The 72,089-nt window shown below is 39.3% G+C and overlaps 5 protein-coding genes across 5 annotated transcripts in view; 4 read left to right on the top strand and 1 right to left on the bottom strand.

The window, feature by feature from the left end:
* Positions 1–17,173: 17,173 nt before the first annotated feature.
* Positions 17,174–18,133, bottom strand: OR5A2 (olfactory receptor family 5 subfamily A member 2). The gene has a single exon (XM_028111120.1). It carries the CDS (start codon positions 18,131–18,133, stop codon positions 17,174–17,176), a length of 960 nt encoding a protein of 319 aa, XP_027966921.1.
* A 1,785-nt stretch (positions 18,134–19,918) lies between these two features.
* On the top strand, positions 19,919–36,830 carry OR5A1 (olfactory receptor family 5 subfamily A member 1). Its single transcript, XM_028111091.2, has 2 exons — positions 19,919–20,061; positions 34,159–36,830. Exons 1-2 carry the CDS (start codon positions 20,044–20,046, stop codon positions 35,149–35,151), a joined length of 1,011 nt encoding a protein of 336 aa, XP_027966892.1. The 5' UTR covers positions 19,919–20,043; the 3' UTR covers positions 35,152–36,830.
* Positions 36,831–50,564: 13,734 nt separating this feature from the next.
* Positions 50,565–51,593, top strand: OR4D6 (olfactory receptor family 4 subfamily D member 6). The gene has a single exon (XM_028111338.2). The coding sequence runs from the start codon at positions 50,637–50,639 to the stop codon at positions 51,591–51,593; it is 957 nt and encodes a 318-aa protein (XP_027967139.1). The 5' UTR covers positions 50,565–50,636.
* A 7,253-nt stretch (positions 51,594–58,846) lies between these two features.
* Positions 58,847–59,782, top strand: LOC114215365 (olfactory receptor 4D11-like). Its single transcript, XM_028111336.1, has one exon. The coding sequence runs from the start codon at positions 58,847–58,849 to the stop codon at positions 59,780–59,782; it is 936 nt and encodes a 311-aa protein (XP_027967137.1).
* Positions 59,783–71,720: 11,938 nt separating this feature from the next.
* Positions 71,721–72,089, top strand: part of OR4D10 (olfactory receptor family 4 subfamily D member 10) — a 936-nt gene continuing 567 nt past the window's right edge. Inside the window, exon 1 of the mRNA XM_028111337.1 lies at positions 71,721–72,089. This exon is cut by the window's right edge and continues 567 nt beyond it. Within this exon, the coding sequence (XP_027967138.1) occupies positions 71,721–72,089 (369 nt within the window).

The following is a 72,089-nucleotide window of genomic DNA, read 5'->3' as shown; positions in this document are numbered from 1 at the left end:
AAAACAATTCATAGTCCCATGTGCTGTTGAGTATATCCCCTAGCATCATCCAACCAGGAAGCCTGGCCAGAGCTCCTGGGAAGATGCAAAACCCAGAAGCACTCTAGCAGAGAGTCCAGCCAATGGCTTTATACATTTAGGTGCAGCCTAGAAACAGAACCATGTATACACAGTCAACTAATATTTGATAAGAGAGCCTAAAATACTTAATGGGGAAAGGACAGTCTCTTCAATGAATGGTGTTGGGGAAATTGGATATTCTTTTGCTAAAGAACAAAACTAGACCCAAATCTTACACCACTCACAAAAATTAACACAATATGAATTGACGACTGAAATCTAAGACCTGTAACCATAAAACTCCTAGAAGAAAACACAGGGGGAAAACTTCTTGACAGGGCTTGGCAGTGATTTTTTTGGATATCGCACTTAAAGTATAAGCTAAAAAAATTAAAAATAAATGAGTGGGATTATATCAAACTAAAAAGCTTCTGCACAGAAGAAATGATAAACAAAATGAAAAGGTAACCTATGGAATGGTAGAAAATATTTTCAAACCACATATCTGATAAGAGGATAATATCTATGGCATCTGGGTAGCTTGGTCTGTTAAGCGCCTTACTCTTGGTTTTGGCTCAGGTCATAATCTCAGACAGTGGGATCGAGCCCTGCATCAGGCTCCATGCTCAGCATGGAGTCTGCTTGAGATTCTTGGGATTCTTTCCCTCTTCCTCTCCCTCCTCTGCTCTCCCTCCCCCCCTCGCTCTTTTTTCTCTCTCTCAAATAATAAATAAAATCTTTTAAAAAGAGAGGTTAATATCCAAAATGTAAAACAAATTCAAACAACTTAATAGCAAGAAAATAAATGGTCCAATTAAAAAATGGGCATAGGACCTGAGTAGATATTCTTCCATGGGGACATCCAATGGCCAACAGGTATATGAAAAGGTGCTCAATATCACTCATCACCAGGGGAATGAGATATCAACTCACACCTGTCAGAATAACTATCACAAAAAGATAAGAGATAACACATGCTGGCAAAGATGTGGAGAATAGAGAACCCTGTGCAATGCTATGGAAATGTAAATTGGTATAGTCACTATGGAAAACCGTGTGGAGATCCTCAGAAAATTAAAACTAGATCTGCAAATGATTCAGCAATTCCACTTCTGGGTATATATCCACGGGAAATGACATTAGTATCCTAGAGAAATATTTGCACCCCCATGCTCATTGCAGCATTATTTACAATACGCAAGACATTGAAATAACCTAAGTGTCCATCAAAAGATGAATGGATAAAGAAATCATGATATAAGTATTGTATTATATTGTTGTATATATTATTTATGTTAATATTCAGTATTATATATATGAATATATAAAGAAATCCTGGCATTTGTGACAACCTGGATGGCCCTTGAGAGCACTATGCTAAGTGAGATCAGTTAGACCAAGAAAAACAAACATCGTATGATCTCACTAAATGTGAAATCTAAAAAAAAACTGAACTAATTGAGACAGAGATCAGATTTCTGATTTCCAGGGGCAGGGAGTAGGGGATGGGGGAATTGGGTAAAGGTGGCCAACACTTCCAGTTATAAGATAAATACGTTCTGGAAGTGTAATGTGCAACATAATGACTATAGTTAACGATACTATATTGTGCATTTGAAAGTTGCTGAGAAAGATCTCAAAAGTTCACATTGCAAAGAAGAAAACTATAACCATGCAAAGTGATGAATGTTAACTAATTTGTGGTAATCATTTTGTAATACATACATATATCAAATCATTATGTTGTAATCCTCAAACTTATACAATGTATTCTGTCAGTTTTATCTCAATAAAATGGAAAAAAGTTTTAATTTTGATACCATCTCACTCTAAGAACTTGTCTCAGTGGCTTAAACACACTAGATATGATTTACTCACAACAAATTGAGGACAAGAACCCTAAACTATAAGGTTAATGGGACAGTTATCTGAGGAAATTCATGCAAATTTTCAGCATGCAATCAAGTACACATTAATTGTTCAATAGATGTTGGCTATTACTATTGCTGATTGCTTAAGATAACCATGAAAGACAGTTGTGCCTGTGGATAGGCATGCAAGGGATACTAGAGTTTTATGGGTTAATTTTGGGAAATTCCTGAGACATCATCAGTCCTGTAGACAGTCAGGCATCCTTGCCTTTAGGCAATATAGATTCAGACCTTGTGTAGAAGCAAGTAAAAGCACCAGGGGCCATGGTAAATTATTTAGTTTTCTTGAGTTAAACCAGGGAAATTATTTTCTATTTCGTTTTCTTGAGTTCAAATAGACTTGGGTCAATTGGCAACAAGCATCAAGCTATGATGGGCCTTGACGTCAAGAATATGTCAAAGTATATATTTTCAGTTACCAAATACTACAAAGGTATATTTCATATTTTTGGTTGATAGAATCAGCATGTTAGAACTCACTAACAGATTTGTAATGGATACCAAATATTGGCTGTGCTACATACCCAAACTGTCCTTCCTTGAGATGAAATAGTAAATAACAGCCAAATAATTTTAGGTAAAAATTAATCATTAGAAAGGACTTCAATTTTCAGATACTAAAAAGTATTATAATCGTGGATAATTCATTATTCTTATAAAAACAGACATGTCAAAAGAACAAATATATATATTTAAGAATAAATTTAAATAATGGTAAGAATTTAACATGACAAATTTAGTATTTTTTTAACTTTGGAAAGTAAGTTTTCTTTTTTTGTTTTTAAACTACCATTTATTTTAACTTTATTTATTTTCTATATTATTTTTTTGAGTAATCTCTACCTCTACACCCAACTTGTAACTCAAACACGATCAAGAGTTACAAGTTCTACTGACTGACTGGTGCCCCACAAAATTAGTATTTTAAATTGACAGAGAAAGGATAAACTCTCCCATAAATGGTCTGTGAAACCTGGCTCACTATAAATAAAAAGCATTAAAGAATAAATAAATATGCATTTATATAATCCTGGGATGGGAAAGAAAGTTCTGAAATATAACAACAAGCCAAAAACTCTGATAAAAAATATGATATAAAAATTTAAAACTTGCTTATGGTTGAAGAACCCATTATATAAAATACTTTTAAAATACAACTGATGAAATGAGAAAAACAGTCAGAAAATATAAAAAAGACACTAAGGATATGACTTTAATATGAAAGATATTAATCAGTAAGGGATGGGCACTCACATATACTGATGATGAGTGCACACAAAACAGTTTTATCTTTCTGGATGAAAGAAATGCTTCATATAATATCTCTGTCTTTGTGTCTCTCACTCTCTCTCTCTCTCTCTCTCTCTCTCACACACACACACACACACACACACACACACGCAAATACCCATGTGAGACGATTACAAATGCCAAAAGTAATGAATGGTATGATTTTGATTTCCTTCTTTAAAACTCTTTGTATTTGATCAATTTTCGACAACCCCTGTATTTATAGGAAGAAAAGTTATTAAGATATATAAATCCTTAAAAGTAAGCACAGAATAAGAGAGAAAGGGAGAGGGGCAGGGGAAATGAAGGGGAGAAAGAACCACAGAGAAAACAGAATTCTAGAATTTCCTGGCTTTTATCTACCGTCTGTATCACCCTTAGCAAGTTGTTAACCACTCTGTGCTTCAGTTGCCTCATCTATAAATGGTGCTGAGTACTTATTACTTCAGGTGGTTGCTGCAAACATTGAATGACATGAAGGTCTTAAGACAATAAGGGCTCAATAAATGTTAGCAACTTTCATCCCCATTATCATTCCTCTCTGTGAAAGAAAAATAAAGCAAACTAATACTGAAATATCAAGGAGCTCTTCACATAAATTATTTTCTAAATTAGATGGTCTCTAAGCCTAGACTCAAGAATATCGTTAGTCAATGACTGTATTTATTTCTATCTTGTATTATTCTGTTATCTCCCAGTCAGGTGGAATGTAAACTCCTGATGTTGCTTTTTATGTGCCACCACCACCAGATACTCCGAGCTGATGATGCTGTATACAGTGCATGGTCTAGTGGAGATGATTCACTACTTAACGATAAGCATCTTGTATACTAATATTTGTGTTACTGAATAAATACATGTTGAACAAATAGTTCCTTCACCAACTTTTGGACGCAAAACTAAAATTATCTCCTTTCATTTAAATTGTGCTTTCATGAACTTGGAAATCTTTCTGATGACTCCTGAAGTGTTGTGAATATAATTTCTCCACAATTTTTTCCAAGATGAGTTGGAGTCAATGAAAATATTTTGAAAATATAAACTCCCATGCACAACATCCCCCAATACACCAACATAATTGATCAATTCAGTGAAAATAAGTCAAACTTCTGACCAATCACTTGCAGCAAAGCTCTTCACTTTCTTATTACATTCTGGTGACAGAGGCAGCCAGAGGTAAAGGTATTTTATGTGACTCATCAGTCCCAAAACGATAAGGAATTGTGGATTGTTTTACTAATTCATGACAAAATGTATCTTGTAAGCTACTTTAGTAAGCTATAGGAAAAGGGGGAAATTCACTTTCTGGTTAAGTTTTTGCATGTGTCCACCATTTCCCAAGACAATTTAAAGAAAAGGTGACTGACATAAGTATTAATTGGAGATTTTGCTATGTGCATCTAGCTAATCAAAACCTTTCCAATTCTGAATACTGAGGACATGGCCAGTTCGTAAGGTTGTGCAGAGAAAAAATCAGGTAAAGAAAGCCAAGATGGTGCAATGAAGAAGAACAATGTAAGTAAAAAAAAAAGGTTAAAAGAGACAGACCAACAATGCCTTGAAGTGAGGCATCTGATATCTGTGTTACCCACACTAGTGCCTCCAGACCTGCAGGAGCTCCGAAGATGACCACAGAGAGCTATTTGAAGTATTTCAAAAGGCCAGTGGAATTGTACATGAGTGCTTTGTTATATCATTATTTAGTGACCTGCTTGCCTTTTGCTACTCAGAAATTACCAAAGTTCAAAGAGTCCTTGGGATGGATAAAGTTGGAAAATCTAGACAAGAATACAGGATCTTAGGAAATTCCCCTGAAAGTCAGTAAATTGTTATTTTTAATTCAGTGCTCAATTATTGACTTCTAAAATTTGTTAGCTTTTATAAACATCGTCTCATTAGATTCTAAATAATATCATTATGCCCCATTTTACAGGTGAAAAAAAAAGTAACGGAGCTCAAGATCACACACTTAAGAAATTGCAGAACTGGAACTCAACCTTCATCCCTCACCCCAGAATGATCCCTGAAATTTTAGATTAGAGATTAATCTTTTCAATGAAGGTCAGAGAAGTTGAGCAAGGAGAAAGAGAACCCAAGAAGAGCCCACAGTGAGGAAGAGCTGAAGAATGGGAGAGAGTGAGGACCATAAACCTTGTTCCACACAGGTCCTACTGGAAGAATCTCATGGCTGTTAAGATAGCACAGAATCCACTGTTCTCACCAAATCTTGCCCTCTCACCTTGACCCAGATTCCCCAAGAAGACAGAGCTTGCCACAGGCTGAAATTGCTTATTTCTTTTCCAAAGGAATTTTCCAGGTGGGCTCTACTGCTCTCCAAGGTGGGAGCCTTTGGCCATGAAATAGGCTGTCCACTCAGAGTAAGAGAGATGCCCGCAACTGGAGAAACTCTTAAATGTGTTACTGTTAAGGAGATAATAGGAGAAAAGACAATTAGAGGGAGAAAACCCTCTAGGCACTTGTTCTCTGGAGTCATGGTTGTCATGGAGTTTTTGTCCCTGCTAATTTCATCCCCCATTTTGCCATGTCCCTTGTGGATCCATTCCCCACTTTTCCCATAGTTCAATTGATGTCCATATGATTATAGCTTTTCTATTAGAAACTAGAGTCATTAGAGCTGGAAAGGATCTAGAAATCATCCAGTCCAAAACCTTCAAATACTAGGTCAGAAAACTAAAGCCAGAAGAGCCAAAAGATTTGCTCAAGATGACACTGGTAGGGGCGCCTGGGTGGCTCAGTCATTAAGCATCTGCCTTCGACTCAGGTCATGATCCCAGGGTCCTGGGATCGAGCCCTGCATTGGGCTCTCTGCTCCTCGGGAAGCCAGCTTCTCCCTCTCCCACTCCCCCTGCTTGTGTTTTCTCTCTCTCTCTCGCTGTGTCTCTGTCAAATAAATAAAATCTTAAAAAAGGATGACACTGGTAAAATACTGGCTGGTGAAATACCTTAATTAAAATAAATCAGATATGTGAACATTTCCCTGTGTACAAAGCGCTTTCATTTTTGATACATACATCCGTACATTTTCTCAAATATCTGACCAGATCCAATCATCACAGCAGCCTGTGAGGCAGTCATGGCATTATTTCCTATGCATAAGCAAGGAAATTGGGGCAATAAGGAAAACAGTAAAACTAAATCATGCTAGAGCCATGACTTATCATGGGTACAACCTGGGGCATTGGTATCAACCAATCTGGGTAGAATTCTGACGCTCCCACTTGATAACTATGTGACCATGAGCAGATTAACCTCTCCCAGGCTCAGGATTATCATAAAATGAGGCTGATAGTAGTAGCTACTTCATTAAGTAGGTCTTCATAGAGAGAAGCAAATTGGATAATGCTTATAAAGCACTTACCAGTGGGTGTAGTACAAGCATGCCTTCTATTAATGGTGTAATTTCTATTTTCTGATTTGGAGTATTCTCCAACATGCTATGCTGCATTACTAATCCTTCACTAAAAATATCTACTTAACATCATTCCCACAAACAGTTTTGTTTTTTTCTAGTTTTTTGAAAATGAAAGTCATCTACCCTGCCAGTTACTAGGTATACAGAGATGTTTTAGATAAGGTCCCATTCTTGGTTTGATCTACTTCAACTATTCTCACTTCTAGGGAGAAAGGGGTGGGTGGGCAATGAGTTAATTATTTCACTCTTGCTGGTGGGTTAGTAGTTATATATCCCCCCTGATAAGAACTGTAATAACTTAATCCTTAAACTGAGCAGGTTCTTAGGATAGTTTTAAAGGTATAACACCAAAAGTATAGAAAGTGGGCATCATGGCCACACAATAGAGGACATGTTTCTGGTCAGAAAGAACCATGTACACTCCACAAATCACACTTTGTGAGATTCAAGTGAATTGTTGCTACAGTGGGAAGATGCGGCAGACCTCTATGTGCCCATAGGTTCTATCTGTCATATGCAATATAATTTCTCACGTGCCATCTTCATATGGTAACAGAAAGAAAATCAAATCTAAATGATGTAACTACATGAAGTGTAAGGTATTGTATAAATAGTAATGTAATATCTATGAAATTAGTCCATAAACTCTTATACGAAAAAATATCTTTTAAAAATTCTCTTTAAATTCTTTTGGTTGTACTCTGAGTCTCCATGGTACCCCCAGTCTGGTGGTTCTTCTGCTCCCTGGTCAACTTACTGTCCTGGAATCCATGAGAGGCTCAGACCTCTGGTACTGGGTCTTGCTACCTACACACACAACAGCCATCATTTCTGAAGTCTTGCACAGTCTCTGGGAAGTACCATGAAGCATGTTCCAGGCTTGCTTTTACCCAGAAATTGCTGACTTTATAGCCTCTGAGAGGCACTAAAAAGCAAGATTTGAGGCTTGGTGTTTATGACCAGAGACTCCCCTCTGTTGGCCTCCTGCTAGGCAATCTGGGGAGCACTTCTCAATTGCTCTGATGAACCTCTGCTGTAATCATGGCCAGGTTTTTCTCTACCCAGAATTCTCCAGTATCCTACCTAGGAGATATCAACCTAGTTAGGAGTATTTTGAGAGTTGAGTAAGTGAATGGAGCAGGTGTGCAGTGGAGAAAGAATCTCCCTATATAGATATTAGTAGTGAAGATTCTTCACTAGGTAGCTATTACTTCATCCCTCTTTTTTATCATTCCCCATAGATATGTCTGATGGTCCTGGGCCCATATATCTCGATTCAATTCTCCAGAGGAGAAACCTCCAATATTCTACTAGAGGGAAGGAGGAATGATGGGGATGGGTGGAATTTCCTGTATGCAAGAGGAGGGGACAGGCTGGTCTAGAAGTCTAGTTACTCTTAATAAATTTTCAATCAAATCTCCATTTTTAAGCCCCACCCACTATGCAGGTGCCTAGTGCCTACAATTCCTGATCCCTTCTGAGGGTTGTGCAATGGAAATCAATTTGCTTCTTCTTGGCTTTCCTGCCCCATGTACCCAGGACCCATAGCTTCCTGATTTCTTGAATCTGAGTTGGTTGTTCCTCATAGATCTGCTTCCAGCTTCACCTTCTGTTGTCATTTCTCCTGGCATATGTATCTTAGTAATTTTATGGGTTAAGAAAAAAATTTTTTATTGTTTTTTAGGCAGGCTCTAAGAAGGAGTAAAGGCAAATGTACAGATTCAGGCCCATTATGTTTGCCCACATATCACAACTGTATTTTCAATTTTTTTTTTTTTTTAAGTAGGATCCATGCCCAGCATGGAGCCCAGTGTGGGGCCTGAGCTCACAATCCTGAGATCAAGACTTGAGCTGAAATCAACAGTCAGACACAACCATCTGAGCCACCCAGGCACCCCTATTTTCAAATTTCTTAAGCCATTTTATATTTTCAGTAGAAACAACTGACTATATACCATTGTTCATGGTATTTTCCCCAGCGTTCAGATAGTGCAATTTAAAAATTATTTTAACATTTGTTTTTTTACTGATATTTCATTAGGTTAAAAAAAGCTGCTTTAATTTCCTTTTATTACCTTTGAAACTTTGTATGTTTATATATTTTTAATCATATTCATTTTTATCCTAATTTCTATTCAGCACCTCTATTCATAAAAAAGTAACTAGCTTATACTGTTATTTTACTAATGTCTACAACCTACTGTTACAACCACATATTTTAATGTTCAAGGCCTTATATCTGAGTAAAAAATATATATATATAAATATATAGTAAAGATATGATAAAATCACATTTTGCTTTCATTCCAAAACTATAATTAGACCATAATTTAAAAATTGAATTTCAATATGTCAGAGTTGACTGAAAAACTGAAAATTCTGTATCCCACACATAGAATCCAAAATAAATCATTTCACTACATTTTAATTGATCTGTAAAACAAGACCTACTGAATCACAATTCACTATGAGACCAATTCTTTTTTAAAACAAAAAAGTAAATATATGTTGTTACAATGTAGTACAGCCTAAAAATTAAATAGTCATGATAACCATATTTCCCTCAAAAGCACTCTACTGAGAACTTACCTGCCACATCAATTATTCCTCTTATTTTTTGTTAACTACTTTCCAGAACTTTGCTGAATGAAAGTTCCTGACTTAAGTGCTGAATAACAACTTAGTCTTTTTTTTTTTTAAGATTTTATTTATTTATTTGACAGAGAGAGTGGGAGAGCACAAGCACAGGGAACAGTAGAGGGAGAGGGAGAGGGATAAGCAGGCTTCCCGCTGAGCGGGGAGCCAGATGCGGGGCTCGACGCGGGGCTCGACGCGGGGCTCGACGCGGGGCTCGACGCGGGGCTCGACGCGGGGCTCGACGCGGGGCTCGATCCCAGGACCCTGGGATCATGACCTGAGCCGAAGGCAGACGCTTAACCATCTGAGCCACCCAGGCGCCCCAATAACAACTTAGTCTTAGGAACCAAAATACTGGCGCAGTTGAAGCAATGAAGGAGCAGAGTGCCGTCTGTGAGGATGACACCGCCCACAAGAACTGCACGCGCGCGGCCGTCTACACCTGCGGTGAGAAGACCGGCACAGCGGCCTCAGGCTCCAGGCGCCCGCCCCACGGAGCCGGGATGCCCTCCAGGCCTTCGGCTGCGGCCACGACTCTCCCCAGACCTGCCTGGGCCCGTCGTCACCCCAGACGGCCTCTGTAGAGCGGTAGGCAATCCTGGAGAACACTTCGCTCCAGAAGGAGGAGATTGCCTGGCAGATGAAGGCCTAGAGAACCAGCGCGGACCCCAACGTGAGGAGCGCGAAGAGCGGCGCACCCGTGAAGCAGGACCAGGTGCCAGCTTCCTGGGAACAGAGGCGGCCCCTATGAGCAGGACCCGCAACCCTTCACGCCCAAGGCCGACCCCAGGAATGGCCCAGAGGATGCCCGACAAGGGCCCAGCGCAGGCAAGGTCAAGAACAAAGTGATGCCTGGATCCTGTGGCTGACGTCGAGGCCAAGCCTACCAAGGTGGCAACATCCTCGCGCACCGTGACCTGCCCCACGCCGGGGAAGCCACTGCGCATGTCAGACCTGACACGCAGCCGCTTCACACCATTTCGGGCCCCGTGGACCAGGGGGTTCATCACGTGCAGGGAGCGCTGCGTGTGCGTGGTGACTCGCGGCAGCCCCAGAGGCGAGACATTTCATTTTTGCTGCAGCCGTCTGGGACTGGGGTCACCCTGGAGGGCATGCAGAAATCGACTCGGAAAAAGTGGGTGCACCTAGTGAACTGGGAGAAGCGACGTCATCGTGTTGCAGCGGAGCGGCGTGGGGCTTAGCGGGTTCTGGGGTGACGCCGCAAGCCAGGAAGTCAAGGCCCATGATGCCGGCTTCGCGTGCCAGAGACCGTCTCAGCACTTGCTCACGACTGGCCGTGTGGTGCCCTCCTTCCTTGCCCACGCTAGAGCCTGGGGACGCGGCGGGCAAGGAGGCCCTCAGCTCCAGGGCATGCCTGCTGCAGTGACTGGAGTTCAAGGGCGTGGGCTAAGAATATTTAATATGGTGTCACCTTAAGAATAAAATCTTAACTGAATGCAAATGCACAGTTAAAATTGAGTCAGAGTGGCCAGAAGTCAAAGTCCGAGCCATGACCATATGAGGGCGCTACTTTTAAGGGCTAAGTAGAAATCCCTTCACATCCTCTCGAGTTAGGCAAAATTTGAAGTCCCTGAGAAGTCTAGGAATGCCTCTCCCAAATTAAAGTGTGATAAGACTCCCAAAGGGAACAAAATGCATGGGGGGGGCAGGAGAGAAAGAACCAAAATACTAAGATTTGTACTAAAATACTAAGGTTAATTCTTCTGACAAATACTAAGTGCTTACAATGTGCCAGGCATTATTCACATACTGGAACACTGAGGGTCTTGTTCATGCAAACATAGAAGTCAAGATGGCAAGGTGTTGTGGGGGGGGCAGTCTTTCCCTAGCTCTTTGGAACCCAAGCAGGTACACAAAGTCACAGAAAGATTTACTGAATTGAGATTCTTCTCCTTTCCACTCTGAACCCTTCTAATAACTCCTGCAAATAAAAGTTTACCATGTGGTGGTAGAGAAAGGACACATGCTAAAAACATCCAAATGACTAACAGCTACGTGAAAAGATGCTCAGCCTCACTAATCATCAGGGAAATACAAATTAAAACCACAATGAGATATCACCCCCCACCTGTTAGAATGGCTGCCATCGAGAAGACAAGAGATAACCAGTGTAGGTGAGGATGTGGACAAAACAGAACCCTCTTACAGTGTGGGTGGGAATGTAAATTGGGGCAGCCGCTATGAAAACAGCATGGAGTTTCCTCAGAAAATTAAAAATAGAAATACCATATAGTCCAGTAATTCCACTACTGGGGATACACCCAAAGGAAATGAAAACAGGGTATCAAAGAGATATCTGCACTCCCATGTTTATTGTAGAGTTATTTACAATAGCCAAGATATGGAAATAACTTGAGTGCCCATCAATGTATGAATAGTAAAAATGTGATGTATCTCTCTCTCTCTCACATACACACACACACATAGGAATATTATTTAGCCATGAGAAAGAAGGAAATCCTACAACTTGAGATGAAATGGATGGCCCTTGAAGACTTTATACTAAGTGAGATAAGTCAAAGAAAGACAAATACTATATAACATGAGTGGAATCTAAAAAAGCTGAACTCATAAAAACAAAGAGTAAAAACTTTCAACTAGTGGTAAATAATTCTTAGAAATCTAATGAAAAGTGTAATGAATATAGGCAAAAAATTGTATTATAATCATCAAACTTGCTAAGAGACTAGATCTTAAATTATTCCAACCACAAATAAGAAATGATAATTATGTGATGTGGTAGAGGTGCTAACTCTGCTACAATGGCAATCATATCACAATATATAAATGTATCAAATCGTGGCACCTGGGTGGCTCAGTAGGTTGAGCATCTGACTCTTGATTTAGGCTCAGGTCATGATCTCAGGGTCATGAGATTGAGCCCTGTGTCAGGCTCCATGCTCAGCGAGGAGTCTGCTTTTCTCCCTCTCTCTCCCTCTGCCCCTCCCCCTGCATGCTCTCTCTCTCTCTCATATAAATAAATAAGTCTTTAAAAAACATGTATCAAATCAACATGTTGTACACTTTAACACAATGTTATATCAAATATATTTCAAATTAAAAATTTAAAAATAAATTTTAAAAAGGACACATGCTGAATACCAAAAGGAAAAAAAAAAGAATAAAAAAGGAATAGTGAATTACGCTTAATTATAATTGTAAAATAAAGGTAAGTCAAATGAATAAAGAAGACTAGTGTCGGGGCACCTGGCTGACTCAGTCAGTTAAGCATCTGACTCTTGGTTTGAGCTCAGGTCATGATCTCAGTGTGGAGTCTGCTTGTCTCTCTCCTTCCCCTTGCTTGCACTCTCCCTCTCTCTCTCTCTCCTTCAAATAAGTAAATAAATAAAATCTTAAAAAAAAATAAGAAGACTAGTGTCTTCATGAAAGATGCTTAACTGACTAACACAGAAAATCTCATACATGGCCTTCTGTTGAAAAACTGCCAGAGATGGCAAGTATATGAAAAACAATTCCAGAACCTTCAGAGATCTGAAAGCCACAGACACCAAAAGTGTTAAGCCTTCTGGTTTACCTTCTGGTAAAAAGAGGGACTGCGAGAAAAAAGTGACATCTAGACCAGATAGTACAGATAATACAGCAAATTATAAAGAGTATCTGCAACAAGATGCATGATATAAGTAAAGGAAAGTTTGTACAGGTAGGTTCCCTGAGATGCAGGACTTCTCAGAACCCACCTTTTTGATAAAGTTCATGGACAACTCCCGGCTGCAACTCAGCCCCAGACCTTATCTCCAATTGTATTCTAGACTGAGGGCAAATTGAAGAATGAGATGACTCCTGCCAGGCTACTTGCCTAGCTTTGGGTTGTTAGAAAATGAACTATGAGTTTCAGTGAATGTCTAATATACGGACTTCCTCCCTCTGGTCCATGCGCATCAATAATTTTGTTCCTCAAGCATTTCTTAAGATGAAAACCACCCAGCCTTCCTTTGCATAAGAAAGGGGTTTTATTAGAACAAGAATATTTCATACAATATCAATTTGATACTTTACACATGCCAGTTTTTCTATTTATGTTGACATTTAAGTCCAATCTAACACCATGACTCTATTTCAGAAAAAAATTGTTTTGAGAGAGAGATGAAGCTTGTTCTTCCGTGGGGTTTCCCTGGGTCCAAGATGCCTATCTAGGTCTAGAGTGTGATCCCACCAAAGTGGGAGGTTTGTCTGTCTTTCATCTAGTCTGGCAAAACTGAAGGGAGATGCTTCCACATCCATTTGACAAAAGTTCCAAGCCATGATTGCAAGAGCCTGCTATGGCTATTTCTTTACTTGTAGGAAGGTGGGGAATCTCATTCCTAGCGGTATCCATAGCAATATTGCACACAGAAGGTCTTGGCCAGCATTAGAAGGGGAAAGGAAAGCATAAGAAGAGTGACAATGGAATAAAAGCAGCAAAGTTTACATATAAACAGTTGGTTTATCTTCCCCAGTTATTTAGGAGATGTTACAGACAAGGAGATCCACCAAGAATTCAAGGAAGACAGTCATAGATCAAGCTGATGGGAGAATGCTGAAATACATGGTTTATCTTCATTCGCAAGACATTTAGGTTTCCCAGATCAGAACAGAGATCCAAATCAGTTATCTAGATACAGGGAATTGAATTGCAAGTGTTTCCTCATTTGCATGGATGATAACAGAATAGGCAAGCTCTGGGTTTCTCTAGGCTTATGAATAGAGACACAAAACTGTTGATCTTTAGGAAAAATTTTAAATTCTCATCAGAACTCGTTTAATGCATCAGTCACTAATTCCTGAGGATGTGAGTGAGTGAATGAGAGAGTAATCATTTATACCTACTAAAAAATTAGGGGAACGTAGGTGGTACATATGGACAATAACCAGGTTTCTGAAAACTCTAAAAATTAAACCACAAAATCAAATCAGAATAAATAAAATGTGTAACAGAGGCATTTTAGAGACTAAATATTTCCTACAACCAAAGAAGGAAAATCTATTAATTGATCTGTGAATATAGTGATTAGATGGGAGATGGTCACTTAGAAGAGAGGAAGATGAATACTTGGGGAGAGAAAGAGTCAGTGCCCTGGCCCAGCGCCTCAACCTATCTGGACTCTGTAGTTGGGCACACCAGGCACTACACACATTACCCGCTTTCTCTCCAAATAGACTTTTGATTGTAATTTGTTTTTCTATGTGGTTTCCTCAGCAAGTCAAAGAATTGTGCCACTAGCACAAGTACAGGGTTGGCAGTTTTGTTTTTCCATGAAAACTAAAAATGGCATCTGGCTTATGTGGTTAGCTATTCTGAGCTTGGTAACTTCAGTCCATCTGAAAAAATCTTCAGAGGTTGCAAAGATGAGTGACACACCCCAGATTGTGCTAATTTTACTAAAGTGAATTCATCTCCAGCTAGCTGGTCGCCCACCTCACCAGGACAGCTGTACCTTTTCTTGCTTCAAAGAGCTGTAAAATGCCTGATTCTTTTAGTGCCAAAAATATTGTTTAATATATGTCTATTTATATGCCCCATAATAAATGCACTTATTTAGGAAGTTTTATTTAACATGTGGCTTTACTATAAACCCCAGATCATTTTTGCCTTATTCAAATCTCATGACCAAACCCCACATTATGCACTATATTTAACAATTATTAATGATCGCTATTTTCTCTTTGGTAACTGGGAAAACTACAAAAGTACATTATATCTTCTCAGTGCAAGGAGAAAATTTCCATTAGCAGCGAACATGTATGTGGCTGAACGAGAGATATTTTCTAAAGATCTCATATTCAGAATCTTTGTTCAAAAAAATTTAGAGATGATAATAGACTAGTGACAGCTCCATGTAAGTCCAAAGAATGAGGCATATTTTCCTTTATTTGTTTGTTTGTTTTGTTCCAATGACTTTGGGCATTAGGAGAATTTAAGATTAGCTACCAAAGGTAAATTGCAAGATAAGAGCTCAGTAAACTGGAGTACAGATAAGGAAAGGTGGAGGGAAAAACTGACTATAAGGAAAGGCAAGGTGACCAGGTGGCTGTTAGAGTTGGCACAAGGTTGCATTTCCATGTGTGGCCACTTCTATGAACTTGAGTTCTTTCTATTTTCCTAATGACTGCTTCCTATAGGCAGAAGAAGCAGCAGAGGTGAGAGGTACTGGCAAGCCTTTTTACTGAGACTATTATGTTCCAGTTTAAGTAGATATCCCAAAGCTATCTAATTTGCCTCTTTTTAGCACATTAACCTGGATTTCTCTTGATTTATACAAAATTGACTAATAATATGAGCTAATATTTATTAAGTATTACCATATACCAGGCATTAAGCTAAGCTCTTTTCATGCATATTCTCACTTAGTTGTTGTATCAATTCCATGAGGTAGATACAATTATTATCTTCATTGTACAGATGAGAAAAATGGAGCTTGTAAGTAACTTGCGTGAGGCCACCTACCTATAAAGTGGTGGACACGAGATTAATAATTGCAGGTCTGATGACTTAAGAATAACTAACAAATACCTAAACAACTTTCACTCTAGTCTCTGCTGACCCACTTTCCAATGCATCAAAGCTATCACAAAGATCACGTTTTTTTTTTACCAAACTAAGGAAATGTCTTCTATTTCTTTGGCTCAAATGGTGATAAATAAATATTTATAGAATAATAATAATAATAATAATACTCACCTCTTAAGCATTTGCTATCCACCAGCATTATTCTAAGTGCTTGTATATATTGAGTCATTTACTTCATCACAATAAGCCTATGAGATAATTACTATTATTATTCCTATTTACAGATAAGGAACTAAGGCACACAGAGCCCAAGTAACTTGTCCAAGGACATACAGGTAGATACTTATTTATTCATTTACGGCCAACCAAGAACAGCCACAGCTGAATAAATGTATGTCAGTTGTTTACTGTTGGTTCAAGGACACATAACACATTCTGAGATAATATGGAGGAGAAAAATCACCCTCTTCAATTCCTAGGCTAAATTCCATCCTAGAACTTATCACAAAACTGGTGAAAACCTAGAACCTTTCCCCCAAATGATGGTATGCTCCTCTTCTATAGATTCTTAAGAAACTTTGAGTGTTGGCTGGAAAGCAATTACTTCAGATTGAAATGACAAATCCCCAGCTTTATTTAAATCAATGTAGTGACTGCTTTATGTATAGCTGATTGAATTAGCCATGAGGTTTTTCAGTCATTAATGCCCTAATCAGAGGTTTTCTGATCTCTGTCCTACCTTAACACATTTAAAGAGTCAGTTCTATACCCCCATCACACACAGGGGCTCACAATAGCTGGATTCTCAAACAGGAGAGGATGTCTGCCTTGTGGTGCTCACATGCCATAAAGGAAGCATGTTAAATTTCATAAGAGGGAAAGGCAACTGTTTTTAGAAAACATGTCCCCCTCCTCAGGTTATTATGCTATATATTCTTATCCTACCTTAAAAATCACCATCCTGAATGCTAGACTAACATTTTTTTCAACATTTTTCCTCCTATAGACACAGACTCTATTTCGATATTCCTGGTTGTTCGGTCTTTGTCATGGTGAAGTTTTCTGCTAAATTGAGCATCTATAATCTCAGTATAGGCAATGCTATTCATTCTAGATACCAATAATGGCCAAACTGTTTTCCAATAACTAATAGGTAAACTAGTTCGGGGAATACTGGAAAGGGGGGAAAGGTCTAGTCAACACAAATCATTGTGTAAGTCAGCTAGTCCAAAACTACATGAAAATCTGCACAATTGAACCAGCTCACAGCCTCTTTGTAAACATTAGCTTAGGTCAGCAAAACAAAGGCCCACGGGAAAGCACATGCTCCTTCTGCACAACCTTCTTCATGGCATTTTTAATCTCCTTATTCCTAAGACTGTAGATGATAGGATTCACCATAGGGATCACCAGAGCATAGAATATGGACACCACCTTGTCCTGGTTTAGGGAGTAGCTAGAACTGGGTCGCATGTACATGAAGAGACCAGAACCATAGAAAAGAGTCACAGCAGTCAGGTGAGAGGCACAGGTGCTGAAGGCTTTGGTCCTACCTTTGGCTGAGCTGATCTTCAGGACAGCAGCAACAATGTAACCATAAGAGATGAGGATCACAAGGCCAGACACAATTCCAACAACAACACCCACAACGAAGGTCACCACCTGGCTGGTAAAGGTATCAGAGCACGACAGAACCAGAACTGGAGGAAGGTCACAGAAGAAGTGGTTGATCACGTTGGGCCCACAGAAATCATGCTGGTAGACAGAGTATGTTTCAACCGAAGAACTGAGGAATCCACCCACGTAGGCCCCAGCCACCATCTTTACACAAAGTGTATGGGAAATGAGGGCTGGGTAGAGCAATGGGTTGCAGATTGCAGCATAGCGGTCATATGCCATGGCAGCCAAAAGAAAGCATTCAGTCAGCCCCATTCCACAGAACACAAAGTACTGTGTGGCACAGCCAACAAAGGAAATGGTTTTCTGCCCTGTGATGATGTCAGAGAGCATCTTGGGAGTTGTGGAGGACACATAGCAGATATCTAGGAAGGACAGGTTACTGAGGAAGAAGTACATGGGTGTGTGCAGGTGGGAGTCCATCCTGATGAGGGCAGTGAGGCTCAGGTTCCAGGCTAGGGTCAGGAGATAAATCCCCAGAAATAACAGAAAAAGGAAAAGCTTCATTTGAGGATGGTCTGAAAATCCCAGGAGGATGAATTTTGTCACAATTGTGTTGTTCCTTCCCACAACCATAGACCTACTTCCTGCATAAAGGAAAGGAACAATTCTGTGATCAGTTAGATTGTGTTTGTTATTATATGAGGGGATATTTCCTGGAAGATCATATAAACAATTAACACCAAGTTAACATCACAGCCACCTGCTATGGCTTCTTCTTGGAGGAAGTCTGCCCATGATAATCTCTTGGCACTATTTAAAATCTGTATGCTATACAGATTTGCTTGCTGATTAGAAGAGGGTCTGTCTAATGGAGTAGAGAGTGACTGGAAGTCAGTAATCTGGGTTTTGTCCTCAGCTCCATTCCCGACTCCCTGGGGACTGGAAAAGTGCCTTCACCTCTTCAAATTCTCATTTTCTCAACTGAAAAATGGGAGGGTTGAAACAGGTGAGTCTCAAGGTTCCTTTAGATTTAGGTTTCTTTTTTTTTTTTATTTAAATGATTTTATTTATTTATTTGACACAGAGAGACACAGCAAGAGAGGGAACACAAGCAAGGGGAGTGAGCGAGGGAGAAGCAGGCTTCCTGCAGAGCAGGGAGCCCGATGCAGGGCTCAAACCCAGGACCCTGGGATCATGACCTGAGCTGAAGGCAGACACTTAACGACTGAGCCACCCAGGCACCCCTAGATTTAGGTTTCTTATGGCTTTTTAGACTTCCTGACTTGAAAATATAAACCCAGATTAACAATAACATTAGGAATTTTTTATATTTTATATATCTTTAGTATAATAATCTGGAAAAGGAGCTAAATGCAACAGGCTATAATATTTGGCATTTTCAATTTTGAGGGAGCAAATCTAACCCACAATAAAGATAATCCATTCTTTCAGGTTAGAAAACTAAGAGAAAAAAAAAATATATATATATATACACATATATGCTCAGAACTAAAAATTTTCTTCTAATTATATGATAAGTTTTTATACAAGTAACTGCATAAAATGCATAAAAAGATCAAAATTTGGATGAACACAATCAGCACCATTATGGGATAGAAGGACTATGAATAATATGTCCATGGTTGGGGGAATGGTGAAACAACACCAAAGCTGACTGAAATTGGATGAGCCATGGCGGTCAAGAACAAGCAGAAACTAATATTTTCTGAGCAAGAAAAGCTGGAAAGGCTTCATTCAATATTTAAGGATAATATTTAAGGATAGGCATGGGACAACCTTGATGTCATCAGGCCAGACCAGATTATCATTTTTAAGACATGAGGGAAGCCTGTATGTATTTTACATTAAGAGAGACAAGCTGGCACTTATATAAGATCAAAATGAGGAAATATAAATGGGATGGGTGTGAAAAGGCAGAAGTAACCCAGGGAAGACTCAGGGCTAAAATTAAAGTTGCTGATACTTTATCATTTTATGGAATTCGACTACCCATGCATGTTTTCAACCAACTGCAACTATCTGATTGTGTTTCTCTATTATTCATCATATTAAAAACTGTTCTACATGAAGAGGTGCTCAACATCACTCATCATCAGGGAAATGCAAATCAAAACCACAATGAGTTATCATCTCACATCTGTTAGGATGGCTATTATTAAAAAGACAAAAGATAAGTGTTGGTGAGGATATAGAGAAAAGTGTTGTGCACTGTTGGTGGGAATGTAAATTGGCACAGTCATTATGACAAACACTATGGAAGTTCCTCAAAAAAATTAAAAATAGAACTACTGTATGATTCAGCAATCCTACTTCTGGGTACTTATCCAAAGAAAATGAAGTCAATATCTTGAAGAGATAGTTTCACTTTCATGTTTATTGTGGCATTATTCACAATAGTCAAGATATGGAAACAACCTAAACGTCTATCAGTGAATGAATGCATAAAGAAAACTTGAGATAGAGTGCCTGGGTGGCTCAGTCAGTTAAATGTCTGCCTTTGCAAGATGTCCATCGACCGATGAATGGATAGAGAAGATGTGGTATGTATACACAATGGAATATTATGCAGCCATCAAAAAGAATGCAATCTTGCCATTTGCAATGACGTGGATGGAACTGGAGGGTATTATGCTGAGCGAAATAAGTCAATCAGAGAAAGACATGTATCATATGACCTCACTGATATGAGGAATTCTTAATCTCAGGAAACAAACTGAGGGTTGCTGGAGTGGTGGGGGGTGGGAGGGATGGGGTGGCTGTGTGATAGACATTGGGGAGGGTATGTGCTATGGTGGGTGCTGTGAAGTGTGCAAGACTGTTGAATCACAGATCTGTATCTCTGAAGCAGATAATACATTATATGTTTAAAAGAAGAAGAAGATAGCAGGAGGGGAAGAATGAAGGGGGGAAATCATAGGGGGAGATGAACCATGAAAGACTATGGACTCTGAAAAACAAACTGAGGGTTCTAGAGGGGAGGGGGGTGGGAGGATGGGTAGGCCTGGTGATGGGTATTTAAGAGGGTACATTCTGCGTGGAACACTGGGTGTTATATGCAAACAATGAATCATGGAACACTACATCAAAAATTAATGATGTAATGTATGGTGATTAACATAACATAATAAAAAAAATGTCTGCCTTTGGCTCAGGTCATGATCCCAGGGTCCTGGGATCGAGCCCCACATTGGGCTCCCTGCTCAGTGGGAAACCTGCTCTCCCCCTCCCCCCTGCTTGTGCTCTCTCTCAAATAGATAAATAAAATCTTAAAAAAAAAAGAAAACTTGAGATAGATGATGGTGATGATGATGATGACGGTGATGATAGATAAACAGATGAGAGGAGAGAGAATGGAATATTATTCAGCCATTTAAAAAGTACAGGGTAAATAAGTTTTGGCTATTAATGAGCAGCATGGTAACAACAGCTAACTTTACTGTATTGTATATTTGAAGTTTTCTAAGAGGATAGATCTTAAATCTCAACACAAACACACACATGTACACATACATACACATACACGCAAAGGGTAACTATGTAGAGGCGACAGATAAGTTATTGAGCTTGATTGTGGTGAACTTTTCACAATGTATACACATATATAAAAACATCAAGTTGCACACTTTAAATATATACAATTTCTATATGTTAAAGACATCTCAATTAAGTTGTTAAAATAAATACATACTGCTCCTAGCTTTGCGTTTTCTTAAAATTTTAAATCTCCCCACAATCAGTCACTGATTGAGTAACCAAAATCAAGAAGAGCCAAGACTGCTCTTCACTACGACATCAACCTATGAACCTATCAAAGAGGAAATAACATGAGTCTGGTGTTTCTTATCTTAATGAAATCCTCTCTACCAGAATGTAAGCTATTCAAAGGCAGGCTGGGAGATCTGTTTATTGATCTATTTATTGATTTATCCTATAACTAATCTAGAACAGTGATTGGGACATAGGCATAGTAAGTATTGGTTGAATGAATGAATTTTTTCACTGCTTATCTACAGAAGCTTCGCAGAGTGTTTGGTTTATAATGGGCGCCCAATTATAATAATATAATATGCAACATATAATATAATATAATATATAATACAATCACAAACACTTATTCAAGGCTTATTGAGTACCAGGCACTGTTTTAAGGACTTGATTTATATTAGCTTATTTAATCCTCCCTGCAAGTAGGTAGACTTACTCTGCCCCTTTTACAGATGAAACGTGGAATAGGCTATAAATTATAATTGTCATTTGTTGGATGAATGAGGTGGGAAGGAAGGAGCTGAACTTACTGAATGATTTCAGGCAGAAATGTCCTAAGGTCTCACCCTACAGAAGAATTATTGGTTGTTTTGTTCCACTAACATTTTTTACGAACTTCAGTTCATCTGCATTTCCCACTGTTCTATGCCTGGTTTCTGGTTCAGTCAATTTTTTATAGTTTGGCCTCATGCAAAGAGTAATATCTGCTTCTGGAATCCCTGCTCCTTTATTACCAAGTCTTCAAAATGACCTTAGGGAGTTCATTACTTTAATGGGCAGGGGTAGCCACAATACCCCTGCACATGGCTGCCCTATCACTCACTCTTGGGTCCAAGATAAAAGCTTAGCAATTATTAGAACTAAACATTTCTGAGCACTCATTGTTCTCTGGGGTGACAGGGACAGGGGCAACCACCCGTTGCCAGAGTCTTAGTTACAGTCGCCTCCCTTATTCTCCTCTGAGCTTCCCCTGGGTCCAGGAAGACATCCTTTTGCATTGGTGGGCAACCTTCCACTTTGAGACCCTTCACTGGAAGTAAACCACACACAAAAGAGTTGGGTTCAATTCTGGCTCTGTCATTTTATCTGTATAAACATACACAAATTTTTTTAAATCTCTGAAATATCAATTTCTTCCCTTGTAACACCGGTGTGATAATTATAATGCCAATCTCAAAGGGTTGTTGTGATAATGAAATGAGATATGAACAGGAAGGTCTTAGCACAGTGCCCAGTGAATAGAAATCACTCGATGAATATTGAGTAATGATGTCACTAATTCTGCCTCTAGGGTTGTGGCCAAGAGCTCTTTCCTATCTATTTGATGTTTTATTGTGATGAAAACAGTTCCTTTACCCTTTAATATTTTGGGGGCTACTTCCAGCACTGCCATGACCTGGACACACATGTCCATGGCTGTGGGCGAGTCAATTAACACTTCCCCCACCTCACAGGGCCTGAGTAAATTCAGTTCCCTGTCCAAGGACCCCTCAAGCTCTGAAAATTTAGTTTTGAGACACTGATGTCCTGTTTTTTGAAACTTTTTCTACAGGAATAAAGTTTACAAAAAGGAGTTAATCTGTTTCATGGAGATCAAGTTAGCAAGCCTCAGTCTGAGAATAAAAATTAAAGGACAAAAATATCTTCTACTTGAAAGAATACAATTACTGAGACTCTCTCTTTTTTTTTAATTTTTTTGACAGAGAGACACACAGCGAGAGAGGGAACCCAAGCAGGGGGAGTGGGAGAGGGAGAAGCAGGCTTCCCCTGGAGCAGGGAGCCCGATGAAGGGCTCGATCCCAGGACCCTGGGATCATAACCTGAGCCAAAGGCAGGGGCTTAACGACTGAGCCACCCAGGCGCCCCTAATTACTGAGACTCTTGACACACAAGGTAATAGGCTGAATTTAGGGAAAGAAATTTAGCAACTGAGATCATTGAAAGAAAAACAGGTAAGTGACTCCAAAAATAGACTGTGAAGAGAAAAGTCAAGGAAGTTCTTTATTAAGAGAAGCGTTTTGGACTAGGCCAGGAGATCCCGAAGCTAGGGGAGTGAAGCCCAACTAACTACAAAAGTGTTTTGATACTGAATTAAGATCTCAGATAATTTAGAAGGTAAATCCCTAATTATGATCTATACATTTTCTTGGGATTAGAAAAGTTGATACATAATAAAAAAATTTTTTTAAAGAAAAGAAAAGCTGATAATAGGGGATGGTAATAGATTCCATCTGTCATGACAACTCTGATTATACTGATAATAATTATCTGCAAAGTAAGACTAAGAAGCTCAAGAATAAAGAGCAAATTATGTATTATCAATGTCTGCATTGGATAGGAAAATCAAGGGTGGGGACATTTGATGTATTTGTCAACCTATTCTATAAGAAATTTAAGAACAAATTTCGTCTCCCCCTCTGTTTCTCTCCCTTCATTTTTCCCTTCCTTCTCCTAATGTCCTCCATGCTATTCCTTACGTTCCACAAATAAGTGAAACTATATGATAATTGTCTTTCTCTGCTTGACTTACTTCACTTAGCATAATCTCCCCCAGTCCCATCCATGTCGGTGCAAATGGTGGGTATTCATCTTTTGATGGCTGAGTAATATTCCCTTGTATATATGGACCACATCTTCTTTATCCATTCATCTGTTGAAGGGCATTTCAGTTGCTTCCATGAGAGACTATGGACCCCAGGAAACAAATTGAGGGTTTCAGAGGCGGAGAGAGTAACAAGGTGATGGGTATTAAGGAGAGTACGTGTTGTGATGAGCACTGGGTGTTATGTGTAACTGATGGATCATTGAACACTACTTCAAAAATTGATGATGTACTATACAGTGGCTACTGAGTGCTGAACATAATAATAAAGAAATTTAAGAACAAAGAAGAAATTTGCCTTATTAAATTCACTTGGATATAACCATAAACTCTCATTACCCCTACCTTAAAATATCAGATTTCATGTATGATTAAATTTAAGAATTTAAAGCAGAAAGTTAAAGTGAACATCAAAAAGTATGAAGACAAGTAGCACATAAAAGAAAATAAACTTCACATAGAATTACAAATGTTTAGGAGGAAATTCCTTAAGAGTCAACTCAAAATTTATCTCACTAGGATTCTATGCATCTTAGAGTTTGTTTGCTGACAGCTTCTCCTAAAATATGATTTGCTTTTGTGTTTATTTAACATTTTAGCATGGCTATTTTAATGAGGTTATTTTCATTGTTTCAAAGAAAGCTCAGAGAAAAATCCAGAGGTGCTTGGCAATAAAACACAATCTTGATTCTCAAATTGGAGTTCGAAAAGTTATTTCAGTTTGTATTTCTTCTGCTAGTGAGGAGTATAAATATCAACCTTTTACAGATCCAAAATCTTTTCACCAGGCATTCCAAACAAAGACAAGATACAAGACAAAAGCACATGTGGAGGTTTTAGAGGTCTTAGATAGATAGATAGATAGATGATAGATAGATAGATAGATAGATAGATAGATAGATAGATAGATAGATAGATAATTCATAGGTATATATGAAAGAAAGACTGGAAGTTATACAACCTGAGTTCCAATTCTCATTCTGCTGTGGAAAATTAGGTTCTTTACCTCTCTGGGCCTCAGTTTTTTACTCTAAAACAAAAAACTAAAGTGAAAGACCTCTAAGAACCCAAACAGCATGATTACAATTGAGTTAACTATATTAACAAATCATTACGGGCAGAGAGGACCACTATTTGAGACCCTCCTATGGAATGTTGCTGCCACCTAGTGGAAATATGCCTAAACTGTAGGGTCAGTCTTAGGTGACCTCAGGGAACTAAAATCCACATGAGAACTATGAACATTGGGGTGCATGTGGCCCTTCTTTTCACTACATCTGTATCTTTGGGGTAAGTACCCAGGAGTGCAATTGCTGGGTCATAGAGTATCTCTATTTTTAACTCTTTGAGGAACTTCCACACTGTTTTCCAAAGTGGCTGTACCACCTTGCATTCCCACTAACAGTGTAAGAGGGTTCCCCTTTCCCCACAACCTCTCCAACATGTGTTGTTTCTTGCCCTGTCCATTTTTGCTATTCTAACTGGTGTAAGGTGGTATCTCAATGTGGTTTTGATTTGAATTTCCCTGATGGTTAATGATGATGAACATTTTTTCATGTGTTAGCCATTTGTATGTCTCCTTTTGAGAAGTGTCTGTTCATGTCTTCTGCCCATTTTTTGACTTGATTATTTGTTTTTTGGGTGTTGAGTTTGAGACGTTCTTTATAGATCTTGGCTATCAGCCCTTTGTCTGTAGGGTCATTTGCAAATATCTTCTCCCATTCCATGGGTTGCCTCGTTGTTTTGTTGACTACTTCCTTTGCTGTGCAGAAGCCATGTGCACCTACTGGGTATTTACCCCAAAGATACAAATGTAGGGACCCAAAGGGGTACGTGCACCCCAATGTTTATAGCAGCAATGTCCACAATAGCCAAACTGTGGAAAGAGCCAAGATGTCCATCGACAGATGAATGGATAAAGAAGATGTGGTATATATACACAATGGAATATTATGCAGCCATCAAAAGGAATGAGATCTTGCCATTTGCAACGACATGGATGGAACTGGAGGGTGTTATGCTGAGTGAAATAAGTCAATCAGAGAAAGACATGTATCATATGACCTTGCTGATATGAGGAATTCTTAATCTCAGGAACAAACTGAGGGTTGCTGGAGTGGTCGTGGGTGGGAGGGATGGGGTGGCTGGGTGATAGACATTGGGGAAGATATGTGCTACGGTGAGCGCTGTGACTTGTGTAAGACTGTTGAATCACAGATCTGTACTTCTGAAACAAATAACGCAACATATTTTAAGAAAAAAAAAAAGAAAAAGAAGAAGATAGCAGGAGAGGAAGGATGAAGGGGAGTAAGTCAGAGGGGGAGACGAACCAGGAGAGATGATGGACTCTGAAAAACAAACTGAGGGTTCTAGAGGGGAGGAGGGTAGGGGGATGGGTTAGCCTGGTGATGGGTATTAAAGAGGGCACATTCTGCATGGAGCACTGGGTGTTATGAACAAACAATGAATCATGGAACACTACACCAAAACAAATTATGTAATATATGGTGATTAACATAACAATAAAAAAATTTAAAAAAGAAGAAGCCATGTGCACCCCAATGTTCATAGCAGCAATGTCCACAATAGCCAAACCATGGAAGGAGCCGAGATGCCCTTCAACAGATGAATGGATAAAGAAGATGTGGTCCATATAGACAATGGAATATTACTCAGCCATCAGAAAGGACGACTACCCAACATTTGCATCAACATTGATGGGACTGGAGGAGATTATGGTAAGTGAAATAAATCAAAGAGAAAGACAATTATCATGTGGTTTCACTTATTTGTGGAACATGAGGAATAATAGCATGGTGGACATTAGAAGGAAGGGAAAAATGAAGGGAGGGAAATCAGAGGGAGAGATGAACCGTGAGAGACTATGGACTCCAGGATTCAAAATGAAGGTCTTAGAGGGGAGAGGGGTGGGGGATGGGTTAGCCCGGTGATGGGTATTAAGGAGGGTATGTACTGCATGGCGCACTGGGTGTTATATGAAAACAATGAATCATGGATCACTACATCAAAAACAAATGTACTGTATGGTGACTAACATAACATCATAAAAAATTATTTAAAAAATAATAAAAATAAAATGTTATCAAATTGCAAAAAGAACCTACCATTGCAATAGTAATTGATTATCCTCAAACACACTATATACCCACCATGCTCTAAGCACCGTACCATGTGCCCCTCAAGTACCTTAACTCAATACTAGTATGCAGTTCAATTCTGGGAAAGAAACCAGACCAGGGAGATGGACAACTTACTAAGCATACTGAAAATGGTGAATAACACTAATAAACAACTATATTTAGATAAGTGTGATGTAATTGAAAATAGGTAAGTCACAAGTTCACATTCAAGGTACCATTGTAAACAAATCAAATTTTTAAGTTCTTTTAAAAAGAGGCATCATAACATAACAAAAGAACAGTCTAGAAGAGTTACACAGGTTAAAAGAATTAAAAACGGTAGTGTTAACACATGGCATGGGTCTAAATCCTGCCTATTTTCATATGTGTGGTCTTGCACAGCTCCACTGATTTCACATTACCTCTTCCTACATCTGTGAGATTCAGTCGAGTGTACCAGCCTTGTATGATCCACGGGGTGTGGATCATATGTGAAAACTACATGAAAACCATTATGTAAAAATTATTCAAATGGGACGAGTTATTGTTCTGATTTTTAAATTACCAATGTGTCTCAGAAGACACACCTCCAGTTGTAGTGTTCTGGTACCAGCTTATTAGAAATGCATGGTAATCCATATTATTATTGTGCCCTGCTAACTATATGCTTTCATTAAACACCAACTAACTACTGTACATGTTTTAATTAAAATGCCAACTAACTTGGACATAGTTTTTAAAAGGTTTTCATGTTTAGCAAATCTTGGCACAATAATTTTTTTATAAATGGTCATTGCTATCACTGTCACTTTTTATTATTTTGAGCTTAGTATTACTATGAACACTATTTGTGAATGATGTGATATTATACTTCTGGAAAATAGTTGAACATATTAGACTCTCTTGGAATTGTTAGGTAAGACAAACTCAAAATGAATCATTAGGCGATTATAAGTGTTGAATCCTAGGGGTGCCTTGGTGGCACAGCTGGTTGAGCATCCAACTCTTGGTTTCGGCTCAGGGTCATGACCTCAGTGTCGTGAGATTGAGCCCCACATCTGGCTTGAGTTTCTCTCTCTCTCTTCTTCTGCCCCTCCCTCTTGCACTCTCTCTCTCTCTCTAAAATAAGTAAATAAATCTTTAAAAAAAATAAGTGTTGAATCCTAAATAAAATGAAAATATCCTTAACCATTGATATAGTAAAAATGGCAGTAAAAATTTTAAACTTTAAATAATCTTAGTGGAAATTAAAAAATGTCCCCTACTGTTAACAAGGCATTTTAAGACACATATAAATCAACATTATCTCAAGTATGAGTTTTCCAAGAAGCCTTTGAACATTGTTTTGACTAAATATCCATGGATCTAAATTTCCCTCAGGAACTCTCAAAAGGAAGATCCCAAAAGAAGAATCAAAGTGCACTCATCTGGTTTCAGGACAATGGTGCAGCCTGAGAGGAGAGAAGTGATTTGGGAAAGAACCATTTTTTTATCACTTAAATCATTCTTCTGCCAAAGCCCAAAGAGGCTAGGCTCTTCAGACAGGGTAAGAGACTATTCTCGTAGCTAGGAAGGCTCAGAGTCACTTGGAGGTTCAAGATTATCTACTTCAAAAAAAAAAAAAATATATATTATCAGCTTCATTTGAGCTTATTCAAATGTCCCCCATTCCAATTCTCATCAAAGTTCAATATTCTCAGTTTAAGAAACAAATGAATCAAACCTCTTCTTTTTCTCCCTCCCTCTCCAAACACATGAATTATTGACTTCCTTTTTGTTGCCTGTCTAGCCTCAAATTATTTTTCATTTGTACGTGGCCCTCCGTAGAATAAGTCTTACATCTTCATACTACATCACGCTATACCAGAGTAAATTTAACAATTTTTAGAGGAAAAAGCCCTGTATCTAAATGTCTCTCTCAGAGAAATATAACTAGGTTTCTGTGGAAAGAGAATGGATCTATGAATGGAAGGGTACAGTTGACCTTATCAACACATTTACGTACAGTTGCATTCCAAAATAAATGCATGCACCATTCATATGCAGAGTTTGGTGTCACGTAATTATGGGTTCAAATACTGGATCAATCTCTTATTAGCTAAAATTTTGAGCAACTTATTTAGCTTTTCTGCATATATATACAGTTCTGCTTTCTTTTGCAGAGTAGGTGCTTATCTTGTCCTCTATGTTCTGTTGCTATCCTGAGTCCATTCATCATGTACCTACCAGAAGAGATTTGGAATGGCCTTGGGGGATCAGAGGGGATAGCCATTGGGGTGGAGTTTAATAAGCATTTATTTATTATCAGAGCATTTATACGAGTATGTGTTCTCCATACCACCCCAGAGACCAATTAACTACAAATCTGTGAGGTTTGGGTGATATATTTTTTTCTCTTTCAAAAAAGACCCTCAAGGGCAAATGTAATGAAACATCTCCAAGGAGAGAGGGAAAATAAAAAAACCTCTCTCAAAATCATTTCCAATCCCAGCTTTGAAACATTTTCCCAAAATGACCCCAAATGCAGATATTGGCAGATACCAGAAGAGCTTCTTAAAGATTTTCTCTCTCTTTTTTCCATACATTTTTTTCCCTCCACCTTTCTGCCCACAAACACACATTCTATGCATCAAGTGGATATTTTTATTTCTGATGAACAAACTAGCCACAAGCTTGCTCTCCCAGCTCATTAGCACTTTGGGGATTGGAAGCAGTTACCGAAGCCTGGCTAGACTCCTTACAAAGCAAAACTCAAGACAGGCACCAGCTAAAGGACAGACAAACAAGAGGAAGACGGTGAGTGCAGTCATTCATCTTTTAATTTTTGTCTTCATGCCCACATTAATCTTGCTTTATAGAACAATTTAGATCTACAAGCCCATATAGATGACTAAGGAGTTCTTTAGATTCGAGTTTTTCTCCATGTACCTCTCAATTCTGTCTTTCCCCAAATTCAGCCACAATCTTATCTTAACACTGCTTTGATGGGCTTCCTGGACTATGTTTGAGCCCTTGCAACTAAAAAGAGAATAAAGAGGGAATGAAATTTTGGAAGGAATTGTTATACCCTTGAACAGAGCTCCAATTATTAGTAAGTGGTTTGAAAAGCGATTTGGAAGTGCTGTTATTGAAGCAGACTTTACACAGCTGATTTTCCAAACACGGCAGAGACCTCTAACCTCCAAAACCCTCCTTCTCTATTCTAACTGGTGGCCTGAATTTTACCATCTGAATCTTAATTCTTGGATTAAAGTTTTGGTGCCTTTTGAATGCTTGCCTTATGTCAAAAGAGACTCTTTCATTTCCATCAAGTATTTGTACATTTGAATGAAGGACAGACCTGAAAGAAGACCTTGAGGGCATCAGGCTCCTGCAAGGGTGAGGAGGAATCATAAAGTGGAGACAGAGCCAGAGCAGGAATGACAGGGAGATCAAACGACCCACTCCTATTCCCCAGTTTGGCTGAAGTTCTCCTTGTCATTATACCGTGTATTTTTTAAATTTTTTTAAGATTTATTTATTTATTTGAGAGAGAGAGAGAACTGGGGGGAGGGGCAGAGGGAGAAGGAGAGAGAGAATCCTCAAGCAGACTCCCCGCTGAGCACAGAACCTCATGCTGGTCTTGATCCCAGGACCCTGAGATCATGACTGGAGCCAAAATTAAGAGTCTCCCACTTAACCAGCTAAGCCACCCAGGATCCCATTATACTGTTTTTTAACTCCATCACTAACTGTGTTAAGCTCAGACTAGGCAGACTTAGCACTTTCTCGCAGATATTTGATAAAAGATGAGCTGAGTTGTAAATCAGCTTGACCATTTCCCGTCAATCTCTGAGTGTCTTCTATGGGCAAGGTACTGTGCTAGGTATCTGATTTTACTGTGTTAGCCTACCTTCACCAAGGCCCCGAAGACTAGTGTGATTTACAAAGATGCAGCTCAACATCTGTAAATGCAGTGAGGTCACTGGGCCTCCCGAAATCTCTTTTTTCAGCTGCTATTGATTATACCTATATGATAGGATTCGTAGGGAGTTCAGATTCAGATCAGACTAGCTCTCTACCCAGCTCTCTACCCTTCACTGCTGCCAGTGAAGATTTCTTTCTCTCTAAAAAAAGAAGCACCTCTCTGTGAGCAGAGCTCAGTGACATAAAGTGCTCCATAGAGCCCTGAAGATACCTTCTGTTTAATGTTCTAGGGTAAGATGGTTAAGATTCAGGGCATCAATGGGGAAGAATAAAACTCTGGATATGCTTTTCCTTCTGTTCCAATTTGTTCAGATTCACTTTCTGTTTCTGGGAATGGGAAATTTCATCCTTAAATGTGAAAGTTTTCCCCCTGAGGGCAACATTGAAAACAGACTTGCAGTTGACCCATCAACCCCCCCCGCCCCGCGCCGGATCATGAGTCTTCAACCTTACTCCCAAACACTTGTTACAAACCTACATGGCCCATCAGTGGACCTCTCATTTCAACCCACCACATGAGGGAAAAGTGTTTTCAAATAAGACTCTGTTCCTTAAAGAATTCTTTAAGGAATATTCACTGCTGATAGCAATCACAGTCCCAACTTGTTAAGCAAAGATATTATCTCAAGACCCATGAGCCTTTTGCACATTATCCTAAGCAATCCTCCAACAACACTGTTAAGAAGTCACAATTATCCCCATTGTACAAATGGAGGAATTGAAACTCAGAAAGCCTAAACAAGTTGCCCAACATCTCACACCTGGCAAGTGGTAGAGTCGGGATGAGAACCAGGCTTATCCTGAAGCCTACCCAGAATCAGAACCACCACCTTATTCCCCTCCCTTTGCTGCTAACCTGAATAGGTGCTCTAAACGACCTTGAATCATATCACAAACCTCAGGTTTTTACCTGACTGAGGGCTGAGCCTACATGAATGGGTGAAGGCTACAGCAGAGCTGTTTTGTTTTGTTCACAATTTCTCCATGTGACTCTACATCTGTACTAGACGATGCCAAACTTTGCTGCAGGTCTCTGTCTTTCCTTCAAGGGGAAAGAGTCCTCTCCTGATTCTGGGATGTTTACACACCCTTTCACAGACAGGTGCAGAGCCTCTGAGTATAAAGCTTAAAACCATACTGACAAGATTGGGATAAGTGTGCGGGATCTCCGAAACTCTGCACAACAATGGCATGGTGATGACCAAAAGGAGCTTCACATCCTCTCACTATCCAAATTTGAGTGTTTTAGCACTGAAAAGTCTGTAGCAGAAACCATTAAGAGGGAGGAGCGTGGACCCCAATTCCAAGGGCATCTCCCTGTTTATAAGCTTCAAGAAGAAAGTTAAGGTCAATGACCTTGACTGGCAATGGGTAGATATGAATTGATTTATGAAAAACTAGGGATATCAAAATAAAATGGCTTTCTCAAACTGAGCAATTTCAGAGCAAATCGAGTATTACTTCCCAAACTGTGAAGTGACTGACTTGGAATGACTTGTATGATATATGTAATTTATTGAGGGTTTGTGTTCTATAATACAAACACACACACACACATATATATATTTGCACATGTAAGGTGTACACCAAAATGGTAAGAGCTCTTATTTCAGGAAATAGAATGTCACAATTTCCAGGCTTTTCTTTTCTTTTTTTCTTTTTTTTTTTTGCATTGATCAGGAACTGATGATGATTTTTAGTTTCAACTTTTCACAGTTATATATTGATCCAGTTATTGTACAGTGCTCACATATTGCTTTTAAGTTCATAAAATAACACTTAAGTTTTGAAAAATAAAATGGAACTTATGAGATTCTCTATACTTTAAGAGGTAGGTAGAACAGGCTGAAAGTATACTTTAAGAGACAGTTAATGTAATTTTGTTGATTTCCAAATTGTTAAGACCCGAGGAAGGATCAAGATATGTTCCAAACCTATAAGAGTCATTCACCATGAGCCATGGGGTCCCTCTGACCACACTTCTTCTTCTGCAGGGATGGGACCTCAGCATCGGAGATCTGCTGACAGCAGGAGTTCTTTCCTAATTTATAGGGATTGAGACAGTGTGGGTGTGTCGGGGGGTGATGGGAATTCTTATCCATGTGAACTGGTTGGAATCAATCCCTGATCTTGAAAGATGTTTCATACACTGACAATTCTAAGAATTTGATCAAGGACACTTTGTATTTAGGTTTAAACAACAACAGCAACAACAAACACAGAGTACTTACTATATATAAGTTAGTCGTGTCCTAAAGGAGATGATAGATAGCTAGATGATAGATAATAGACAGGTAATAGATAGATAGATAGATAATTGATATATAGATAGATACTAATTATGAAGTAAGTGCTATTATCTCTGATTTTACAGAGACAGATGGAACGTCCAAGTGACCTGCCCAAGATCACACCTTTACTAAGTGGTAAACCTGGGGACTGAATCCAGGTTGTCTAAATCCAGAGTCCCCATTTCCTAACAAGTCAATAGCTTAGAGCTAGGACTACAGACAAATTTGAAAATATAACTACATTAGTGTATTCAGATCTAATAGTTGACAATTGAGAGCACTTCTTTATACATATGGCCTAATGCTTTGAATTAAAAACATTCTAAATGCCTGATTGTCTCACAACTACAGAGCTGAACCTAGTCCCTCCATTAATTTCCCTGTTCCAGTATTGAAACTTGAATAAAGTTAGATGACTAGTTAATTCAGGGAATGACATGACTCATCTGGGACACACAAAACTGTCCTGACAACTTTTACCTGGGACATACTATGTGACAGTCACTTTACACACTTTGCCTTATTTAATTCCTAAAACAAATATATGAAGTAGGTCCTGTCACTCATTTTGGAAGATAAGAAAACTGGAGCCTAGAGATGTTGGATATCTCACACAAAGTGACACAGCTACTAAGTGGTAGAGACAAAAGATGATCACAGGGCGTCTGAATCCAAAGCTTGAGCTCACATCAATCACACTGTACTATATAAAAAGAAAACAAAAATTTAAAACAATGACTAAAATTGCCTTCTGAGAGAAAGAATCTTTGCATAAAGTTGTGATTCTCTCAATATGGTATCCCCCTCTTGTGCATTTTGTAATTTTTTGTTGACTGACGTCACCTGTGATGTGGATTATCATTATTATGGCAGGTCTGCATCTTGTCCTTGAGGTCCATGGAAAACATGTCCACAACTAAGGCCTGGAACAGCTCTTCAGTGTCCATGTTCATCCTCCTGGGATTTGCAGACCATCCAGAACTCCAGACTCTTCTCTTTGTGACCTTCCTGGGTATCTATCTCGTGACGCTGGCCTGGAACCTGGCCCTCATCTTTCTGATCAGAAGTGACCCCCGTCTGCACACACCCATGTACTTCTTCCTCAGCAACTTGTCCTTCATTGACATCTGCTACTCTTCTACAGTGGCCCCCAAGATGCTCACTGATTTCTTCCAGGAGCAAAAGACCATATCGTTCTTGGGCTGTGCTGCTCAGTTTTTTTTCTTTGTCTGCATGGGTCTCACTGAGTGCTTTCTCCTGACTGCCATGGCATACGACCGATACACAGCCATCTCCAATCCCCTGCTCTACACTGCCATCATGTCCCAGGGCCTCTGTACACGCATGGTGCTTGGGGCATATGTCGGTGGCTTCCTGAGCTCCCTGATCCAGGCCAGCTCCATATTTCGGCTCCACTTCTGCAGACCCAACATCATCAACCATTTCTTCTGTGACCTCCCACCAATCCTGGCACTCTCTTGCTCTGACAGCTTCCCAAGTCAAGTGGTGAATTTTCTCCTGGTGGTCACTGTGGGGGGAACATCATTCCTCATCCTCCTCATCTCCTACAGTTACATAGGAGCTGCTGTCTTGAAGATCCGCTCAGCGGAAGGCCGAAGGAAAGCCTTCAACACATGTGCCTCGCACCTGATGGTGGTGACTCTGTTGTTTGGGACGGCCCTTTTCATGTACCTGCGACCCAGCTCCAGCTATTCACTTGGCAGGGACAAGGTGGTGTCTGTGTTCTATTCGCTGGTGATCCCCATGCTGAACCCTCTCATTTACAGTTTGAGGAACAGAGAGATCAAAGATGCCCTGTGGAAAGTGTTGAAGAAGAAGAAAGTGATTTTCCTAGGTCATGACTGAAAATATATGTCTCCAAACTGATAGAGAAAAATGATCTCTGGCATCTACCTTCACTTCTGGCATTGATGAGGGAGACATCTTGTGTGCATGGCCATTTATCTGCTGACCCCACCATGGATAGTCAAAAGGGGGAAGAGATTACTTCAGCAGAAACACCACCCCAAGATACCCTATCCTCACAATTGGTATTACAACAACCACCTTTTATTGGGTGCTTAATGTGTACCAGGCACATTATTTAATTAAATACTCACTGCAGCTCTATGATGCACACAGTACCATCCTTTGTGACAAATGAGGAAATGCAGGCCCAGCAAGGAAGACTGACTTACCCAAGGCCATACAGGAAGTCAGAGGCAGAACCCATTCAGACCCAGGGCTTCCTGACTCCAGAGCCCATGCTCTGCCCAAATGCTACCTTCCACATTCAACAACAAACAGCCCTGAAGTTGTACAAGTGTATGACTCTTACTGCAGGTATATGGCAGAACTCAAAAAGATACACTGTGTATGATTAAGGTGAATTAAAAGAACAAGATGCCTACTCCAGTCAACACTCTTCCAAGGCATCCCTCTGGATTCCCATTATGACTACTGAATAACTTGCTAAGACTGAAGGACATTACCTCTGACTGCCTTTCTACCTCAGCTACGTAGGGGTATAGAAATTCTGAACCCCACAGAATCACATCAGTGCTCTTCTTCCCAGTCTCAGTCACCTAAACTGCCTAATTTCTCAGTATCTCCTTGATTTCTACCATGTCATCCCTCCACCTGTTCAGCACCTGACTCAATTTCACAGCATGCTGTCCTTTTCTCATCACTTTCCGAGTTCCTCTTGCTCTCTTCCATCTGAACCCATTGCTCCTGTAAGATCCTTGTTTCTTTACCTGTATAGATTAGCCCTTGCAGACCACAATGAGTATTATCTGCTCTCATCTCAGGAAGGTACACCTCAGGCTCTGACCTCCAGGTCATTCCTCCTTTATGGAGGGTAATTACAGTGCAGTTGGCCAGCACAACCATTCCTGCTGGCAAATCCCTCTCTCATTCATTTGTGGCTCTGTCCTCTTCCCAGCACACTTTCCAATAGTGTGGGTCTATTGGATGTGCAAAAAGATTTTATTTGATTTTGTTGTTCATATAGGTGGATCAATTATTTCTTTCACATTTGGAAGACCATAAAGGATGCATGGGGAGAAAAGAGGTTTGTCTCATGTCTCCTGGGTTCTCCAGTCTCCTAAATTCTTTCCCAAGTTCAAGCAAACTTAAAATAACCCATAGAAATAACACCCAGTGGTATTACCCAATAGGTAACTTTTCCTAAAGTTCTTTTATCAGTTGCCTTTATGCATATTAGGACCTATATGGCTTTGTATTGGAAATTCTGAGAATCACCTCTATTGATGGAATTTATGCCCCAGATAGCTCTAGTTTAATCTTCCCCAGCTGGTAGAGGATAATGTGAGGAAGCCTCTACAATTATTTCAGATATAAGATCTAATGAAGGAGCCAGACTGGCCAAAAGAGCAGACTTGGGGACCCAAGAATAGATTATTCCTTTGAAGCTTAGAATTGACAGGCTTGAATTCTGATATATTTGAATCCAAATGAGTAAGTTTGATTAAGGATAGGATAATTATTCTTTCTTCCTAAAAGAAGTGATGCAGTTTATGAAAGATATGGGGAAAGGTTTACCTTAAAAAAAATCTACATATTATTCAATATCAAATCATTTTACCTTCTTCTTTAAGTTAAAACACAATGCATGACCTTCATTTTTCCTTATCTGTCTTATTTGCCAACCCATCTCAGTTCATACATCATAGACCTCCACCTGACCTCACGAGGGAGCTTTACATTTAGCAGAATAAAACGTGGCCTCTACATAGTTTGATCTGAGGAATCTGAGTGTATTAGTTTACTGTCACTGCTACAAACTAATTACCACAAACTAAGTGGCTTAAAATAGCATAAATTTATTATCTCACGGTTCTGTAGGTTAGAATAAACTCAACCCAGATCCTTCTTTTTTGTTGAAGACAAAGACTGATCGTTGTTCACTCTTGTTCACCCAGAACCTAAGACAGTGTCTAAAATATAGTAGGCACAGAATAAATATTTGTTTAATAAATGAATGATTCATCGTTTACAGTAATTTTGGCTTTTGCTGAGTATAGTGCTTATATTATTGCCTTGTGGTATGGCTAACAAGGCTTCTTGTAGATTTGTTTCAATGAAAGAGAGACCAAGTCCCACATCGGGCTCCCTGCTCAGCAGGGAGTCTGCTTCTCCCTCTGACCCTACCCCCTCTTGGGCTCTCTCTCTCTCACTCTCTCTCTCAAATAAATAAATAAAATCTTTCAAAAAAAAAAAAAAGTAAGAGAGACCAAACTAAATTAGACCCTTTTCCCCGTCTATTACTCTTTAAAAAAAATTTTTTTAAGAGAGTTTTAAATTCAACTGTTACTTATAACAATTTGAAACTTTGGCAGTACTAATTAAGTATAATATACAACTAGAGAGGGGCGCCTGGGTGGCTCAGTCGTTAAAGCGTCCGCCTTCGGCTCGGGTCATGATCCCAGAATCCTGGGATTGAGCCCCGCATCAGGCTCCCTGCTCCTCGGGAAGCCTGCTTCTCCCTCTCCCACTCCCCCTGCTTGTATTCCCTCTCTCGCTGTCTCTCTCTGTCAAATAAATAAATAAAATCTTAACAAAAAAATCCTTTAATTAAAAAAATACATATATGCAACTAGAGATAGTTAAAGTGGAAAGCAAACACCAGAGCATCGGCACAAATAAAACACCCTATACATCAATCCTCAATCATTTTCCATCTTTGCTCTCTGTAGGCATAACTTATTTAAATGTGTGCAAAACCCCTTGATTAGGGTGAGAGATGTGTTACCATCTTTCTGGCTTGAATGAGCTTGCATCTTCAATCAGGTATGAAAGCACCCATTTCTCTAGTCTGAGAAACTAACCCACTTTGTGCCTAAAAGCAAGTGTGAGCCTACTCTGAGTCTTCTTTTGCCTTCTCTACCCCCTTCCTCTTTAACTGTAGACAAAAGGGGAAAAGAGACCATTGGATCACAACATGAATCCACTGTTTCCAGAACATACTCTGAAGACCAGCTTTCTCCCTCTCATTCAGAATTCTTCCATCTCTGAAATGTAGCTATTTTCCCTTAGAAATGAAAAGCTGACTTAATTTGGTTAAAGTATAACCAAATTTTTTGGCCAGGAACACTTGCCAGGAACACTTTCTAGAACATATTTAAACATTAAATAACCTATTTTTTTAAGTTTTGAGGCAGGATTAAAAAGTCTCCACTTTTTAATTTTTACTCTTTCTAGTTTCAAAATATTTTATTCTAGTTTCAAAATTCAAAACATCTTACTCTTTCTAGTTTCAAATACACATGCACTGCACAAAATAAAGCAAGTTGCAAAGAGGTGAAGAGTTATATGCTTTTTAAAAGTTATAATGCTGGCCACCTGGGTGGCTCAGCCACTTAAGCATCTGACTCTTGGTTTTGGCTGAGGTCATGATCTCAGGGTCATGAGATCGAGCTTCATGTCGGGTTCCATGCTGAGGGTGGAGCCTGCTTAAGATTCTCTCTCTCCCTTTTTTTTTTTTTTAACATATAATGTATTATTTGACTCAGAGGTACAGGTCTGTGATTCATCAGTCTTACACAATTCACAGCGCTCACCATAGCACATACCCTCCCCAATGTCTATCACACAGCCACCCCATCCCTCCCACCCCCCACCACTCCAGCAACCCTCAGTTTGTTTCCTGAGATTAAGAATTCCTCATATCAGCAAGGTCATATGATACATGTCTTTCTCTGATTGACTTATTTCACTCAGCATAACACCCTCCAGTTCCATCCATGTCATTGCAAATGGCAAGATCTCATTCCTTTTGATGGCTGCATAATATTCCATTGTGTATATATACCACATCTTTATCCATTCATCTGTCGATGGACATCTTGGCTCTTTCCACAGTTTGGCTATTGTGGACATTGCTGTTATAAATATTGGGGTGCATGTACCCCTTTGGATCCCTACATATGTATCTTTGGGGTAAATACCCAGTACTGCAATTGCTGGGTCATAAGGTAGCTCTAATTTCAACTGTTTGAGGAACCTCCATACTGTTTTCCAGAGTGGTTGCACCAGCTTGCATTCCCACCAACAGTGTAGGAGGGTTCCCCTTTCTCCGCATCCCCGCCAACATCTGTCATTTCCTGACTTGTTAATTTTAGCCATTCTGACTGGTGTGAGGTGGTATCTCATTGAGGTTTTGATTTGGATTTCCCTGATGCCGAGCGATGTTGAGCACTTTTTCATGTGTCTGTTGCCCATTTGGATGTCTTCTTTGGAAAAATGTCTGTTCATGTCTTCTGCCCATTTCTTGACTGGATTATTTGTTCTCTGGGTGTTGAGTTTGATAAATTCTTTATAGATTTTGGATACTAGCCCTTTATCTGATAAGACATTTGCAAATATCTTCTCCCATTCGGTCAGTTGTCTTTTGGTTTTGTTGACTGTTTCTTTTGCTATGCAAAAGTTTTTTTATCTTGATGAAGTCCCAACAGTTCATTTTTGCCTTTGTTTTCCTTGCCTTTGGAGACGTGCCTAGCAAGAAGTTGCTGTGGTTGAGGTCACAGAGGTTGCTGCCTGTGTTCTCCTCAGGAAAAGAGTTTCTTAAAGGTTACAGTTTCTCTCCAATCTCCCTCTGTCTTGTCATATCCAGCGTCTACCCACAAACACACTCTCTTGGGCCCAGGAGGATGGATGAATAAGCCAGATGCAAATTCTCATAGCTTCATTAGACAGCAGCAACGCAAGGACAGGAAAGAGCTACACGTGCCTGAATGCAAAGCAGAGTCAAAGTACAAAGTACTTAGAGAACAGACTGGCAGGTGCATGAGGGAGGAAGTGTGCTCACAGACAGTCAGCATTTGCTGCGTGTGCATGTACCAGCCGGGCTTATTTACTATTTACGAGCCCCCGGGAACTATAAGATTCAGCCAGAGAACAGAAACTTCTTGAGCATCTCTTCTCCATGCATTAACCTAGACTTTCTTTCTATAAACTCAACCCAGATCCTTCCTTTTCCACTTCTGCTCCTCTGATGACATCCTGATTAGCATCCTGACCGATGTTTGAATCTTTGCCTCAAGGAAAAGAAAAAAAAAGTTCCTGAGTTTGTTGCCTGTTCTCAACCCCCTACCTAAAAAATTAGGAGTGACATATTTTCTAGGCACAAGGGAAGTCCCCAAACTCCAAACTCCCCCTATTTGCATGCTGATGCCTGGAATTCTACCATCTGAAACTCATCTGTTAATTTAAGGCTTGCCCCTTCTTAAAATACCAAGCTCCGCCTTTTCATAGAGGTGAATTATTCTTCGAGTTTCGCAGACGTCTGTACAATAAGGATCTGAGAGTGAAAGAAGGCTCTAAGCACCTGGGAAGTTAAAGGAGGACAAGTTCTGGACCAGAAGAGGGCGCACTCGCAGACAAATCACGCAAACCCCAGCCTGACGCAGGTCTGGTTCCTTACATGGATATCAATTTATGCCGTTTCACTTTCACGGTCAAGACACCTGTCAAATCAAAACTGTCGATCCAAATGGTCAAGCCACAAATTTTAAGACATTTGAAACTGACAAGAGCCAATTCAGTGAGGTAAGATGTGTAAAACATTCTTGCACACAAATAAAATTATATGTTTTATTAGTTCTGGTATTATCATCTAACTGGAGAAGGATCAATTCCCAAGATGCCTCCTACCATTCCCCTACAATATACATAAAGGAATTAATGTTTACCTATTATTCATGGAGCGTTGTGCTAGACAGCACAGTGGCTGTTTTATGTAATAAGCACGATAATCTGCCAGGTGGGTATTTCCAATCCCAGAGCCACAAATTGCTGATTGATAATTTATGGATTTCACTTGTGCTGTCACATCCTCCTTCTCTAAATCTACCAAAGGTATGCTACTACCTTAAGATCGATTAATATTTAATTTCACATCTATTTGGCACAATAAGTACAGGAATTAAATTATATAATATATGTAATTTGTGGAATTTATATTAGGTTTCCATCTCTCTGTGTGGTTCTTGGTGCAGACTGAATTCTCTGTTTTATGGCAAGGGCAGAGACCCCTCTGTCTCAAGGAATGAATATCTCCTTTTCTAAGTTCAGAGAGTCTTTATACCTTTATAATAAGAGTTCAGGGATTCCTGTTACGTCAAAAATCCCTGATGATAAATCATTCTAATTTGTTTGTAAAGTAATATTCAGGGTAGTATATCCCTATGCCTCTCCTTCTGGTGTCAACTTATCAAATAGAAAATAGAATCTATGGTGCTAAGAAATCCTAGCCTTAAACTGTGAATGTCCTATCTCAAGGCTATTCTCTAAACTGAATTTTTAAAGACAAAATAAAAGAAATCAAAAAGAGCCCCTTGATTGATGCTTCAATCTCAGGAAGACTAAATCCCCAACATTACCTCTACAACCACCTTCCTCTGAACTTGCATATCTCTCATAGGGGACTCAGTTTTTCTGTATTTAGCACATGTCAACGTGGAGTCCATGACATATACTCCATCCATGCCCAAGAGCCACCATTGGTAATATGCCCCTCTATAGGAGCACTCACATGGTGCCTGGAACTTTATTTTAAGCTTATATACTTCTTCTGAAACAAGAATCTCAACAGCCCCATGAGATAAGCAATATCATTCCCATTGCACAATAGGAACCTAGCCTCAAAAATAACCCATTGAAGGAAATGCATATCAAAACCACAATGAGATATCATCTTACACATGTCAGAATGGCTAGAATCAAAAACACAAGAAACAAGTGTTGGCGAAGATGTGGAGAAAAGGAACCCTCGTGCACAGTTGGTAGAAATGTAAATTGGAAACTGTGGAAAACAGTAAGAAGATTCCTCAAAAAATTAGAAATAGAACTACCATTTGATCCAATAATTTCACTACTGGGTATTTACCCAAAGAAAATGAAATCACTAATTCAAAAATATATACCCTATGTTTATTGCAGCCTTATCTACAATCACCAAATATGAAAGCAATCCAAGTGTCCATCAATAGATGAATGGATAAGGAAGATGTCATACACACACACACACACACACACACACACACACACACACACACACACACGGAATATTACACAGCCATAAAAAAGGATAAGATCTTGGCATTTGTGACAACATGGATGGATTTATTACGCTAAGTGAAATAAGTCAGACTTAGACAAATATCATATGATTTCACTTATATGTGGAGTATAAAAAACAAAACAAATGAGGGGTGCCTGGGTGGCTCAGTCAGTTAAACGTCTGCCTTCAGCTCGGGTCATGATTTCAGGGTCCTGGGATTGAGCCCTGAGTCAGGCTCCCTGCTCAGTGGAGAGTCTGCTTGAGGATTTTCTCCCTCCCTCTGCCCCTCCCCTGCGCTTGTGCCCTCTTTCTCTCTCAAATGAATACATAAATAAATCTTAAAAAAAAAAAGACAGAGACCACAGAGTGGATGTTTTTTTAAAGACCCAACTATATGTTTTCTACAAGAAGCCTACTGTAAATATAAAGACACAGATTAAAAGTAATGCAGTGGAACTGGGTATTTACCACAAAGATACAAATGTAGGGATCTGAAGGTGTACGTGCACCCCAATGTTTATAGCAGCAATGTCCACAATAGCCAAACTGTGGAAAGAGCCAAGATGTCCATCGACAGATGAATGGATAAAGATGTGGTATATATACACAATGGAATATTATGCAGCCATCAAAAGGAATGAGATCTTGCCATTTGCAACAATGTGGATGGAACTGGAGGGTGTTATGCTGAGTGAAATAAGTCAATCAGAGAAAGACGTGTATCATATGACCTCACTGATATGAGGAATTCTTAATCTCAGGAAATAAACTGAGGGTTGCTGGAGTGGTGGGGGGTGGGAGGGATGGGGTGGCTGGGTGATAGACATTGGGGAGGGTATGTGCTATGGTGGGCGCTGTGAATTGTGCAAGACTGTTGAATCACAGACCTGTACCTCTGAAACAAATAATGCAATATATGTTAAGAAAAAGAAAAAGAAGAAGAAGAAGATAGCAGGAGGGGAAGAATGAAGGGGAGTAAATCGAAGGGGGAGATAAACCATGAGAGATGATGGACTCTGAAAAACAAACTGAGGGTTCTAGAGGGGAGGAGGGTGGGGGGATGGGTTAGCCTGGTGATGGGTATTAAAGAGGGCACGTTCTGCGTGGAGCACTGGGTGTCATGCACAAACAATGAATCATGGAAGACTACATCAAAAACTAATGATGTAATGTATGGTGATTAACATAACAATAAAAAAATTTTTTTAAAAAGTAATTTAGTGGAGAAAAATATACCAAAAGAAAACGAGTAGATACATTAATTTGAGATGAAGCAGACTTCAGAACAAGGGAAATTATTAAAAGAAGATCTTTATAATGATGATGATAAAGGGGTTAATTTTCCCAGTATGTAATAATCATTAATGTGTATGCCCTTTAACAGCAGAGTATCAAAATAGGTGAGGCAAGAACCGATAGAAATACAAGGAGAAGTAGACAAACCCACTATTATAGTTGGAGACTTCAACATCCCTCTGCCCATAATTTAAGATCCAAAAGGCGGAAAATCAATAATGATACAGTTGAATTAAGTAGCAACATTAATCAACTGGATCTAATTAATATTTATAATATATTTCATCCAACGACAGCAGAATACACATTCTTCTCAAGCTCACACGGAATATACACCAGGATAGACCATATTCTGGGCCATAAAACACACCTTCACAGATCATACAAGGTAAACTCTCAGACCCCAGTGGAATTAAACTGGAAAGTGAGAACAGAAAGATAGATGGGAAAAATCCCAACATATACACGCTAGTGACTTTTTAATAACTCCCATTGCTGCGACTGCCAGCTTCCCCATTGAAAATTATAGTTCCTACAAATATCTGACACTATTCCCTACGCTGATTATTATATGAGACTTCCAACTCAGCGTCTAAGGGAGCGTGTAGACTGTGCGTGCATTTGGGAAAAGAGGAGCAGAGTGATGAAGATGGGGCAACTGGCAGACCCCCCTTTCTAATGCAAAGGTAGGTGAGGATACCTGAAGACACATTACAGGCAACCTAGCTTAGCCCACACACAATTTTAGGATTTCAATAGCGTTCAGTCTCCAGTGCCTGAAAGGTACCATATCCATGCTCAATTCTTGTAGTATTTGTCCATTACAGCTAAAACCCTCAGGCTGATTAAGATCTCCTGCCTCTTATGTAAAATACTAGACTTTTCAAGACACATTCAAATTAGAAGTGATTTTTTTTTCACTAAAACTCATTCCATAAACATTACCGAGCACTTACAATATATAGAAAAATAACTGGTACAGTCTTTCTCTTAAAAAGAGATTAAAAGCTAGCAGGATGCAGGGAGAGAAACAGAATTATATAATGCCATTAACATTATGGTGATATTACTACCCCAATGCTTGTATAGTGCTTTGAAGTTTACAATGTGCTCTCATATGAATTGTCATTCGAAGGACTTACGCAGCAACAAAAGTGAATGGGGGGCAGAGAGGAGACGTTTAGGATGAGGCTGGAGATGAAGTGAAAACAAACAAGTACTTGTTGAGTAACTACTGTATTTCAGACACTGGCCATCCATCTGTCCATTCATCTATTCAAAAAGAATCACAGAATAACTGATATATGCCTGGTAGGAACAGGAGATACAATGGTGACAAAACAAAGTCTCTGCCCTCAAGGAATTTACATTTGGAAGAAGAGGCAGAAACAAATAGATACATAATGACAGGTCGTAAAAAGTGCTAGGTTATCACAAGTAAACCCCAGTCTGCAGAGTAAGCCTTATGCTTCCGCCTTCCACGGAGGAAGATTAAGAGGTGCATAAAGGTTAAATTTCTCAGGGTTACACAGTCAACATTTAAAATGCTTGAACCTGAATTCAAAGGCTGTGCTCTTTTGAACAAACTGCCTCTAGGTTCCATAATGCAGCCCAAGGTTACGAGATAGGCCACCATTCTATCCTGTCCTGACATTGCACCAAAATCTGGAAACTTCTAAGATGATTGGCCAGTGGAGTGGGTGGAATCATATTAATTCAAAAGAGAAACCAATAGTAAGCAACTTCAACACTAGTGTCGAGATCTGACTTGGCTGGTCCCAGGCTCTCCTCTAGACAGCTTCAGCCAATGCCTCGCAGAACCATTAAATAGCAAGAGAATACTATAACTGTCTTCCCTACACTTCTCTTTTCTTAAGAACTCACCTTTCTCAAGACAATTTTACAGAAAAGGAAGAGGAAAATACAAGAGGCATAATATCAGAGTTCAAATTAATGGGGAAATCTACTTCAAGTTGTAAATATGTGAGGTGTTTTTTTTTCCCAAAATCAGAAGGCATTTAAAAATTTTTTTAATTGGACACAATAGAATATCTTCTTAAAGTAAAATTACCAAAACCCAATTACTCACAGGTACTGGCTGCTACCATTGTGCTATCTTTCCAGATTTCTTCCAGGCATGTAGATTTTTTTCCCCCAAGATAACATTATATGATACATTCAGTGTTTCAATCTATCACTGAAAGGGAATATTACCATGTCTATAAGTTCTACATTATCAATCTAAATGACTGTAGTACTAGATTGTTCTACTGTACCATAATTTACTGAAACAATTTTATGTATCAGACATTAACTTAAATTCTAATTTCCTCTATGATCAACTTTTTTTTGTACTTACGATAGTAAGCACTAACACATTAGCATAAATTCTTAAAGTAGAATTACTGCATGAAAGGATTTTCATATTTTAAGTTTTGACACATATTTCCAGAATGACCCCAGAAAGTTTGTCCTTTTGTATACAATCCCACCAACCACTATGGCGTTGACCAACTTTTCATATGTGGACTGACCAACTGCATTTCTCTGTGAATTACGACCCATTTTTGCTTTAAAGTAGCTATCTGTTTCTTACTGATTGACAAAAAAGTTCTTTATACATCAAAGATATTAAGCCTATTGGTATTATGTTTTTTACATATATTTTCCCAGGTTTTCCATTTCTTTTTAACTTATTTTTCATGCTTTTGAACATTAAAGTTTCCTATTTTTATTTAGTCAAATCTAATAATCTTTGGTGCTATTCTTCAAAGTCCTCTACCCCCAAAATTATAAAAACATTTAGTTAAACTTCTTTCTAATATTTTAATTAATTTTTTGACATTTATATTACTAAGATGACAAAATCTTCAGTCTTCTATTCCCATGAGAAGTTAAAAAGTAATATAATTTCTTTCAGCTCATAGCATCTACCTCTAAAAAGAAATCAAACAAAAAGAAAAAGAAATCAAACATTCAAACACTACAAGAAATGGGCTGCTTCTTTACAATACCTTAATCATCAGCTAAAACTAGAAAACTAACATATTATTTGACCTAGTAAGTCCAGATGCACATGAAAATGTATTTACAAAATGTTGAGGGCAGCATTATTTGAAAATAGTAATTAGAGCCCAACTAGGCAAACTGAAGAGGTCAATGTATGAGTTTTGTGACCCCTCACCTAAATATATTCTATAAGCTTGACTCCCAATGCCACCCACCCACCCCTAGTTTCCATATTCCCTCTCCAACCCCTGTCTCCCAAGATTGTTATGCTCGCCTGGCTAGCAACCCCCAATCCAGTCTAGCCCTAATGACCAATGCTTATTCTCGACCTGCCTGGTTGCCATATACTTAAGAAAACCATTCTCTACCTTAGTAGTCAATGTATTTACCCATTGCATTCTACAAAGGATTAGGGAGATCTTAGAGCAACAGCAACAAAACACACATACTAAAACAATAAAATGTAGGTAAGAAACTGTTAAGAGACTACACTTGAAAAAGTATGGAGTAGGAAATTAAGCCACATATATGTTTTGAGTATATGGAAGACAAAGTAAGGGGAAATGGTCCAGTACATAGTCTTCATTGTCTATGAGGAAGAATCTTACTGGTTTCCCAGGGGAGCGCTCCCTTACACTGGGGTTTAGGACAAATGTTTCCCTTGTGGTCTCAAATAGGGACACTGAATAGATCCTGCCCTTAATACTGTCTTAAGGTGGGCTCTCCTTTTTAGATACCCCTGTTAAAGACAATAACATAATTCTGAATACAGAATACCATTTGCAAGGCTTTCTATTTGTTAGGTGGCACTAAAAAACTCCAGAGTGCCAGTTTTAGGTAATGTTATTCCTGGATGCTGGCATAGATTCCTATCAGATCATATTAAAAAAAAAAAAAACCTTTTAAGAAAAAATTCAATTTTCAACAGGAATTAAAAGGCTCCAGTGAAAAGTATATATGGAATCTAGGAAAATCGACAGAGAAGTTTATTTCAGAGGCTTTTTTAAAAGATGTATTTATTTATTTGGGGAGGGGGTGCTGAAGGAGAGGGAGAGAGAATCCTAAGCAGATTCCCTGCTGAGCACAGAGCCCATTGCAGGGCTCCATCCCATGACCCTGACTGAGATCATGACCTGAGCCACCCAGGTGCTCCCAGAGGCTTTTTATATATCCCAACCCCTCAAGTTAAATCATAAAAAGCTCTCAACTATAACAGAACTGGAAAAAGAAACATCAAGAAATAGGTTGTTTGCAGGATGCTTTGTTATGCTTTTATTTCAGGGAAAGTGCTCGCTTCTTCTTTCATCTGGTTTACTCTTTTCTTTCTTAGCCTGTTCTCTTCAAATATAATGTCATTCCTGCAGCTACCAAGACTATCTATTTTCTATTGTTGAACTGGATTTTAGTCATCTCAACTATTTGAATTTTTAAAACTTATCTGTCCTTGGACACACTGATATTCTTATTGAAAAGAGTTTTGTCCTCTGATGGCCAAATATCTGATTTTAAGAAAACAAACAAACCTATTTTGCTATAATATAGCAATAGTAGAAAATCCCTGAGGTTTGAATCATCAAACCTGGTTAAAAATCTCTTTCTATTAGTCTATTTTAGAATCCACATATAAGTGAGATTATGCAGAACTTGTTTTTCTGTGTCTGGCTTATTTCATTTGCATAACATGCTCTACTCATAGAAGCAGAGAGTAGAATGGTGGTGACCAGGGGCTGGAGGGAGCAGGAGTTGGGAGGTGTCGGTCAAGGAGCACAACATTTAAGTTACGCAAGATGAGTAAGTTCTGGAGATCTAATGTACAGCATGGTGACTACAGTTAAAAATACTTTATTGTATACTTGAAATTTGTTAAAAGGGTAGATCTTAAGTGTTTTCATGAGAAACAAAAAAGAAACAGAAAAGTACTTGAATATTAAAAAAAAATTCTCTTTCACCAAGTCAGACTGGTTCTTGAAAAATAAACAGGGCGCCTGGGTGGTTCAGTTGTTAAGTGTCTGCCTTTGGCTCAGGTCGTGATCCCAGTCTCCTGGGATCGAGTCCTGCATCGGGCTCCTTGCTCAGCAGGGAGTCCAGTTCTCCCTCTCCCTCTGCCCCTGCTTGTGTCCCCTCTCTCGCTGTGTCTCTCTCTGTCAAATAAATAAATAAAATCTTTAAAAAAGAAAGAAAAAGAAAGAAAGAAAGAAAGAAAGAAAGAAAGAAAGAAAGAAAGAAAGAAAGAAAGAAAGAAAGAAAGAAAGAAAGAAAGAAAGAAAGAAAGAAAGAAAGAAAGAAAGAAAGAAAGAAAGAAAGAAAGAAAGAAAGAAAGAAAGAAAGAAAGAAAGAAAGAAAGAAAGAAAGAAAGAAAGAAAGAAAGAAAGAAAAGAAAGAAAGAAAGAAAGAAAGAAAGAAAGAAGAAAAGAAAGAAAGAAAGAAAGAAAGAAAAGAAGAAAAAGAAAAGAAAGAAAGAAAGAAAGAAAGAAAGAAAGAAAGAAAGAAAAGAAACGATCTTCTCTGTTCACCCCTAAAGTGAGGAGTTTTGGATTAAGTCACCTCTGAATCTTTAACAGTCTGTCCATAATACCTGCATGTGCTCTGAACAAAGACTGCAGCTCTACCCTCTATCAAGAGCCCTGTAGGCCCAGTGAGGTCCAAGTGTCTCTGAGTGCCCAGATGATTACTTATCAGGGCCTGATTCTTCTTTTCCTTTAAAGGAGGAGGTGAGGATTAAGTAGCAGACTATTTGATCAACCACTTAAGCCTTATCTACCCACTATAATTCTGGTAAACCAAAGTTAAGTTCCAGACTCTCTCATCTGGCAGAATGGTATAGGGAGAAAGCCTCTGGAATCTGTTAAACAAAAATTATTCACTGGACACTTGTTTAAAATGGCAAGACAAATTTTATTCAAGACTATTGCAACAGGGGTCAAGATGATTGCAATAAAGTAAAGAGATTAAGCTTAACTCCAAATACAATAAGGATAGGTGGGGATTTATAGCCAATGAGCAGAGTGAGGGGGTCAGCGGATGGAAAATTATGAAAAGGACACATCAAGACCAAGGAATTCAGACGTCAAGGGTAGGGGCTTCTTGCTAAACTGATTTAGCAGAATTCTCAGCAAGTAAAGACACAGAAAGCCAAGATCCAGGCCTAGTTGAAAAGAGGGCTCAGAGGAGCCCAATTAACATTTGGTCTTTGTCAAGTCCAAAAAACTATTTGGATTTGAATCCTCGATTTGCCACTGACTAACTTTGCACTTGTGCAAATGTGGGCAAGACATTAACTTCTCCTTAAGCTTCAGCTTCTCCAATATAACATGGAGATGATCATAACCACTCTCTAGACCCCACAGAGACATCATGAGAATGAAAATCAAGATGAGATGCTGCCGGTGAAAGCCTTTGGTAAAGTATAAAGCCCTGCATACATGTGAGGAAGCTACTCTTGCAGGACATAAGGCAAGCCATTAGTCCAATGACCAGAGTCTTGCCATCTCACTCTTGTCAGAGGAAAGGCATCGGAGTATGATGGCTCTTGCTGTCCACTCAGGGTATTTCCAATAGGAAAGAAGAATCATCAGGGTAAAGAATTTCCTGGCCGGGCACCTGGGTGGCTCAGTTGGTTAAGCGACTGCCTTCGGCTCAGGTCATGATCCTGGAGTCTCAGGATCGAGTCCCACATCGGGCTCCCTGCTCAGCAGGGAGTCTGCTTCTCCCTCTGACCCTCTTCCCTCTTGTGCTCTCTATCTCTCATTCTCTCTCTCTCAAATAAATAAATAAAATCTTTAAAAAAAAAAAAAGAATTTCCTGGCCACAGAAGGGGAGACCATAGTGCAGTTTTTCTGCGTAGTCATGATGATCTGGATGCTCAAGAGAGCCTTAAAAGAATATACAATAAATGATGCTGTCCCCTCACGACACTCTACTCCTAACCCTAATGTACCTTCTCCCAAGGTAGACCTGGAGGAGAATGGTCTGCACCATGGGCCAGAGCAACCATACCAATGTGAAGGAATTTGTCTTCCTGGAACTCACTCACTTCCAAGAGCTAGAATTGTTCTTGTTTGTGGTCTTCCTTGCTGTGTATGTAGCAACCGTGCTAGGCAATGCCCTCATTGTGGTGACCATCACCTGTGAGTCCCACCTTCACGCTCCTATGTACTTTTTGCTGCGGAACAAGTCAGTCCTGGACATTGTTTTTTCATCTGTCACTGTTCCCAAGTTCCTGGTGGACCTGTTATCAGAGAAGAAAACCATCTCCTACAATGGCTGCATGGCACAGATCTTCTTCTTCCACTTCGCTGGTGGGGCAGACATTTTCTTCCTCTCTGTGATGGCCTATGACAGATATCTTGCAATCACCAAGCCCCTGCATTATGTGACCATTATGAGGAGAGAGGTGTGGGTGGGTTTGGTGGTGGCTTCCTGGGTGGGCGGTGGTTTGCACTCAATTGTCCAGATAATTCTGATGCTCCCGCTCCCCTTCTGTGGCCCCAACATCCTAGAAGCCTTCTACTGTGACGTGCCCCAAGTGGTTAAGCTGGCCTGCACAGACACCTTTGCCCTGGAGCTTCTCATGATCTCTAACAATGGGCTGGTGACCCTGCTGTGGTTCCTCCTGCTCCTGGGGTCTTACACCGTCATTCTGGCGATGCTGAGATCTCACTCTGGGGAGGGGCGGAAAAAGGCCCTGTCCACCTGCACCTCCCATATCCTCGTGGTGACTTTGCACTTCGTGCCTTGCGTCTATATCTACTGCAGACCCTTCACTACACTGCCCATGGACACAGCTGTGTCCATCAATAACACGGTCATTACCCCCATGCTGAACCCCATGATCTACACCCTGAGGAACCAGGAGATGAGGTCAGCCATGAAAAGACTGCAGAGAAGGCTTGGGCCTTCTGAGAGCAGTAAGCTGGGGTGAGCACTCACATGGAGACTGGAAATCTATGATCTGGGTTCCTCGAACTGCTATCCTGAGGCAACGGATGGCTAGCTCTCTCACCAGTCATTTCTATATATCCTCCTAGCTGTTCAACTCTCTTAGCAGGAATCTAACAACAAAAGGAAGAGAAGAGATTGAACATGAGCTATTGGGCTTGTGAACTTGGGAGAAGCAGTGGGTAGAAGATGGAAATCAATTACCTAATGCTATTTTGGTGTAATCTGTGATTCTCTGCCAACATATTTTACATGAGTTTTACGCCCTGCAATATGGAAATGACATTGTCCGTTCACAAGGTGTTCATGAGGATGAAGAATGATAAATGTTGAGAGGATGGTGGTTCTGAAGATTAGCACCACTGGTGGCGTTAATCAGGCACGCAATCCACGTTCCCTATCGTCTATCCCTCTAATCCTAAATATGCACATGTGGAGATTATGGATGTGTTTATTTCATACGTGCTCTCTAATGACTCTGTATTTCCAGTTAATTATTAAAATCACTTCTTGATTTAATATTCTGAATACAGAATCTTCAATATATTTCACCAACTAGTGAAAAGAGAAAAAATGTTTTAAACGTGTTCAGTCGGATATATACATGGACAAATCTACACATGGACCAAGAATTTCCTCTTCTCAGGTCCATTCTACTAATTTGCCCATGGAAATTAACCTCAAAAGTGCTTGTATGGTTTGGGGATATATCTGCACAAATTCCACCATGGTAAATTATTTTATGTTAACCTGAACTTTCTTCTTCCCCCTCTTCTCTCCCCATTTCACCCTCAGAGCTTTTATAGCTGGAGCAAATCTATAGGTTTTGTCTTTGAATGCCTGACAATTCAAGAGAAGTCACTTAGAACAACAACAAAAATACCTAAGAGATACCTTTTCACACACTCAATACCCGTTTTGTGTACCAGGAGAGGGAAGAAACCTATCATATGCAGGGTCATTTAGGAATAGCCACTGGGTCGGTGTTGTAATCCATGTCTCTCCAAAGAAGAATTCCACAGAATTTAATATGTAGAAAGACAATAAATGTTTCTTCACTCCCTATGCTCATGTCACATTCCACCCTCCAGTCTACAATTGTCATTCAGAAATCAATTAGTAAAAAAGCAACATACAGTAAATCAGAATATTCTAACATACAGAACAATTTTTTGTAAATTGTTATGACGCATTAAAAGGTCCTAGGAAGTGACACATAAATGTGATCTTCTCTGAATCCTACAAGACAGAGACATTAGGCCAAGACTTTTTTTTTTTTTTACCTTTGTTTTTATTTTATACAGAATTTACTCCCAGGCCATAAGGGTTTTATCTTTAGTTTCTTCTGGGATATCTTTTTCTTCTGTGCAACCTCCTCTTCTAGTTTAGGAAAAACCTTCTCTCTTTCAGTAAGAAGCAACTCAGAGGGGCAGGGAGAGCTCATGTGTGGGTTAACCTGACCATGAGCCCTGAAAATTCCATGCCACATCTTGGGAGCTTTGTTCACCTGGATGTGCTCAGTGACCAGAGAACCTACATCTAAACCCTTAGGGTCACCATGACTCTGCATTTTTAAGCATGTACAGTAAAAATTCAGTACTCCTTTTGGGCCACCGACCCTGTATCCCGCCCCACTATTTGGCCTGGGCGCACCGACCAACTCTACCATTATAGCAACAGTATGGCACACATTGTTTCTGCAAAGTGACATCCTTCAGATACTTACTTGGTGGTTTTTCAGATATGCATACCCCTTGATGGCCTGGGTAGTTTTATGTGTGTTCTTAAAGAGAACATGAAGATTTGCATGATTTTGTAGGGTTTTCTGGGTCAAGTGAATAGTGAACAATTTTCAGAGGTCACTTCAGGCCACTTATGGAAGAGGCTAGGCCAAGACTTTTAATCATATGTCCGTGCTTCTCAAATTTTTAAAAATTACTGTCCCCCTCCAAGGAACTTTATTAGATATTTTTCCTAATTGCTCTCCCACAAGAAAAAAAATCTTTAAAGATTTTATTTATTTATTTAACACAGAGAGAGTAAGCGGAGGGGGGGGGCTGCAGGCAGAGGGAGAGGGAGAAGCAGGTTCCCCACTAAGCAGGGAGCCCAATGCGGGGCTCAATCCCAGGACCCTGGGGTCATGACCTGAGCCGAAGCCAGACGCTTAACTGACTGAGCCACCCAGGCGCCCCACCCTAAGAAAATTTAATACCAAAGATATACAGCATATCTTTTTATGTACTGAAATTCTTTGAAGGGCCACACAGCATTGTAATATCTAAGATTTTTTTGGCCCCCAAGAACCAATTTTTGTCCCCTTGGGCATGTTGCTCACATTGAGAATGAATGATCATATGACATTAGATGTTTCTATTAATATGTTTCCCTAAAACTCAGAGAATCACAGAACAGATAGATTTATGCCTTCTGGTGTTTTACAAGAATTCAGAAAACAGAAACGTGGGCATCTGTGTGTGTATGTATGCATGTGTGTATGTGTGGACTTGCATGCAGCAATGACTTGGAAACTGTTTAATAACCCCCACTGGAACTCCAACATGATCAAAGAAGGTCTGTTCTCTTTCCACACTCATGCCCAGTAAAATTCCCTTTGCTAATTCTTGTATTTAGGCTTGGGCCTGAGGGACTAGTGCATGTGACAGGGGCAAGCAGAAGAGCCATGATGACACAACTCCCTGAGTCTGCCCTTTCCAATGTGAAGGTGGAAGAGAAGACCTTGAAGTCTAGTGTTCTCTAATCTTGAGATGCACCTGACCTTCTAACATGATGGTTCCCCAGCATCATATACACTGACACCCACCCACCCAGTCTCAGATGGTGCGAATTTCTGGTTGGACACCAAAGGTTTAGGTAAGGACATGGACCTGTCAGTGTGAGACATTGTGGATTATGCATGAATACGATAAGCATGAAAAATGTACCCAGTGCATTAGATACTGCAAAAATAGCTCTCTCTTTAGTGAGAGAAAAATGATGTGGATGTTAAATATTGGGAAAGGAGGAATGTCTTTCTAAGAAGGAGCCACAGACATGGGGTCAGCATGCTTAAAGAGAAAGCAGCTGGTATTTGGTAGAACAACGGAATTGCATTTAAGGAGATTTTATTCCAGCTTAGGGTCTGTACATGGGGATCACAGAGCATTTTTACACAGGATGGGTGTTCCCTTAAAAATACATCATTCTAAAATGCCCTAAATTCCCTTAAAAACTGTAGAGGTTTGGGGGTACCTGGGTAGCTCAGTCAGTTTAGCATCTGCCTTTGGCTTAGGGTGCTGGGATCAAGCCTTGCATTGCACTCCCTGCTTGGTGGGGAGCCTGCTTCTCCCTCTCCCTCTGCTTGTGCTTGGTGCTCGCTCTCTCTCTCTCGCTCTCTCTCTGTCAAATAAATAAATAACATCTTTAAAAAAAAAAGCTGTAGAAGTTTCAAAGGCAGCCCCATATCCACACATTGCCCATGATTCACTGAGTATCTTTTGCCTTTGACCCAGAGCCAGCTTTATTCCCAAACCCGATGGTCTAGCACTGAAACCTCTGACCCACTTGGTTAACCCACACAAGTTCATTGAAACACAAACAAGCAAATTGGTTCAAAGGGAAGCTGTTCTACTGAATAGCATTTTACATTCTGCCAACGTCTTCTTAAATAACTCTTCATGACAACCAGGGAAGATCCTGTTTTCAGGGGATAGGGAAAGAAATCAAGTTAATTGAATGCCTACTATGTGCTGGGAACTTTACAGACATAATCGTAGTTGCTCTTTATGCTACCCAATGAAGTAAGTATTATGCTTCCTAGTTTACAGAGGAGGAAACTGAAGGAAAATAGAGGACTTGCTCCAGGTAAAAAAGAAGGAAGAGGCAGAATTCCAGTCCAGGTATGCCCTACTCCAAAGCCCTTAACATTGTTCCACACCCTATCACACTATTTTACAACTGAGGATCTGAGGCAGAGAGACGAATGACTTTCTCAAGGTCACAAAGCTATTTTATAGCCTGGATCAGAAATGCATCTCTATCTGGTACCCCTGAGGTCAAGTCAAGGACATTAACAAAAGAGTTGCTTAGCCTGTGTTTGTCAAGATCCTTCTCACTCACCCTCATTCCAATGCCAATGCTTATAAGTCATGATGAACACTTACCAGGTAGGTTTATTCATTAATTAAAAAAACAAAAAAAACACATTTTTTGAGCACCTAACACTTTACCTACCAAACTAGGTAAAGCTTTGGTGATGTTAGGATGAATGAAACACTGAGCAGGCAGGATGAACTTGAGGGGTAATAGGGAAATTATACTGAACTAAGGAGAGACAGACATGTAAGAACTTAGATGGAACGATCTGTTACAACTACCAGAAGAGAAGTCAGTGCAGAGAATGATGAGTCCCAAAGGGGTGTCAGGAAAGTTTTCACAGAATAGGAGGCTCTGAACCTGAGTGTTGAAAGATCAGTGTCTGTGAAGGTGGATAAATAGGAGTTTCTGGAAGTGGGGAGGGCATGGTGGGTAGAGCAAGCCGCAGGAACACAGATCCAAAGGTGTGGGCTAGCAAAAATTTGCATTTAAATACCTGAAACAGAGGATCGAGGAAACAGGGGCCAGACAATACCAACAGGAGTTTAATCTTTATTCTGTAGACAATAGACAATAGACAATATTCTGTTCAGACAAATGAATATATGGTATTCTGTAGACAATAGGCAATATTCTGTAGACATTAAAGATTTTCAGACAAATGAATATATGGTCCCATTTGTGACTTGTAATTACATTTCTGGAAAAAACAGACAGGATGAATTAGAGAAAACTACACTGAAGGAAAGGAAACCAGTTAGGAAACTTGCAATGATCTAAGGAGAAATAATAAGGGGTTAACTGAGGAGGAAGAGAAGGGGACCCACTGGGAGAGGTGAAGAAAGTAGAATCCTCAGGATAGTTTTTACAGTGTCCTGGTTCCTTTCAATGTGAGTGGCTCAGTAGAAGTCTTTTGGATAAAACATGCTGCCTATCAGTACCTGCTGTGGAGGCCACTGTGCTCACCGAGACAGAATAAACAGAGGAAACAAGGCAAGTGGTCATATTCTTCAGAGCAAAGGAGCTGTAATGTGTGACTGGGGGTTATTTATCCACATAATTTCTTAAGGCTCTCAAAGCTTGTTTCTACACAGACCAAGAGTGATGCTTCCCAAGTGGGCACGTTCTGGGGACCACCTAGATGGTGGTGCCAGATGGCTCAGACAGATGCTTAGGCTGAAGATGGCTTTTTCCTCGGAGTTAACTTTGTCACCACTGCCACCATCGTAAATCTTCTCAGAAATTACTAAAATGGCATGAGTGGAATATGTATTGTGCTGAAAGCTAAACTTCACCACTAGCTTTCTCTATGTCCTTCTGCATGTCAATTAAACTTCCCTGGGACTTCATTTTTTTCAAAATTGACCCTCAAGCAATAAAATATTGCTCACTCCTGACTCCCACAGGCAAACTAGCATGAATTAAAAATTCTCTAAGTTGGATCTGCCACTTCCTTCCCAAACAGGACTCTATAGTTAAGAGAACCTATGGGCCTCCAGGGACAGGGAGCTACCATTGTTCCATTGGGTGTTGATCTGTACCCTGTTAGGCAATGCAAGTCCTAAGCTCATCAGAAACTCCTCAGGTTTTATAGGAAGGGTGTACCTGCATCGCCTACATCTCTGTGGTAGGCTTGTACTTCATGCCCTTTCTCTACGTATGCATGCCTGGACTTTGCTGTCTTCTTTGTGAACAGAACCATCTCTGGTACCATCCTTGTCATCTTTGTGTTAAACCCCGACCTCTGGGTATTGATGAAATGAAATTTTTTAAAGTTGAAAAAAAAAATCTTGTCATTTCTAAAAGATATAGAAGGGCAGTGGTCTAAAATTCCTTGGTCGTGGAGAGAAGAAATGAAGGGGTTGATGAAACCCACTCTTGAAAGGACTAGGACAATTCTGTAAAGAGTCTTTTATACAAATTATTCTTGGATTTATAGATTCTGCAGCTGGCAGGCAGTGTGGAAGAGCAGAAAGATTCTAGAACTAAGAAGAGACTTGTGTTACCTTTCCTGCGCCACTGATTTTCCATATGACCTTGGAAAATTGGCTTAATGTTTATTGAGTTCACTCTCTTTCAGTTTTGGTGTTAATTGACATGGGAATGCTAATACCTTCCCCTCTAACCTCAGAGGGATATTAGAAAAATTGATGGTAATTAGGTGTGCAGTGCTTTTAAAACTATAACACGCTGTTCAAATCAATCCCATTCATGGTGTCACTGGAAGGCCTATGAGGGTTGGTTTATTCCAATGGCTTTTAAGGCATAGAAACAAAGTGGAATGAGAATAAAATCAGAGGTGCTCCCATTCATGGAGGTGTAGGGAGCCCACAGCTCCTTCCATGAAGCCTTCCTTAGTTCTCTTCCTCGACAACCTCTGGGGTGGATTTTTTTTTTTTTTGAACCAAAATATCATGTAACATTTAATAACTGCAAATATATTTATTACAATTTACAGATTAAAGTTATATACACAAATATAATTTTAGCCATAAAATCCCAACAAACTGGTTACACTCACATCACTGGATCTGGAGAAGCCCATTTAGAGTCTTCTAGTCCCCTAAATTCACCTTCCTTAAGTTATACAAAAATAAAATCTGATAGTTTTGATTTCAAGTTAAAGATGAAGAGGTGCTGTTATCACATCACAATACTCAAAAAATTTTACCTGTCTGTACAACGCCTTTCACATGCTACATTGATACTTAAAGCACCATTGCAAGACTTTAAATGTGTATGACATTCAATTACAATATCCAAGTTTAACTTTGTTTTAACAACTAGGATTGGGATGAAACGACAAGAATTTTTTCTCCATCAGTCCAACTCAGAAACAGCCCCTTCGGTCCTGTCTGTCTAGGGTTGGATTTTAACAGATGCCAAAGGCCCCGGTAAGTACAGTAGGGAAACGAATGATCTAGCTCAACCCACATTTTGGGCTAAGGAGGGAGCTGAAGCAAGTTAGAACTGAGTGACTTCCCCAGGTAACACAGCAGGTTCATAAAGAATAAGATATATGATTAAAACTATATTTATGCATGTTCAATTTCCACGTAAGAGATAAATCTTTGCTTGATTTCAATGCCTCAGCAATATTATTGTTTCTTTCAAAGCTGTACATGGAGGAAGAAATATCACCCAATGGCCATGAAAAATCATACCAGGGTGTCTGAATTTATTTTTTGTGGACTTACCCAGTCTCAAGAGCTGAGCTTGCTCTTATTTTTCTTTTTATCTGTAGTTTATGTAACAACTGTGTTAGCAAATGTTGCCATCATGGTCACCGTGACCTGTGAGTCCCGCCTTCACAACCCCATGTACTTCCTGCTCCGCAATCTCTCAGTCTTGGACATCTGCTTCTCCTCCATCACTGCTCCCAAGGTCCTCGTGGACCTTCTGTCAAGGACAAAGACCATCTCCTTCAACGGTTGCATCACTCAGATGTTCTTCTTCCACCTTATCGGTGGGGCAGACCTTTTTTCTCTCTCTGTCATGGCCTTTGATCGCTACATGGCCATCTCCAAGCCCCTGCACTACGTGACCATCATGAGTAGGGGGCGATGCACTGCCCTCATTGTGGCCTCCTGGGTGGGGGGTTTTGTTCACTCCATCGTGCAGATTTTCCTGTTGCTGCCCCTCCCCTTCTGTGGACCTAATGTCGTTGCTGGCTTCTACTGTGATGTCCCCCAGGTCCTCAAACTCGCCTGCACCGACACATTTGCTCTTGAGATCTTAATGATTTCCAACAACGGTCTTCTCACTACCCTGTGGTTTGTCTTCCTCCTTGTGTCCTACACAGTCATCTTGATGATGCTGAGGACTCACGCTGGAGAGGGCGGGAGGAAAGCCATCTCCACCTGCACAGCCCACATCACTGTGGTGACTCTGCACTTTGTGCCCTGCATCTATGTCTATGCCCGGCCCTTCACTGCCCTCCCCATGGACAGAGCTGTCTCCATCACCTTAACGGTCATCATCCCTGTCCTGAACCCCATGATCTATACCCTAAGGAACCAGGAGATGAAGTCATCCATGAGGAGACTGAGGAGAAGACTTATGTTTTCTGAAAGGGGATAACCTCATTATAGACTGTCGATCAAGATACAAACATAATGGAAATATGTTCTTAAAAATATTCGCTGTCACATATTGGGCTCAACCATGCATAGACAATTAACTATAGCAGGATGGCACAGACACAAAGAATCAGTGACCTGAAACACTGGTATTGAGAAAGAACACCGACAGGAAGTTAAACAGAAAGAACACAGTACTTGAAGAGCAACTGACAGCAAGCAGGGTATAAATGTGAAATATAATAGGTCTTGGGTGTCCCAGCAACAGGGTGAAGGATAGCACTGCGATGTCCACACATGCAGTAGGCAACAGGGACATCTATCTCAACATAGCAGGGCTCCAGCTGCTAGGTCCCAGTCCAGCAATAGTTACCCTATGACTATTTATTAAGTATATACTGTGTATCAAATACCGCTTGTAAACATTCTTCTCTATCACCTCTGCTTTGTCAGCAACTTTGGACCTTTTTAATCAATTCACCTGTAAAATACACTGGCACAACCCCCACAACCAGCCAGGATACATAAAGACTTAGCTTTTAAGGATTTCCATTGCCTTTTACTTCCTGTGACTTTGTCAGAATTGGATGTGACCTGGCACTTAAATATTGGGGCCTTACAAAATCAGACTGCACAAACACAACAACGGCAAGAATCCAGAACAGTCTGTCCTACTGTTCATACCACCGCCTAAGGCATAAGCTAGTTTGATAGCTGAAAAAAGAAAAAGCTGTATCCAACCCAATAAATACTTTTATTTTTCCGATGTGCATTCCCTTATCATTTCCCTTACCACAGTGTATTAAAATACCCCATAAAACTCCATGTTACTAGATCTGGTTTTCCTTTATATTCCCAGTGTCTAGAATAGTGCCTGACCTGTAAAAAGCTGTAAATGTTGGTTGAATCTGTGGAATGGAATGAAATGAATGTAAGTAGATGCCAAATCCTACTTAATCTTGTCTTTTAGTATTTAAAACTGACTTTGGGGCCCCTGGTGGCTCAGTCGTTAAGCATCTGCCTTCAGCTCAGGTCATGATCCCAGGGTCCTGGGATCGAGCCCCGCATCGGGCTCCCTGCTCCGCGGAAGCCTGCTTCTCCCCCTCCATTCCCCCTGCTTGTGTTCCCTCTCTCACTGTGTCTCTCTCTGTCAAATAAATAAATAAAGTATTTTCAAAAAACAAAAATAAATAAATAAAACTGACTTTATTTTCTAAATAGATACTTCCTCGTGGAAGCCAAAGGAAATTGAAATGGCTAAATCAGAGTGTACTATAATCTTATACTCAAAGTCTGAGCATCAATATATGTCTTTATAAAATCACCAAATCAAGTGTTAGATCCAAAAACGTTTGTTGAGAACCATGTACACAACTGAAGATAAACATCCCAGGGCAACTGAATGTTTTGCAACACTCAAGGCAAATGAATGTACAAATTCATTTAGAGTTCCAATAAACCTGTGCTCTGAATATGTCCAGACAGCCCCTCAGGATGCCTGGTAATTGTATACAGAAGCATGGGATGTATTTCCTCTTCTCTCCTCTCTCCTTCTCTGGAGCATGGGACCTAGTAAAACTGAGTAAGGAAAGAGGTTCATGGAAATGTAACTACAGGTTAATTATAATAATAATAATAATAATACAGGACCACATTCCTTTATTTTAATTTATTAGGACCAAATAGGCTTTGGAATTTGGAGTTTCTTCGACTTTAAAAACATAGTATAGTGCATGTATTATATATTACATCATTTCTCCCATGGGGAGCACCTCATATCCACACTTTAATATTTCTGTAAGAAAATGTATAAGTAGGGGTGCCTGGGTGGCTCAGTTGCTTAAGCGTCAGACTCTTGGTTTCCAGGTCATGATCTCAGGGTTGTGAGATTGAGCTCCGCATTGGGCTCCACACTCAGGGAAGAGTCTGCTTGAGATTCTTTCCCCCTCCACGCCCACCCCCTCTGCTCCTCCCTTTGCTCATGTTCTCTCTCTTTAAAAATAAATAAAATACATACATACATACATACATACATACAATCTTAAAAATAAAAGGAAAAAAAATGTAAAAATAGTCCCACTAAGAGTAATCAATAAAAATCATGCATGGCCTCACACTAACTCAGATCAAATTTTGCCACAAAATTAATTCAGGTAGATGAGATTTTACTACCAAATGATCTTCTAAAAACCTTTCAGCGGGCACCTGGGTGGCTCAGTTGGTTAAGCGACTGCCTTCGGCTCAGGTCATGATCCTGGAGTCCCAGGATCAAGTCCCGCATCGGGCTCCCTGCTCGGCGGGGAGTCTGCTTCTCCCTCTGATCCTCTTCCCTCTCGTGCTCTCTGTCTCTCTCTCTCTCTCAAATAAATAAATAAAATCTTAAAATAAAATAAAATCAACAAATTAACTTTAAAAAAAAATAAATAAATAAAATAAAAACCTTTCAGCATTCAGAGTTTGGAGACTTCAGAATGAAATGCGAAAACTAAATAAGAGGGGATTGTAATAGGCAGAATAATCTGTCTCCCCCACCAAAATGTTCAAATCCCAATCCCCAGAGTCTGTGAGTGTGCTATGTTATATGGCAAAGGAAACTAAGGGTGCAGATGGAATTAAGGTTGCTAATGAGCTGAACTTTAAATAGGGAGACAATCCTGATTATCTGGGAGGGCCCAATGTAATCACAAGAGTCCTTAACAGTGGAAGAGGTAGACAGAAAAGGAGGTCAGAGTCATGCAATGTGAGGGGTACTTGACTTAACATGGCTAGCTGAAACAATGGGAAGATCCACAAACCTAGGAATGTAGCTAGCCTCTAGAGGCTAGAAAAAGCAAGAGGATTGATTCTGCCTTAGAACCTCCAGCAAGGAATTCAGCCTGCCAACACCTTGATTTTAGCCAGTTGGCACTCATGTCAGATTTCTGACCTAAGAATTTGTAAGACAACAAATTGGTGTTGTTTTAAGCCACTAAATGTGTGGTGATTTTGTTACAGCAGCAAAAGGAAACCAATACAAGGGTAATACTTCATTTGGAAATGAAGAGGCTGTAAGAGCTGAAAAGGGAAAGGAATAGAAAGATGGGTACCAGGAAAAAGGGCTGGAAGCAGGAGGTGAAAAAACCAAGGGAGGGTGGTCACATGCTTCTCCCAAGAGTCCAGGCATGAGCACCACACCCATGCCCAAATCTCAAGTACAAGTGCACTGGGCTAGAGAAGCCAGTCCCAACCTGTCACCTCTTCATGGAGTCTGCATAGGATGGAATAAAACATTTGAATCTGGAGTAAAGATCTAATTTAACACCCTCTGAAATGCCCCCATGTAACTGATTAATAGTGAGAGACCATTTGACACCAAGCAAACTGCTTCTATACTTTATGAAAAGAGACACGGAGATGGAGTTTCAAGTATTTTTGCATGGTGACTATACCATATTTGATTGAAAAGGTCATCCACTGGAAAATGCCACTTTAATAACAACTATGTTGTAAAAATGAAGCAGTACCGTGTTACATGTACTCATTGATGGAAAGACACATCTTAATTTCAGGGACATTAAAACATGAAAAACCAGGGCGCCTGGATGGCTCAGTTGGTTAGGCATCTGCCTTTGGCTCGGGTCATGATCTCGGGGTCCTAGGACCGAGCCCCGCGTCCGGCTCCCTGCTCAACCAGGGAATCTGCTTCTCCCTCTCTCTGCTCATGCTCTCTCTCTCCCTGTCTCTCTCAAACAAGTAAATAAAATCTTTAAAAAATAATAAAAAATTTGAATAAATAAATAAATAAAATGTGAAAAACCATCTGCAACAACATGGATGGAGCTAGAGGGTATTATGCTAAGTGAAATGTCAGTCAGAGAAAGACAAATACTATATGATTTCTCGCATATGTGGAATTTAAGAAACAAAACAAACAAGTACAGGCTGTTTTAAATGCAGTACAGTGTAATGAGCACAATCTTTAAATGAAATAACATGGTCTTATTTATATATACAAGTGGCAGTCTTAGAAACATCTTTTTTACTAGTGACACTACAGAATGTTTTAAATTCTGCCCATGAGTTGAATACATTTGTTCCTTGAAAAAACACTATCCAGATGCAATGTAATTCTGTCACTCTTCAAAACACCTTTCATACTTGTGACATTACATAGTGTGTCCCTTGCACTATAGTGTGTATATTATATTCTTTAAATGAAATAACACAGTAGTTCTGGCACTTACAGAAATATCTATTTTATGTGTTCCTTTATTAAGTACAGCACAGTATTGAGAACACATTCTTTCATTGAAGTAATACCTAGATGCAATAAAATTCTATTACTGATTCTAAAAATGTGGGAGAAAGAAATATTAAAAAGAAAGGTTCACCTTAGAACTTAAGAAATTCAATATTTAAAGATATAAGTAGGGGCACCCAGGTGGCTCAGTCAGTTAAGCATCTGCCTTCGGCTCAGCTCATGATCCCAGGGTCCTGGGATCCAGCCCTGCATCTGCTTCTCCCTCTCCCTCTCTTTGCTCACTCTCACTCTCTCTCAAATAAATAAATAACACTACATCAAAAACTGATGTACTGCGTGGTGACTGACATAACATAGTAAAATAAAATTAAATTTAAAAATAATAATAAATAAATAAATCTTAAAAATATATATATGTAAGTCATCAGTCCTTGATGTGTACACACACACTCTCTCTCACACACAAACACTTTTCCAAAGAGAGATAAAAAGCAAACGTGTTTAATTTGGTCAACCCTGTGCTTTAGGAATACGTAAGACTGTCATCAACTCACTACACAAAACATATTTTTATGACTAAATTTTGATCATCTATAACACAAATTACATTATTTATACATAGTTTATCGGTTTCTTGGTGTTAAAAGAAAGTTTGAAACTGCTACTTGTCCTCACTTCAGGGGACCAAAGATACTATTGCTATAGTTCCTCATTCTGGAAGTCATAAAGATACTTGTAGGGATCTGATAAAATGCTCCCTTCTAGGAACCCTCCTTTTGTTCCCCAAATATCCAGGCACATCCAAGAGTGACAATTCTCTCGAGTATACAAACAAATGTAATCTATGAACTTGCACCCTGCTAAGGGAAAGAAGTAAAGACTCAGTGCACTGAAACATAGTATTGAATTTTTACAGGATGGAAGAGAGAATATAATTTCCATGGAAAATATGGGTTACCAAAATTGACTAAAGGAAAGGGGGAAAAATCTTAATAGATCAATATGATGATTTGATGATGACGATGATGAATTGAAAAGGTTTCAAAAATAGACCCTTTGAAAAGGCACCAGGCCCAAGCTGCTTTGTCAGTGATTTTCAATAAATATTCAAAAAGCTAGTAATTCCAATTTTTTAACTAATTGTAGAAAGGTTCTTAACTCATTCTATAAAAATGGCATAACCCTATCTATAAACTAGTTAATGGCACCTAATATATCTTGTACTATAGTGTATCTAATATAAATCACATCTTTGAACAAAAATGTTAAGTTCTTATTACTCTTTAGCAAATTACATACCAATGAACTAAAACAAAGACAAATTATCATCAAGTAGGGTTTATTCCCGAAATTCAAAGAGAACTTTTGGGGCACCTGGGTGGTTTAGTCGTTAAGCCTTCGGCTCAGGTCATGATCCCAGGGTCCTGGGATCGAGCCCCGCATCGGGCTCCCTGCTCCATGGGAGGCCTGCTTCTCCCTCTCCCACTCCCCCTGCTTGTGTTCCCTCTCTTGCTGTGTCTCTGTCAAATAAATAAAATCTTTAAAAAAAATTGTTTTTCAAAGAGAACTATTAATGCAATTCACAGCAATAACGGATTAAAAAGAGAAACAATGTGATTATTTCAGTGATGCAGAAAATATTCAATACAATACAATTTGTTCTTCCTTGAAGAGCAAAACACCTATAAAGCCAGGAACTGAAGAAAAATTGCATTATCTTTTTTTTAAGATTTTATTTATTTACTTGGCAGAGAGAGAGAGAGAGAGAGAGAGAGACAGAGAGCACAAGCAGGCAGGGCAGCAGACAGAGGGAGATGGAGAAGCAGGATCTCAGCTGAGCAGGGAGCCCGATGTGGGGTTCGACCCCAGGACCCTGGGATCATGACCCAAGCCAAAGGCAGCCACTTAATTGACTGAGCCACCCAGGCACCCCAGAAAAATTGTATTATCTTGGTAAAAAATATATCTATTAGAACCAGAGAGCAAACAGTATACCTAATGATTAAACATTAAAATAATTTCCATTACCATACATAACTAAACAATGATAGCCACTCTCACCACAAAGTCATTAAACTTGAATTTACTTACAATTTAAAAACAAGAAAAATGAAAAAGTATATAAACTTTGAAAAATTAGAGGAAAAAATTATTCTCAGATATTGAGAGGATTATCTTAAATAATATAAAGAAAATTCACCAAAAGATCATTGAAAATAACAAAAGAATTAAACTAGGTTGTTACATACAAAATAAAATTACATACACCATTGGTCTCCCATATACAACTATATCCATGGAGAAAATATAATAGAGCTATTTCAGGCAATATGAAAGACCATATATCATGAAATAAAGTCCTGATTTAAACATGCATACACACATTAAAATGCTTCTTGAAAACATTTACTTTAGTTTACTTAACTTGCTTAAGTGCAAACAGAACTCACAGAAAAGGAAGGGAAAGGCTCAGGACCAAAAATAGAAATAAAGGAGGAAACCAGAGAATTAAACATTGCTCCATCTGTGGAAAAGTAAACTGGAAAAAAAAAAATCCACCTACCAGCAAAGAGGATAACTATCAGAAAGAGAAATTAAGAAAACAATTCCATTTACAATTTCATCGAAAGAACAAAATACCTAGGAATAAATTTAACTAAGGAGGTAAAAGATCTATTCACTAAAAACCACGAGACATAAATGAAAGAAATTGAAGAAGATACAAATAAATGGAAAGATATTCCATGCTCATGGATTAGAATAATATTGTAAAATGTCCATAGTACCCAAAGAGACCTACAGATTCAATGTAATCCCTATCAAAATTCCAAAGGCACTTTCCACTGAAATAGAAAAAAATAATCCTAAAATTTATGTGGCACCACAAAAGACTCCTAGTAGCCAATGCAATCATGAGAAAGTAGAACAAAGCTGGAGGCATCACAATTATGATTTCAAACTATACTACAAAGCTATAGTAATCAAAATAGCACAGTACTGGCATAAAAACAAACATATAAACCAATAGAACAAAACTGAGAGCTCAGAAATAAAGCCACGCATATATAATCAATTAATTTACAACAAAGGAGGCAAGAATATACAATGAGGAAACAATAGTCTCTTTAATACATGGTGTTAGGGAAACTGTATAACCAAATGCATAATAATGAAATTAAATCCCTATCTTATATCACTCACAAAAATTACCTTGAAATGGATGAAAGATTTTTTTTAAGATTTTATTTATTTATTTGACAGAGAGACATAGCGAGAGAGGGAACACAAGCAAGGGGAGTGGGAGAGGGAGAAGCAGGCTTCCCGCCGAGCAGGGAGCCCGATGTGGGACTCCATCCCAGAATCCTGGGACCATTACCTGAGCCGAAGGCAGACACTTAACAACTGAGCCACCCAGGCGCCCCAAAATGGATGAAAGATTTAAGTATAAGACCCGAAACCATAAAATTCCTAGAAGAAAAATGCGAGAAAACTCCTTGACATTGGTCTTAGCAATGATTATTTTGGATAGGACACCAAAAGCACAAGCAACAAAAGGAAAAATGAATAAATGGGACTACATCAAACTAAAAAACTTCTGCATAGCAAAAGAAACAATTAACAAATGAAGAAAACAACATATAGAATGGGAAAAAAAGTATTTGCAAATCATACAGGGCTAATATCTAAAATATATAAAGAATTCATACAACACAACAGCAAAAAAAAAAAAATCTGATTTAAAAATGGCAGAGGAACTGAAGAAATTGTTCCAAACAAGATATACAGATGGCCAACAAGTACATGAAAAGTGCTCAACATCACTAAACATCAGAGAGGTGCTAATTAAAACCACAATGAGATATCACTCAACACCTGTCAGGATGGCTATCATCAAAAAGACAAGAGATAAGTGTTGGCAAGGATGTTTAGAAAAGGAAACCCTTGTGCACTGTCAGTGGAAATATAAACTGGATCAGCCACTATTGAAAACAGTATAGAGATTCCTCAAAAAAATAAAAAATAGAACTACCATACGATCCAGCAATCCCATCTCTGGGTACATATCCAAAGGAAATAAAATCAAGATCTCAAAGAAGTATCAGCACTCCCATGTTTATTGCAGCATTGTTTACAATATCCAACACAGGAAAACAATCTAAGTGTCCATCGGATAAATGGATAAATATGTGTATACACGAAAAAATGCACACACACACACGCTGGAATATTTTCAGCCATAGAAAAGAAGGGAATCTTGCCATTTGTGATAACATGGATAGGTCTCGAGGGCATTAAGCTAAGTGAAATAAGTCAGACAGAGAGAGAAATACTGTATGATCTCATTTATATGTGGAATCTGAACTCATGCAAAGAGAGTAAAGTGGTGGTTTCCAGGTATTGAGGGGTGGGAGAAATGGGGAGATGTTAGTTAAAGGATACAAACTACCATTTATAGGATGAAAAACCTTTGGGAACCTAATGTACAGCATGGTGATTATCGTTAACACTACTATATACTTGAAAGTTGCTAAGACAGTAGATTTTAAGTGATCTCACCGCGAAAAAAGAATTAGTAATTATGTAAGGTAATGAAGCTGTCAGCTAACACCACAATAATAATTGTTTTGCAATATATAAATGTAACAAGTCAATATATCATATACCTTAAACATACACAATATCATTGTGTATGTTTAAGGCTGGATCCGCCTTAACTGATATTATATCTCAATAAAGCAGTGGCGGGGGGGAGAGAATTACCTATCTCAAATATACAACGTGTCTCATACAGTTTTCATCTTTGTAGATTAGTTTAATATAATAAAACAAAAACAAAATGGAAAAGCACGTAAATCCAAACCCATCATCCTTGTAGAAACAGAAGATATAAAGTCAAGCCGCTCAATAAATTGAGTTAACCCTAAGTAACTACTGTAATTGTTAGCTTTACTAACATACTCATCCAGCCATATCCAAATTGAAAGATACCACATGTGCAGAGTATAGGAAAACAGGAAAGATGTGCATTCTCCAAACACCATCTAAATCATGTTTCCCGGGGCGCCTGGGTGGCTCAGTTGGTTAAGCAACTGCCTTCAGCTCAGGTCATGATCCTGGAGTCCCGGGATCGAGTCCCACATCAGGCTCCCTGCTCTGCGGGGAGTCTGCTTCTCCCTCTGACCCTCTTCCCTCTCGTGCTCTCTATCTCTCATTCTCTCTCTCTCAAATAAATAATAAAATAAAATCTTTAAAAAAAAAAAATAAATCATGTTTCCCTACATGTGGGGACTTACAGTAACGTCATTAGACTATAATCATCCTGTGTATAATTAGAAATTGAACTGGCAGCAAAGGATTTTAGATCCAGTTCTCTTGTAGTTTTCTGGCAATCTAATTGAAACTTATATATTGTGTCCTCTGAGCCTTGCAAGCAATGGAAATTGGACCCTTGTAGTCTCTTGGGCACAGCATTTGGCATGTTTTAACAGTGTTCCAATTGAGCTGTGGATAAGGGGATAGATTTGCACTACTGCTTCTAAATAATTTGGACACTAATCAAAATGTGTCCATCTGTGTGTGTGTACACATGTGCATATCTTGGTAACTTTTTAATAACTCCTACTGAAACTTCATCACCACCAGCAGAATTAGGCACCTGACTTCCACATCCTTGTCCAATAATATTCCCTTTGCAATTCTTATATTAGGCCTGAGGTTGAGGGATTTGTATATAAGACAGGGATACAGTAGAAGTTCTTGAAGGTGTGATGCTTTGAATCTGCCCATTTTCTCTTGAAAGGAGAGCAAAGGTACTAAGATTTAGTCTTCCAAAAGGCTTTCCTTCAGAAACAAAATTTTCAAGAATTAATGTCTCCAAGTGTAATATTCTGCACTGTACCTAAGACTGTACAATTTTTACTTGGAATTTCAGGATCAAAGGAATTCGGTCAAGACATTAAACTTCTAGCTAAGGTTAACGTTATGCACAGTGAAATTGACATGTTGTCATTTTGGTTATATATAAATAGTCTGACTTTGATATTTTCCAGGTGTATCAAGCACTTCAGAGCCAAGATGATCTTCCCGGCAACAGAAACAACAAAGGTGGGTGTTAACTATCAGAAAGAGGGATGCTGTGTTAAAAGGGATTCCAGAAATGTGGTCCATTCGGTGTGAGGGAAGACATCATACATTTGTTGTGATCCTTTGAGTTGCTTATCAGTGAGGCCACCTCAGACTAAGGTCGATGTAAATGGGGTTTCCAGAGCCCCATTTTGCCAAATCCCTGTCTTCGGACAGACTTTATCAAACATTCTTGTTATATGAAATTAGACCCTCCAAATGAGATTGAAGGGGGGAAAAAAGAAACCTCCATTTCTTCCATCCTATTTCCATCTCTTCCTTCGCTTCAGCCAAACGTAGACTCATAATATGTTCCATATGAAAAACAAGAATAACATTAATATTTACTAAAGGATAGTGGTGCACATTAAATGTATCAACATTTTATAACTCTTCACACATAGTAAGCACTCGCAAAGTAGTAGCTTTTGTTGCTCCTGGAAATCACAATATCTCTACCCCATACCTCTTCTCCCACCTAAATCTACCTTCACTTTTCTCATGACACATTTCACATTTTATCATGCATTTTGTTCATCAACTTACACAAATCACCCACTTTTGTTAGAGTGTAAACACTTGGACAATGTGGTCCAACTTATTCTTATACCTATGAAGATTGCAATAAATATTCACTTGCTAAGTACAAGGTGGAACAATAAAAATTTACAAAAATAAGTAAGAATTACCCATAACAGTGTATGAAAAAAGGGCATTATTCTAATGATACTAACATCTCTCCTTGCTGTGTGATCTTTCTTTCTCTTAGCTCTGATCCAAAAAAAGAGGCAGAAGAGTGTGATGGATACAGAATAGTTCACTCCTCAAAATCAGGTCATTATCCTTATTCTCTCCCCCACACTCAGGCAAGGACCACGTCAGTTATAGAAGATGAAGAAGTTCTAGAAAACTGCTATACAACACTGTGCACCTAAAAATTTGTTAAGAGGGTAGCTCTCATGTTTAATTGTTTTTACCACAATAAAAAATTTAATGTGATTCTTTGAGATTTAGATTTATACGCTGTCTCAATCTGTTCTCCAATAGCAATTTTTGAATATTTTAAAATGATTATCAAGCAAATAATCTGAGTAGTATAAAGTAATAATCACAGTAACAAGTTACCTACATGGAACAATAGGCTGAAGATTTAAGAAATTTGATATAAAGCAGCCAAGAGCAAGGAAACTGACTCATGCCACAGCAACATTGCAATAAGAAACAGAACATTATTTTCTAGCAAGATAAGACCCTCTTGAAGTCAATGGAATATTTGCTAATATGAACATTAAACTTGTAGACTATAAGTCTACAATGGCTGGAAATATGCTTATTCTTTCCAAAATGAGTTTTATAGGAAAAGAATTATTGAATGACTTTGCATGTGGTAATTTCATTTGATCACAAAACTGATTTTAATCTTAAAAATTTGGACAGCCCAACAAATTGCAAACACTACAGCCATATGGGCAAGATTCTGAATTGCAGTCTTAGTGCTTAGGAGGAAAATGAAATCAATAGCCAAGTACTTTCATGTGAAGTAGCTTGAAACAAAAGAGAAAAACAAAATGACTCAATGGAGCCGAAAAACTACACCAGGGTGAAAGAATTTACTTTCCTTGGCCTAACCCAGAATCAAGGACTGAGCTTGGTCTTATTTCTTTTCCTGCTTCTGGTGTACTTGACAACTCTCCTGGGAAACCTCCTCATCATGGTCACTGTGACCTATGAGTCTCGCCTTCATACCCCTATGTACTTCCTGCTCCGTAATTTATCTGTTGCCGACATCTGCTTTTCCTCCATCACAGCTCCCAAGGTTCTGGTGGACCTTCTGTCACAGAGAAAGACCATCTCCTTCAATGGCTGCTTCACCCAGATGTTTTTCTTCCACCTTGTTGGAGGGGTGGACGTATTTTCTTTGTCAGTGATGGCACTGGATCGATAT

The sequence above is a fragment of the Eumetopias jubatus genome, unplaced genomic scaffold (genome assembly GCF_037043125.1).
Source record: "Eumetopias jubatus isolate StellerSeaLion01/CBP00866 unplaced genomic scaffold, mEumJub1_p1.0 scaffold_13, whole genome shotgun sequence".
In the NCBI taxonomy this organism is placed as follows: Eukaryota; Metazoa; Chordata; class Mammalia; order Carnivora; family Otariidae; genus Eumetopias; species Eumetopias jubatus.
Note: the sequence above shows the minus strand (reverse complement) of the source record. Positions and strands in the feature narration are given on the sequence as shown.

Bases quoted from the DNA above. Each gene is read 5' to 3' on its own strand.
- OR5A2 (XM_028111120.1), bottom strand. From the start codon at position 18,133: ATGGTTGTGGGAAGGAACAACACAATTGTGACAAAATTCATCCTCCTG.
- OR4D6 (XM_028111338.2), top strand. From the start codon at position 50,637: ATGGTCTGCACCATGGGCCAGAGCAACCATACCAATGTGAAGGAATTT.
- LOC114215365 (XM_028111336.1), top strand. From the start codon at position 58,847: ATGGCCATGAAAAATCATACCAGGGTGTCTGAATTTATTTTTTGTGGA.